Source organism: Pseudophryne corroboree, unplaced genomic scaffold (genome assembly GCF_028390025.1).
Source record: "Pseudophryne corroboree isolate aPseCor3 unplaced genomic scaffold, aPseCor3.hap2 scaffold_1414, whole genome shotgun sequence".
Taxonomy (NCBI): Eukaryota; Metazoa; Chordata; class Amphibia; order Anura; family Myobatrachidae; genus Pseudophryne; species Pseudophryne corroboree.
The window spans coordinates 13264-85352 of record NW_026968040.1 but is presented as its reverse complement, the minus strand read 5'-3'; the positions used below and the strand labels follow the sequence as shown (position 1 = coordinate 85352).

General features: G+C 50.8%; 1 protein-coding gene across 1 annotated transcript; it reads left to right on the top strand.

The window, feature by feature from the left end:
* The first annotated feature begins 18476 nt into the window (after positions 1 to 18476).
* TAFAZZIN (tafazzin, phospholipid-lysophospholipid transacylase) lies at positions 18477 to 69532 on the top strand. The gene is made up of 10 exons (XM_063951143.1): positions 18477 to 18606; positions 29176 to 29304; positions 29506 to 29551; positions 29674 to 29759; positions 50732 to 50812; positions 54057 to 54098; positions 54177 to 54239; positions 57821 to 57873; positions 68356 to 68433; positions 68952 to 69532. The coding sequence occupies exons 1-10, from the start codon at positions 18498 to 18500 to the stop codon at positions 69051 to 69053; spliced, it is 789 nt and encodes a 262-aa protein (XP_063807213.1). The 5' UTR covers positions 18477 to 18497; the 3' UTR covers positions 69054 to 69532.
* The last annotated feature ends 2557 nt before the right edge of the window (positions 69533 to 72089 follow it).

Here is a 72089-nt window from a genome sequence, read left to right as displayed (position 1 = left end):
CTCGCACCGCTCGAGGAGTGATGAATTATAGATACATTTCCGCACTCGCCAATTTGTTAGATAATATCACTGAAATGTATGATGACACGTTTAGATACGCTGGAAGAGAACTTCAAGCTTACAAAACAGAACTAGTTCAGCATAGGATGGTTCTTAATTATCTTACAGCAGTAACAGGCGGATATTGTGTTACATTGGCAACACAGTACGGCATAAAGTGTTGCACGTATATCACAAATAGCACCGAGGATCCGGTAGAGGTCATAGACCAAAAGATGGACGATATTCTCCAATTGAAGTGGGAATTTCGTCGAAAACACAATCTCACCCTTGCTGCTGTAGGTAATGAGCTGACTGGTTGGGTGTCATGGTTGAACCCGCGAAATTGGTTCTCCGGTTTAGGAGACTGGGCTCAAGGAGTCATAATGGATGTTGGAAAGTTTCTACTATGTATCTTGGGTGTCGTTATATCGATTGGATTGATATTTAGATGCGGGCAGGCTTTAATGAGGTGCAAACAAAGTACAAAAGTGATGAGCTTGAGGAGTGAGGAAACCGTAATTAACCTGGATTTGATTTATGACCCAATGATAGAAACCAGAATGTGATGAAAATGCGATTATACGGTCCGTTTCTTTCACCTGTTTTTCTGCTTTTCTCCAAGATACAAAGACCCCCTTGGACGAGGAAGTTGACGAGACGCTATACAGACAACAGACAAGCACCAAAGATGAAGTTTTGACAACCTATGATATGGACACTTGATGAACTTTGCCATGGATCCCCAGTTTCCCTAGTATTTTTAAACTCACGCTAGCCCAACATTTTTTGTAAATCTGATGGCACTGACAAAGCTATTTGCTCATGCCCAAGGAGCAATACAGCGCAAAGAAGACGACTCTCAACAGATACCGAACAAAACTTCAACAACAGATGTACATTTCCCTGACATAGAATATCATTGCATTTTTCATAAGTGTTCTTTATCTTCATCTCTACAACCCTCAGGTAATGACACACATAGTCTATAGGGAATACAGGCACAGATATCAGCAACCACATACCTCCCCCATTCATGTATCATCAACTAAAATGTGCATCCCCATTTTGTTACAACCACAGCCGAAATGAGCTCGGTAGAGTTTGACAGCCCATCCACAGACCCTTGGTACGGGATAAGAAGGAATTCAAATGTATACTTCGCAATACCTCGAAGCTTGATTTACCACACGTACGGCACGATGATACATGACCCTCCAAACATGGACTCATACACACATGCTTCTGCTTTCTCACTAGGTCATACCCTCTTCACACCTACTCCTCTCTCCTCCCCTACCCAACCATGGAAATCAATTAACCCCTGACTTATATTTTTCTCCTTTTGAAATGTTTTGAAGGTGGCAGTTATTATTGACTGCCAAAGGGTGGACTGTCAAAGTCAGAAAAATATCCCCATACACACTGCCATATTTGCACCGCACACTGGTCCGCGCTGCGCATGCGTACGCTCTCCCGTGAAGGCGCATACCCGCAATAGCGTGCACCCGCGGGCGCACGGTATGCGTATTTACGGTAGAGTTTATGTAGTCGTAGCGTGCGACTCATTCGTTACATATTTTCACAATTAATGTAGTTTGTAGATCATGGTCCCTTTGATAGATTCTGAAAGTTTGGTTAATATAGAATGTCCCTGAGCTGAGGAATCCCTCTTTGTATCGTAGGAAGGGTCTAACAGGAGTCATGCAGTAGTGTTTGGTACCCATCGGAAGAGTATTTAAATAGCAATATTCCGGTGTTGGTTTGGAGCGTATTAATCGCTCGTGCGAATAGTTATGGACATAGGAAGTTTATGTCCATTTCTATTATTTACTCATACTCAGGTATGCGGCGGGAAACCTAGTTCCCCACCCACCTGAGCTGTTTGAAATCGTCACAGCCCACCTGTATGAATCAACCTATGACCTTTTGTTATGATGCAGGGCCGAATTCCGACGTCCAATGGACAATGGGATTGTAGGGACTGTGAGATTGCATTGTGTGTGGGGCATAAATAGGCAGGCCGACCATATCCAAGCTCTCTCTCTCATCAACGGTTGTCTTGCTGACAATCGGGAGCTGGATATCGAGGCGCATGCGATCATACCCTTTGTGCGTAAGTTTCTCTCCGTAATCATTGTCTTACTGTGAGCCAATTTCTCTCATCTCTCTCCATTTCTCTCTCTCTATTCTCTTTTCTCTCATATCTCCCCTAGACTAGTATTGTATTGTATTAGATAGTATTGTATTTTGGTTAGGAAGTCTCTGTTATATTGTAGTGTATCATTTGTACTGTTATTCTCTTTTACAAGTATATTAGATATAATACAGTTGATAGGCTTTGGACCCTAAACCAGTATCTGTGTATTTTCTATAGTTTTAAGTGTTCACTTGAGCGTCGGTGACGCTCAAGCAGCTTTGTAGTTAGTTAGGTTACACAAGGTTGCACATACACCCTGTATTCACATTAAGGTATTCTGTGTATTTCATTGATAAAAGGTTTAGACATAAAGGTATAGCGTTGTGAGCGTCTGCGCCGCTGGTGATCTCCTCGTGGTCTCGAGCGTACGCTACGCCATAGCGAATCAGTACTCTAGACATAACCAATAACGTGCTGTCCTGTGATCACTGGGCCGTGAGCGAACGTGGCGCTTGAGCGTCTCGCCTACGGCTGAGCGATCGTTACGCAACTAGTGTACCCTTACGGTACTTCCTAAGTAAACAGCGTACAGTGTTCTTAGACTTCATTAAGGGTTATTTATACGACAAAGGAATATAGTAATTGTCAAGACAGACTGGGGAATATGACATAACGTACACAGAAGGTGATAGGGTAACAAAATACACACAAAGTGAACAGAGAAGCCCAGAGGCTAAGGAACTGGGTATCTCCCTTGTATTAGAACTGCTCAGATGGGAAAAGCAAGATGTTGTGTTTTAATACGTAGAGAACCCGAAATGCTGTTGCTAAGGGCAACAGCAAAACCCTAAAGGGTTACCAACGGGTGTGGCAGTTAACTCCTTGGTCAGAGATGGAATGATAGACACAAGGAGAGTCTCCACAATCCTAATTCTCACTTGCAGTGCACAGGTTCAGCTTACTGCCACTAAACTGACCCCTGACACCTAGCACAGTGAGACAGGATTAGACAGGCAAGTCTTAGAATACAGCCGCAAACTTGCTAAGTTCACAGAGTAGTAACAGAACCCCAGCAAGCTAAACGACTGACTCCAGTCTTACTGCTAGGTCTGGATTGGCAGAGTGTAATACCAAATCCCCAGGCCTATTTGCAGTAAGCAACAAACAAATACAAAGCTACACAGTACTGGCTAACTTTCAGAAACTGACTAACCAACAAAGATTCAGCAGCATCTGCTTACCCTGAGAAGAGGCCTTATAAAGCATGTGCTGTCCACGCCCCACTCAGACCTCACAGACTGTGAGCACAAAAACCAGCACCGGATCCCCTGCCATGCACAGAGCCTATAACCACTGCACAGCAAAAGACCCGAACCGGAGTATCAGCTGCGCTCAGGTCACTCCGCTAGCACTTGTCTCCCGGTTGCCATGACGACGTGGCAGCACAGGGCAGGAGACCCTAACAGCCTGTTACTGTGAGGGGCGTCACATTGCAGTATCTGGGCTGTCTATTACTGTGAGGGGCGTCACATTGCATGATCTGTGCTGCCTGTTACTGTGAGGGGCGTCACATTGCATTATCTGGGCTGTCTATTACTGTGAGGGGCGTCACATTGCATTATCTGGGCTGTCTATTACTGTGAGGGGCGTCACATTGCATTATCTGGGCTGTCTATTACTGTGAGGGGCGTCACATTGCATTATCTGGGCTGTCTATTACTGTGAGGGGCGTCACATTGCATGATCTGTGCTGCCTGTTACTGTGAGGGGCGTCACATTGCATTATCTGGGCTGTCTATTACTGTGAGGGGCGTCACATTGCATTATCTGGGCTGTCTATTACTGTGAGGGGCGTCACATTGCATTATCTGGGCTGTTTATTGCTGTGAGGGGCGTCACATTGCATTACTGGGCTGTCTATTACTGTGAGGGGCGTCACATTGCATTATCTGGGCTGCCTATTACTGTGAGGGGCGTCACATTGCATTATCTGGGCTGTCTATGACTGTGATGGGCGTCACATTGCATTATCTGGGCTGCCTATTACTGTGAGGGGCGTCACATTGCATTATCTGGGCTGTCTATTACTGTGAGGGGCGTCACATTGCATTATCTGGGCTGTCTATTACTGGGCTGTCTATTACTGTGAGGGGCGTCACATTGCATTATCTGGGCTGCCTATTACTGTGAGGGGCGTCACATTGCATTATCTGGGCTGTCTATTACTGTGAGGGGCGTCACATTGCATTATCTGGGCTGTCTATTACTGTGAGGGGCGTCACATTGCATTATCTGGGCTGCCTATTACTGTGAGGGGCGTCACATTGCATTATCTGGGCTGTTTATTACTGTGAGGGGCGTCACATTGCATTATCTGGGCTGTCTGTTACTGAGAGGGGCGTCACATTGCATTATCTGGGCTGTCTATTACTGTGAGGGGCGTCACATTGCATTATCTGGGCTGTCTATTACTGTGAGGGGCGTCACATTGCATTATCTGGGCTGTCTATTACTGTGAGGGGCGTCACATTGCATTATCTGGGCTGTCTATTACTGTGAGGGGCGTCACATTGCATTATCTAGGCTGTCTATTACTGGGCTGTCTATTACTGTGAGGGGCGTCACATTGCATTATCTGGGCTGTCTATTACTGGGCTGTCTATTACTGTGAGGGGCGTCACATTGCATTATCTGGGCTGTCTATTACTGTGAGGGGCGTCACATTGCATTATCTGGGCTGTCTATTACTGTGAGGGGCGTCACATTGCATTATCTGGGCTGTCTATTACTGTGAGGGGCGTCACATTGCATTATCTGGGCTTTCTGTTACTGTGAGGGGCGTCACATTGCATTATCTGGGCTGTCTATTACTGTGAGGGGCGTCACATTGCATTATCTGGGCTGTCTATTACTGTGAGGGGCGTCACATTGCATTATCTGGGCTGCCTGTTACTGTGAGGGGCGTCACATTGCATTATCTGGGCTGTCTATTACTGTGAGGGGCGTCACATTGCATTATCTGGGCTGTCTGTTACTGTGAGGGGCGTCACATTGCAATGTAATCAGGAGGCTGCGGCTCCTGTGCTGGTTACACGCAGATCCCCTCAGTATTCTCTACAGGAAGGGCTGTGTGCTAAATGTTCTATCCCCCCTCACCAGCCCACTCCGCCAGACCCTGTCCAGAAACCACCTTGGATGTCTTCCTTCTCACAGGTTATGACTCCACTAGTGGACTGCATGTCAGCCCCCACTCTGCCTCATACAGTGGGGTTTCCACAGCAGTTGTAGCCGGCCTCCACTATGTATCCTCCTAGATGGATGTTTTTTCCCACTTAGTTCATAATCTTGCTCAGACATCTGCCGCCTTTCAGCAAATGTGAGCGGGTGACATCCCGGTAGCAGCTAGAGCGCATAGGCGGCCTGTGCTGTCCTCTGTCTACGCAGCTGTCTGATTATGACGCATCATCTGAGGAAGCAGAGAATGCAAATACCTTAGTCCCCGAATCTCCCTTGGGTGAGGAGGAATGACATTCTACTGTAGAAATTCCTGCCCTGGTGCGGGCAGTTAAATCCATTCTTGACATAAAGGATGAGGAACCGGCCCCTAAGCCTAAGGCTCCATTTTTTAAAACGCTAAAAGGTGGTTAAGGCTGAATTCCCTCAGTTGGATCAGCTTACCGACCTCATGCGTGAAGCAAGGCTTACTCCTGGCAGACGGTTCCACCTCCCAAAAAGACTTGCAGCCTTTTACCCTACTCCCAACTGCAGAGTGTCCTAAGTGGGAGGTTCCTCCTACGGTGGATTCTCATGTAGCATGCCTGGTCAGGATTTCTACATTACCTATACCAACAGCTTCTTCTCTCCAGGACACCATGGATAGAAAACTTGAAAATTGTCTGAAGTCCGTCTATTCGCATGCAGGCGACATTACACAGCCAGCTCTGGCCTTGGCCTGGGTAGCTAAGGCTATTGAAGGCTGGGCTGATGTACTTGAGGACAGCCTTCTCAGACGCTACTGGGGAATAGCTGGCCCACATCTCTCATATCCTATAAGCAGTCTCTTATCTGGGTGAAGCAGCTTTGGATACTGGAGTCCTTACTTCTAAAGCGTCTGCGACTTCTGTGGTCGCCTGCAGAATCCTATGGCTAAGAACCTGGAAAGCAGACAATGATTCCAAGAAGGCGCTCAAATCTCCGCCATTTACTGGAGAAATACTGTTTGGCGCCGAGTTGGACAAGATTGTGGCTACTGTTGCAGCGTCTAAATCTGCTTTTATATCGTCGGCAACTACTCCAAAGTCTAGACCGTCCTCTTCGGTCCTTTCGCCCCCAGGGTAAGGCTAAAGACCGGTCCTTTCCCAGACAGTCTGGCTCACACAAGACCGCCAAAGCCTGCGCTAAACTAGCATGGGCTGCCAGACGCCCAGCTACAAAGTCTGATGACAAACCCTCCACTGATCGGACAGGCCTCCTCTTCAGTTTGCAGAGTCCTGGCGTCAGACCACCTCAGATACCTTTGTTCTCTCACGGGTATGCTTTCACCTTTCTGAGATGGCCTCCCCAGCAGTTCTTTTGTACAGGTCCTCCAACAGACCCAATCAAGTCTCTAGCTCTCCAGAAAGCCATTCAATCTCTGCTTACTTCAGGGGTTATAATACCAGTCCCTCCTGTACATCGGTGGAAGGGGTTTTTACTCCCACCCTCTTACTGGTTCAGAAGCAAATGGTTCCCCTTGGCCTATTCTCAACCTTAAATCACCGAACATGTATCCAAGTTCTGTATGGAAACTCTCCGCTCCATTGTTCTAGCATTGAAACCTGGAGACTTTATGGAATCTCTGGATATTCAGGATGCCAATCTGCATGTACCTATTACTCCCAAACATCAGCAATTCCTCAGATTTGTGGTCCTTCAATGACATTATCAATTTCAGGCTCTGCCCTTCGGGCTTTCTATAGCCCCTCGGATCTTTACCAGAATCATGGCTGTTATGGCGGCACAGCTCAGGCTCCAGGGGGTCAGAATCTTTCCATACCTGGACAACCTTCTGTTGTTGGTGCAATAAAATGAATGAATTACAGCGCTAATACAACTGATGCTAAAGATATAAGAATTTATTCCTTAAAACAGACTGACATGTCAAATGTAAATAAAATTAATAAAAATGCTCTTAGACCAATTCATGGACATATAATAGGCTCCTCAGCAATAACCTTATTAAGGCAAGGGTCCATATGATAATGATTGGACATAAGGTCTAATTTTCACCAAGACCAGTGTAATTAATTACCCATCAGGTGTTCCAATGCATGGATCCGGATCCGGGTCTTTATCTGTGGAATGGATTCTGGTTCACAGTCCGTTTTAATTGACACCTTAATGTCCAGCACGCTGTGTTCCGTTTGTAGATGAATCCTGGGAAATTTTCCTTACTTAGACCAAGTTGGATTCGGGATCCTGGTTCACATATAGCATATAGATGGGAGGTCCTGGGTTGAGAACCTAACGGAGCTGTCTTGAATAACGTCCAATGGTCAGGAGCAGTGTTTTCTTACGCGTTTCGCCGCTCCAGGCAGCTTTCTCAAAGGGCCTTTGAGAAAGCTGCCTGGAGCGGCGAAACGCGTAAGGAAACACTGCTCCTGACCATTGGACGTTATTCAAGACAGCTCCGTTAGGTTCTCAACCCAGGACCTCCCATCTATATGCTATATGTGAACCAGGATCCCGAATCCAACTTGGTCTAAGTAAGGAAAATTTCCCAGGATTCATCTACAAACGGAACACAGCGTGCTGGACATTAAGGTGTCAATTAAAACGGACTGTGAACCAGAATCCATTCCACAGATAAAGACCCGGATCCGGATCCATGCATTGGAACACCTGATGGGTAATTAATTACACTGGTCTTGGTGAAAATTAGACCTTGTGTCCAATCATTATCATATGGACCCTTGCCTTAATAAGGTTATTGCTGAGGAGCCTATTATATGTCCATGAATTGGTCTAAGAGCATTTTTAATAATTTTATTTACATTTGACATGTCAGTCTGTTTTAAGGAATACATTCTTATATCTTTAGCATCAGTTGTATTAGCGCTGTAATTCATTCATTTTTTTGTACCCTTTGTTCAGGAGATTGACTATCTCCATTTACAGCGGCTAGGAAAAACCACTCATTTTGGCGCCTGTCCATTATATACTTGTTATATAAGTTGTTGGTGCAATCCCTGAACGTACTCCTGCTCCATCTTCAGCTGACCATTGCCTTCCTACAGGAACACAACTGGCTCATCCACTGGAAGAAGTCCTCCCTGTCTCTTTCACAAAGGATGTTGTATCAAAGAGCACTCCTGGATTCTCAGGTGCAGAGGATCTTCCTACCAGCAGACAAAATTCAAGCACTGCACACGCATGCGTGTGCGCAAGTTACTTCACAGTTGGCGAGTGTCCATCCACTCTGCAATTCAGTTCTTGGGACCCATGGTCTCCACCTTCGACATGGCGGAATACAGCCAGCTCCACTCCAGGCCTCTTCAACACCTGATCCTCTCTTGTTGTAACGGGCACCATCATCTGATCCGGTCCCAGACAATCATCCTCTCTCTGGAAGTTTGGCTCTCCCTCTTATGGTGGCTACAGATGGCCTAATTGGACAGGGGTCACCCCTTCTGGATCTCAGATTGGTGCTTCTCACTACGGATTCAAGCCTCCGCGGGTGGGGTGCAGTGACCGGTCAACATTCCTTTCAGGGCCGTTGGACTGCCAACGAAAGTCGCCTGCCCATCAACGTCCTGGAGTTTGGCGGACTTCCTTAGCCATCAAGATGTCCATGCCAGAGAGCGGGCTCTACACCCAGAAGTCTTCCAACTCCTGGCAGACAATTGGGGCCTACTGGACGTTGGCCTCATGGTCACGTCACAACCACAATGTTCCCATGTACGGGTCCAGGACCAAGGACCTCGTGGATGCTCTGGCGGTGAGGTGGTTCAATCTGGCATGCCTCTGACCCTTCAGTCTCCCTCCTTTCAAGGGTTCTTCACAAGTTCAAGCAGGAAGAAGGCACCGTGGTTTTGGTAACTACACCCTGGTCTAGGCGCCATTGGTTCGCCGACCTCTAGAGTCTCTCCGTAGAGACTTCCTTTCCACTCTCCCTTTGGCCAGATGTGCTATCTCAGGGCCCCTGTGAACACCTGGACCTTGCTCGCATGTCTTTGACGACATGACTCTTGAGTCATCCCTTCTAAGATCCAAGGGTTTCTCCTGCTCTGTGATTCAAACAATGCTCAAGGCACGTAAGCCTGCCATAGCCCGCTATTACAGAGTTTGGCACTCTTACTTCCAGTGGTGTTCTTCTAGACGTTATTACCCCATGGTTTTTAGAGTGTCCTGGGCCCGTGCCATTCTCCAGGCTGAGTTAGACCGAGGCCTCTGCCTGGCATCCCTTAAGGTGCATGTCTCTGCTCTGTCGGTTTGGTTCCCCTGCCTGATGTTCGAACTTCCTTCAGGGCTTCTTCTCATTCAACCTCCCTTTTTCCCTCCGGTGGCTCCTTGGGACTTGTTGTTGGTTCTCCAGGTTTTACAGGCGCCTCTGTTTGAGCCTCCGGACCTAGTAGACCATAAGTGACTTATAGCGAAAAATAAGAATTTACTCACCGGTAATTCTATTTCTCGTAGTCCGTAGTGGATGCTGGGAACTCCGAAAGGACCATGGGGAATAGCGGCTCCGCAGGAGTCTGGGCACAACTAAAAGAAAGCTTTTAGACTACCTGGTGTGCACTGGCTCCTCCCACTATGACCCTCCTCCATGCCTCAGTTAGGATACTGTGCCCGGAAGAGCTGACACAATAAGGAAGGATTTTGAATCCCGGGTAAGACTCATACCAGCCACACCAATCACACCGTATAACTCGTGATACCATATCCAGTTAACAGTATGAAATTTAACTGAGCCTCTCAACAGATGGCTCATAACAATAACCCTTTGTGAACAACAACTATGTACAAGTATTGCAGACAATCCGCACTTGGGACGGGCGCCCAGCATCCACTACGGACTACGAGAAATAGAATTACCGGTGAGTAAATTCTTATTTTCTCTGACGTCCTAGTGGATGCTGGGAACTCCGAAAGGACCATGGGGATTATACCAAAGCTCCCAAACGGGCGGGAGAGTGCGGATGACTCTGCAGCACCGAATGAGAGAACTCAAGGTCCTCCTCAGCCAGGGTATCAAATTTGTAGAATTTTGCAAACGTGTTTGCTCCTGACCAAGTAGCAGCTCGGCAAAGTTGTAAAGCCGAGACCCCTCGGGCAGCCGCCCAAAATGAGCCCACCTTCCTTGTAGAATGGGCTTTTACTGATTTAGGATGCGGCAGTCCAGCCGCAGAATGCGCCAGCTGAATTGTGCTACAAATCCAGCGAGCAATAGTCTGCTTAGAAGCAGGAGCACCCAGTTTGTTGGGTGCATACAGGATAAATAGCGAGTCAGTTTTCCTGACTCCAGCCGTCCTGGAAACATAAATTTTCAAGGCCCTGAATCCTCCAAGTCGCTAGTAGCCGCAGGCACTACAATAGGTTGGTTCAAGTGAAAAGCAGATACCACCTTAGGGAGAAACTGGGGACGAGTCCTCAATTCTGCCCTATCCATATGGAAAATCAGATAAGGACTTTTAAACGACAAAGCCGCCAATTCTGATACACGCCTGGCCGAAGCCAAGGCCAATAACATGACCACTTTCCTCGTGAGATATTTTAGATCCACGGTCTTTAGTGGCTCAAACCAATGTGATTTTAGGAAATTCAACACCACGTTGAGATCCCAGGGTGCCACTGGAGGCACAAAGGGGGGCTGAATATGCAGCACTCCTTTTACAAATGTCTGAACTTCAGGTAGTGAAGCTAGTTCTTTTTGGAAGAAAATCGACAGAGCCGATATCTGTACCTTAATGGAGCCTAATTTTAGGCCCATAGTCACTCCTGCCTGTAGGAAGTGCAGAAATCGACCCAGCTGAAATTCCTCTGTTGGGGCCTTATTGGCCTCACACCAAGCAACATATTTCCGCCATATGCGGTGATAATGTTTTACCGTTACATCTCTCCTGGCTTTAATCAGCGTAGGAATGACATCCTCCGGAATGCCCTTTTCCTTTAGGATCCGGCGTTCAACCGCCATGCCGTCAAACGCAGCCGCGGTAAGTCTTGGAACAGACAGGGCCCCTGCTGCAACAGGTCCTGTCTGAGCGGCAGAGGCCATGGGTCCTCTGAGATCATCTCTTGAAGTTCCGGGTACCAAGCTCTTCTTGGCAAATCCGGAACCACGAGTATTGTCCTTACTCCTCGTTTTCTTATTATTCTCAGTACCTTTGGTATGAGAGGCAGAGGAGGGAACACATAAACTGACTGGTACACCCACGGTGTCACTAGAGCGTCCACCGCTATCGCCTGAGGGTCCCTTGACCTGGCGCAATATCTCCAGTTTTTTGTTTAGGCGGGACGCCATCATGTCCACCTGTGGCCGTTCCCAACGATTTACAATCAGTGTGAAGACTTCTGGATGAAGTCCCCACTCTCCCGGGTGGAGGTCGTGCCTGCTGAGGAAGTCTGCTTCCCAGTTGTCCACTCCCGGAATGAACACTGCTGACAGTGCTAGCACGTGATTTTCCACCCATCGGAGAATCCTTGTGGCTTCTGCCATTGCCGTCCTGCTTCTTGTGCCGCCCTGTCGGTTTACATGGGCGACCGCCGTGATGTTGTCTGACTGGATCAGTACCGGCTGGTGTAGAAGCAGGGGTTTTGTCTGACTTAGGGCATTGTAAATGGCCCTTAGTTCTAGAATATTTATGTGCAAGGAAGTCTCCTGACTCGACCATAGTCCTTGGAAGTTTCTTCCCTGTGTGACTGCCCCCCAGCCTTGAAGGCTGGCATCCGTGGTCACCAGGACCCAGTCCTGTATGCCGAATCTGCGGCCCTCTAGGAGATGAGCACTCTGCAGCCACCATAGCAGAGACACCCTGGTTCTTGGAGACAGGGTTATTAGCCGATGCATCTGAAGATGCGATCCGGACCATTGGTCCAACAGGTCCCACTGAAAGATTCTGGCATGGAACCTGCCGAAAGGAATTGCTTCGTAAGAAGCCACCATCTTTCCCAGGACTCGTGTGCAGTGATGCACCGACACCTGTTTTGGTTTCAGGAGGTCTCTGACTAGAGATGACAGCTCCTGGGCTTTCTCCTCCGGGAAAACACTTTTTTCTGGACTGTGTCCAAAATCATTCCCAGGAACAGTAGACGTGTCGTCGGAACCAGCTGTGACTTTGGAATATTCATAATCCAACCGTGCTGGTGTAGCACCTCCTGAGATAGTGCTACTCCTACCAACAACTGCTCCCTGGATCTCGCCTTTATTAGGAGATCGTCCAAGTACGGGATAATTAAAACTCCCTTTTTTCGAAGGAGTATCATCATTTCCGCCATTACCTTGGTAAACACCCTCGGTGCCGTGGACAGTCCAAACGGCAGCGTCTGGAATTGGTAATGGCAATTTTGTACCGCAAATCTGAGGTACTCCTGGTGAGGATGATAAATGGGGACATGCAGGTAAGCATCCTTGATGTCCAGGGATACCATGTAATCCCCCTCGTCCAGGCTTGCAATAACCGCCCTGAGCGATTCCATCTTGAACTTGAACTTTTTTATGTATGTTTTCAAGGATTTCAAATTTAAAATGGGTCTCACCGAACCGTCCGGTTTCGGTACCACAAACAGTGTGGAATAGTAACCCCGTCCTTGTTGAAGTAGGGGCACCTTGACTATCACCTGCTGGGAATACAGCTTGTGAATTGCCTCTAGCACAGCCTCCCTGCCTGAGGCAGTCGTTGGCAAGGCAGATTTGAGGAAACGGCGGGGGGGGACGCCTCGAATTCCAGTTTGTACCCCTGAGATACTACTTGCAAGATCCAGGGATCCACCTGTGAGCGAGCCCACTGATCGCTGAAATTTTTGAGGCAGCCCCCCCACCGTACCTGGCTCCGCCTGTGGAGCCCCACCGTCATGCGGCGGACTTGGAAGAAGCGGGGGAGGACTTTTGCTCCTGGGAACCTGCTGTTTGTTGCAGCCTTTTTCCCCTACCTCTGCCTCTGGACAGAAAGGACCCGCCTTTTCCTCGCCTGTTTCTCTGGGTCCGAAAGGACTGTACTTGATAAAACGGCGCTTTTTTAGGCTGTGAGGGAACCTGGGGTAAAAATGCTGATTTCCCAGCTGTCGCTGTGGAAACTAGGTCTGAGAGACCATCCCCGAATAACTCCTCACCCTTATAAGGCAAAACTTCCATGTGCCTTTTGGAATCTGCATCCCCTGTCCACTGCCGAGTCCATAAGCCTCTCCTAGCAGAAATGGACAATGCACTTATTTTAGATGCCAGCCGGCAGATCTTCCTCTGTGCATCTCTCATGTATAAGACAGAGTCTTTTATATGCTCTATGGTTAGGAGAATAGTGTCCCTGTCTAGGGTGTCAATATTTTCTGACAGGGAATCTGACCACGTAGCTGCAGCACTGCACATCCATGCTGACGCAATAGCTGGTCTAAGTATAATGCCTGAGTGTGTATATACAGACTTCAGGTTCGCCTTCTGCTTTCTATCCGCAGGCTCCTTTAGGGCGGCCGTATCCGGAGACGGAAGTGCCACCTTTTTAGACAAACGTGTGAGCGCTTTATCCACCCTAGGAGGTGTTTCCCAACGTGCCCTATCCTCTGGCGGGAAAGGGAACGCCATTAGCAATTTTTTAGGGATTACCAAATGTGGCCGGATAGACTAGCCAGCCACACGTGTAATGGCGTCTGCAGCACTGAAGGGGTTAACCCTCGTGCCCGGCGCCATGTTGCGGACAATAGGCGCTTGGCGTCCCTGTTAAATGTACTTACGGCGCTGGGCACGGACTGTTTAAAAGTTTGTTTAATGATGTGTTTTAACATGTCATATGTAGTGCTCTGTGCACCATTGCAGGAATGCATGTTTAACTGTATCTATTTTATATTCAAGACAGGCTCTGTGTATATTTAAAGGGAAACACGTGTTTAAATGAAATGTATTTAAAGGAAAAATGCAGTTACTATAGTTGTCTGAATAAGCATCTCTTATCCTCTGGAAATAGGAAGTGGCATGCTAATGGCCCTGTCCTAGCAGCGAGGTGTGAAGGACAATACCTTTTGATGTGTACGTTCCTTAGAGAGAGATGCTAATCACTGGGTCTATGGGCTTGGAATCTGTTTCATGTAGGTGATTTAATGGATATACGATCCCTGAATGGCAGATACAGGAAGGAAGACTGTTTGTTTGTATTGTAGCCATTCCTGTTGTAATTTCAAACACTGGGTTTGCCTGGAGATGTGAATGACCAGAAACATCTGTATTTTGAAGCTATGTGATAAATTTATCAATAGTGAATGTTAATCTGATACCAAACGTTGTCTGGGTGACAGGAAGGAGGATATTGTTTTATTGCACTTATATCCTTGTAAAATGTAATTTATTGGTATTTTGTAAAATAACCTGATTGGTTGGAGAAGACAGGGAGGGCTTACCCCCCTGTGGTACTGTGTGGAAAACTGACATAAAAAGGAGACCTGCGTGCCTCCAGAGTTGTGTATTATTCCATCTTATTCTGCTGAAAACATCTGATTGTATGCTGTTACCCCTAGCAATAGGGAAGAGCCTTTTTAAAGGTTATTGAGCAATAAACATCTTTGCCTCAAGAAGACTGCTTCATCTTGTGACCAACAGGGTTAGGCCAAACCTAGCCCCGTTCTCCGGCTGTCCAGGGAAGCACCTAGCGTCTCCAAGCTCCGCCTTCCGCCAGCTACCGGTAGAGGCCTAGCAAGTGGCTAGTGGGGATTCGTCAGCACCACACAGCTGTGGTAAGGCAGTGCGTCGGCACATACAGAGCAGAACCGTGGTCCCAAATGCCACGGCAGGTTAGGAGTTTGGTGGTGGCAGCGAGAACCCGCCCACAGCGCAGTGGGTGGAGTCAGTAACAGGCGGTTACTGACGGTAAGCGGGAATCCCCTATGTGGTCAGGCCTCGTGCAGCTTGACCTTCCATTCTGTGCGCAGCCAACAGGACGCGAAAGCGGCGAGTGCTTTCGTACGGTACCGTCCTGTCACACCAATCTTTTATCGGGGAAAGCCCACGCTTCTTCACACACTTCATTTAATTCTTCAGATGGGGGAAAAACTACGGGTAGTTTTTTCTCCCCAAACATAATACCCTTTTTAGTGGTACCTGGGTTTATATCCGAAATGTGTAATACCTCCTTCATTGCCTCAATCATGCAGCGAATGGCCCTAGTGGACATTAGATTTGACTCATCGTCGTCGACACTGGTATCAGTATCCGTGTCGACATCTGCGTTTGCCATCTGAGGTAGCGGGCGTTTTAGAGCCCCTGATGGCCTTTGAGACACCTGGGCAGGCACGAGCTGAGAAGCCGGCTGTCCCGCATTGGGCATGTCGTCAAATTTTTTGTGTAAGGAGTCGACACTTGCACATAATTCCTTCCATAAAACCATCCACTCAGGTGTCTGCCCCGCAGGGGGTGACATCACTTCTATGGGCATCTGCTCCGCCTCCACATAATTTTCCTCATCAAACATGTCGACACAGCCGTACCGACACACCGCACACACACTGGGAATGCTCTAATAGAGGACAGGACCCCACAGAATCCCTTTGGGGAGACAGAGAGAGAGTATGCCAGCACACACCAGAGCGCTATATAATGCAGGGACTAACTGAATTATGTCCCCTATAGCTGCTATAATATTTACTGCGCCTAAATTTAGTGCCCCCCCCTCTCTTTTTTACCCTTTTCTGTAGTGTAGACTGCAGGGGAGAGCCAGGGAGCTTCCTTCCAGCGGAACTGTGAGGGAGAAATGGCGCCAGTGTGCTGAGAGAGATAGCTCCGCCCCTTTTTCGCGGACTTTTCTCCTGCTTTTTTAAGGATTCTGGCAGGGGTAATTATCACATATATAGCCTCTGGGGCTACATATTGTGGTTATTTTGCCAGCCAAGGTGTTTTTATTACTGCTCAGGGCGCCCCCCCCCCAGCGCCCTGCACCCATCAGTGACCGGAGTGTGAGGTGTGTATGAGGAGCAATGGCGCACAGCTGCAGTGCTGTGCGCTACCTTGGTGAAGACCGAAGTCTTCTGCCGCCGATTTTCCGGAACACTTCTTGCTTCTGGCTCTGTAAGGGGGACGGCGGCGCGGCTCCGGGAACGAACACCAAGGTCGAGTCCTGCGGTCGATCCCTCTGGAGCTAATGGTGTCCAGTAGCCTAAGAAGCCCAAACTACCACCTGTTAGGTAGGTTCGCTTCTTCTCCCCTTAGTCCCTCGCTGCAGTGAGTCTGTTGCCAGCAGATCTCACTGTAAAATAAAAAACCTAAATATACTTTCTTTCTAGGAGCTCAGGAGAGCCCCTAGTGTGCATCCAGCTCAGCCGGGCACAAGAATCTAACTGAGGTCTGGCGGAGGGTCATAGTGGGAGGAGCCAGTGCACACCAGTAGTCTAAAGCTTTCTTTAGTTGTGCCCAGTCTCCTGCGGAGCCGCTATTCCCCATGGTCCTTACGGAGTTCCCAGCATCCACTAGGACGTCAGAGAAATGCTTTTTCTCCTTACTATTGCCTCTGCTCGCGGAGTTTCTGACTTGGTGGGCACTCTCCTGTCGCTCCCCCTTTTTCATTTTTCACCCGGACAGGGGTGAACTTGAGCTGGCTTCCTTCCCATGGTGGTGTCCCGTTCCATCTTAATGAGGAGATTGTGGTTCCAGCTCTCCAATCCTAAATCCTCTCTGCCCAGGAGCGTCCCCCTTCTTAAGGAAAACTGCTTTGGGACATTCCCAATGTCTTCCCCATGGAGACTATGGACCCTAAAGAAGAAGAAAATAGGAGTTATGGTAGACTTAACCTTGTTATGTCTTTTTCTTTGAGGTCCGTAGAAGGGATGCAGTCAGTTTACCTCCAATCAAAATCCCGACACCAATTGACCGATGGTCAAAATCCCGACAAGGTCAAAATCCCAACATGGACAAAATACCGACATTTAAAATACCGACAAGGTCAAAATACCGACATGTAAAATGCCGACAGGTCAAAATACCGACATGAGTTTTTCATGATTTTTTTCATTGAAACCGATTTGTTCATACTTTACCATCCCAGTGGACCTGCCCGAAGCATGCGAGGGGACGCGGTACACTTTATATGGTGTCCATCTTGACTTATGTCGACATACACACACAAAAAACCCAAAAACCGCATGTCGGTATTTTGACCTGTCGGCATTTTACATGTCAGTATTTTGACCTTGTCGGTATTTTAAATGTCAGTATTTTGTCCATGTCGGGATTTTGACCTTGTCGGGATTTTGACCATCGGTCAATTGGTGTCGGGATTTTGAACGTCGGCATTTTGATTGGAGGTATTTCATACCGATCCCCCGTAGAATCCACAGGGCGCCCTCCATGAGGCACCTAGCTTCTGTGGGTTTTCTTTCTCTTGGTCACTAGTTCCCTTCTCTGAGTGTTTCTTGTGTGTACCATTCTTCCTTCTCCTCTATCCTGCTCCTGCCTTGGGCTTGTTCACAAAACTGGCTAGCCATTGGCTGGGGGCGGGGTATAGGGGAGGAGGCATTCTGGGACTTCAAAGCTTTAACTGTTTGTTGCCCAGTCCTCTCCAACCACGCCAGGCTGGAGACCGTTCTCGAGATGCTGGTGTCGGCATTTCGAATAGTGTCGGGATTCTGGCATCTGTATTCTGACCGTATCCCCTTATAGCATCATCACATATTGCAGTTAGGCAGATCAGAACGACAGCATGCTCCTGGATTTGGCCACTGAACGCGCAGTTTATCATATCATGTGTACAGCCATGTTGTTCCGTCAGCCACGATCCAGAGTCATCTAGTGCGTAGCCATCATCAGAGTGCGGCACTGCCCTAGTTACAGCCCTCACCTGAGAGCCGCAGAGTTTCCGGTGCAGGAGGTCAGCTCCCCACAATGAGTCCATGTGGTATGCAGTGAACCAGGGAGAAGGGCACTTTCTTACCCTTACTTTGCTGATTGGTGAGACCTGGCCATTGGTTACCACGCTGTCATGTGACACATCAGGATCAATGCATGACCCACGCAGCCCTAGACACACCCTATTATACATGTGCATATGAAGCGCTGGCGTTATCCTGTCAGTCTCATCAGCTCATGATAATCACTATGTCTTATCCTTTATATTTGTATTCTAGGTAAACGCTGCCCTATGGTTGGAAGATGCCCCTCATGGTAAACTGGCCGTTCCCTACCAAGTCTTACCTATGCAGACATGTTATCAGTACTGTGGTGACTGGCCTCGTTGGTACTTACAGCTGGGTGTGGACCAGTAAGTATTTATGTGATTACAGCCGGGGTGCAGAAGCAATGGGATGTCTCTTATGGGACGTATGGCTCTGTTACACTGGGATGTCTCTTATGGGACGTATGGCTCCGTTACACTGGGATGTCTCTTATGGGACGTATGGCTCTGTTACACTGGGATGTCTCTTATGGGACGTATGGCTCTGTTACACTGGGATGTCTCTTATGGGACGTATGGCTCTGTTTCACTGGGATGTCTCTTATGGGACGTATGGCTCTGTTACACTGGGATGTCTCTTATGGGACGTATGGCTCCGTTACAATGGGATGTCTCTTATGGGACGTATGGCTCTGTTACACTGGGATGTCTCTTATGGGACGTATGGCTCCATTACACTGGGATGTCTCTTATGGGACGTATGGCTCTGTTACACTGGGATGTCTCTTATGGGACGTATGGCTCTGTTACACTGGGATGTCTCTTATGGGACGTATGTCTCCGTTACACTAGTCTGACAGTAATGCACGGTACGGCCCAGGGCAGACTTGTGTGGAAGTTGTCCGTACTTTGTCCTGTGTTACCTGCACGGATCTGAGCAGCCGCCCCGCCCCTGTCCGTACGCTCTCCTGTGTTACCTGCACGGATCTGAGCAGCCGCCCCGCCCCTGTCCGTACGTTCTCCTGTGTTACCTGCACGGATCTGAGCAGCCGCCCCGCCCCTGTCCGTACGTTCTCCTGTGTTACCTGCACGGATCTGAGCAGCCGCACTGCCCCCGTCCGTACGTTCTCCTGTGTTACCTGCACGGATCTGAGCAGCCGCCCCGCCCCTGTCCGTACGTTCTCCTGTGTTACCTGCACGGATCTGAGCAGCCGCCCCGCCCCTGTCCGTACGTTCTCCTGTGTTACCTGCACGGATCTGAGCAGCCGCACTGCCCCCGTCCGTACGTTCTCCTGTGTTACCTGCACGGATCTGAGCAGCCGCCCCGCCCCCGTCCGTACGTTCTCCTGTGTTACCTGCACGGATCTGAGCAGCCGCATCGCCCCCATCCGTAGTTTGTCCTGTGTTACCTGTACGGATCTGAGCAGCCGCCCCGCCCCCGTCCGTAGTTTGTCCTGTGTTACCTGCACGGATCTGAGCAGCCGCCCCGCCCCTGTCCGTACGTTCTCCTGTGTTACCTGCACGGATCTGAGCAGCCGCACCGCCCTTGTCCGTACGCTCTCCTGTGTTACCTGCACGGATCTGAGCAGCCGCCCCGCCCCTGTCCATACGTTCTCCTGTGTTACCTGCACGGATCTGAGCAGCCGCCCCGCCCCCGTCCGTAGTTTGTCCTGTGTTACCTGTATGGATCTGAGCAGCCGCCCCGCCCCTGTCCGTACGTTCTCCTGTGTTACCTGCACGGATCTGAGCAGCCGCCCCGCCCCTGTCCGTACGTTCTCCTGTGTTACCTGCACGGATCTGAGCAGCCGCACCGCCCCCGTCCGTCCGTTCTCCTGTGTTACCTGCATGGATCTGAGCAGCCGCACCGCCCCCGTCCGTACGTTCTCCTGTGTTACCTGCACGGATCTGAGCAGCCGCACCGCCCCTGTCCGTACGTTCTCCTGTGTTACCTGCACGGATCTGAGCAGCCGCACTGCCCCCGTCCGTACGTTCTCCTGTGTTACCTGCACGGATCTGAGCAGCCGCACTGCCCCCGTCCGTAGTTTGTCCTGTGTTACCTGCACGGATCTGAGCAGCCGCCCCGCCCCTGTCTGTAGTTTGTCCTGTGTTACCTGCACGGATCTGAGCAGCCGCCCCGCCCCTGTCCGTACGTTCTCCTGTGTTACCTGCACGGATCTGAGCAGCCGCACCGCCCCCGTCCGTAGTTTGTCCTGTGTTACCTGTACGGATCTGAGCAGCCGCCCCGCCCCCCGTCCGTAGTTTGTCCTGTGTTACCTGCACGGATCTGAGCAGCCGTCCCGCCCCCGTCCGTAGTTTGTCCTGTGTTACCTGCACGGATCTGAGCAGCCGCCCCGCCCCTGTCCGTACGCTCTCCTGTGTTAACTGCACGGATCTGAGCAGCCGCCCCGCCCCTGTCCGTACGCTCTCCTGTGTTACCTGCACGGATCTGAGCAGCCGCCCCGCCCCCGTCCGTAGTTTGTCCTGTGTTACCTGTATGGATCTGAGCAGTCGCACCGCCCCTGTCCGTACGTTCTCCTGTGTTACCTGCACGGATCTGAGCAGCCGCCCCGCCCCTGTCCGTACGTTCTCCTGTGTTACCTGCACGGATCTGAGCAGCCGCCCCGCCCCTGTCCGTACGCTCTCCTGTGTTACCTGCACGGATCTGAGCAGCCGCCCCGCGCCTGTCCGTACGCTCTCCTGTGTTACCTGCACGGATCTGAGCAGCCGCCCCGCCCCTGTCCGTACGTTCTCCTGTGTTACCTGCACGGATCTGAGCAGCCGCCCCGCTCCCGTCCGTCCGTTCTCCTGTGTTACCTGCACGGATCTGAGCAGCCGCCCCGCCCCTGTCCGTACGTTCTCCTGTGTTACCTGCACGGATCTGAGCAGCCGCCCCGCCCCCGTCCGTAGTTTGTCCTGTGTTACCTGTACGGATCTGAGCAGCCGCCCCGCCCCCGTCCGTAGTTTGTCCTGTGTTACCTGCACGGATCTGAGCAGCCGCCCCGCCCCCGTCCGTAGTTTGTCCTGTGTTACCTGCACGGATCTGAGCAGCCGCCCCGCCCCCGTCCGTAGTTTGTCCTGTGTTACCTGCACGGATCTGAGCAGCCGCCCCGCCCCCATCCGTAGTTTGTCCTGTGTTACCTGCACGGATCTGAGCAGCCGCCCCGCTCCTGTCCATACGTTCTCCTGTGTTACCTGCACGGATCTGAGCAGCCGCCCCGCTCCTGTCCGTACGTTCTCCTGTGTTACCTGCACGGATCTGAGCAGCCGCACCGCCCCCGTCCGTAGTTTGTCCTGTGTTACCTGCACGGATCTGAGCAGCCGCCCCGCTCCTGTCCGTACGTTCTCCTGTGTTACCTGCACGGATCTGAGCAGCCGCCCCGCCCCTGTCCGTACGTTCTCCTGTGTTACCTGCACGGATCTGAGCAGCCGCACTGCCCCCGTCCGTACGTTCTCCTGTGTTACCTGCACGGATCTGAGCAGCCGCCCCGCTCCTGTCCGTACGTTCTCCTGTGTTACCTGCACGGATCTGAGCAGCCGCCCCGCTCCTGTCCGTACGTTCTCCTGTGTTACCTGCACGGATCTGAGCAGCCGCACCGCCCCCGTCCGTACGTTCTCCTGTGTTACCTGCACGGATCTGAGCAGCCGCACTGCCCCCGTCCGTACGTTCTCCTGTGTTACCTGCACGGATCTGAGCAGCCGCACCGCCCCTGTCCGTACGTTCTCCTGTGTTACCTGCACGGATCTGAGCAGCCGCACTGCCCCCGTCCATACGTTCTCCTGTGTTACCTGCACGGATCTGAGCAGCCGCCCCGCCCCTGTCCGTACGTTCTCCTGTGTTACCTGCACGGATCTGAGCAGCCGCACCGCCCCCGTCCGTCCGTTCTCCTGTGTTACCTGCATGGATCTGAGCAGCCGCACCGCCCCCGTCCGTACGTTCTCCTGTGTTACCTGCACGGATCTGAGCAGCCGCACCGCCCCTGTCCGTACGTTCTCCTGTGTTACCTGCACGGATCTGAGCAGCCGCACTGCCCCCGTCCGTACGTTCTCCTGTGTTACCTGCACGGATCTGAGCAGCCGCCCCGCCCCTGTCTGTAGTTTGTCCTGTGTTACCTGCACGGATCTGAGCAGCCGCCCCGCCCCTGTCTGTAGTTTGTCCTGTGTTACCTGCACGGATCTGAGCAGCCGCCCCGCCCCTGTCCGTACGTTCTCCTGTGTTACCTGCACGGATCTGAGCAGCCGCACCGCCCCCGTCCGTAGTTTGTCCTGTGTTACCTGTACGGATCTGAGCAGCCGCCCCGCCCCCCGTCCGTAGTTTGTCCTGTGTTACCTGCACGGATCTGAGCAGCCGTCCCGCCCCCGTCCGTAGTTTGTCCTGTGTTACCTGCACGGATCTGAGCAGCCGCCCCGCCCCTGTCCGTACGCTCTCCTGTGTTAACTGCACGGATCTGAGCAGCCGCCCCGCCCCTGTCCGTACGCTCTCCTGTGTTACCTGCACGGATCTGAGCAGCCGCCCCGCCCCCGTCCGTAGTTTGTCCTGTGTTACCTGTATGGATCTGAGCAGTCGCACCGCCCCTGTCCGTCCGTTCTCCTGTGTTACCTGCACGGATCTGAGCAGCCGCCCCGCCCCTGTCCGTACGTTCTCCTGTGTTACCTGCACGGATCTGAGCAGCCGCCCCGCCCCTGTCCGTACGCTCTCCTGTGTTACCTGCACGGATCTGAGCAGCCGCCCCGCGCCTGTCCGTACGCTCTCCTGTGTTACCTGCACGGATCTGAGCAGCCGCCCCGCCCCTGTCCGTACGTTCTCCTGTGTTACCTGCACGGATCTGAGCAGCCGCCCCGCTCCCGTCCGTCCGTTCTCCTGTGTTACCTGCACGGATCTGAGCAGCCGCCCCGCCCCTGTCCGTACGTTCTCCTGTGTTACCTGCACGGATCTGAGCAGCCGCCCCGCCCCCGTCCGTAGTTTGTCCTGTGTTACCTGTACGGATCTGAGCAGCCGCCCCGCCCCCGTCCGTAGTTTGTCCTGTGTTACCTGCACGGATCTGAGCAGCCGCCCCGCCCCCGTCCGTAGTTTGTCCTGTGTTACCTGCACGGATCTGAGCAGCCGCCCCGCCCCCGTCCGTAGTTTGTCCTGTGTTACCTGCACGGATCTGAGCAGCCGCCCCGCCCCCATCCGTAGTTTGTCCTGTGTTACCTGCACGGATCTGAGCAGCCGCCCCGCTCCTGTCCATACGTTCTCCTGTGTTACCTGCACGGATCTGAGCAGCCGCCCCGCCCCTGTCCGTACGTTCTCCTGTGTTACCTGCACGGATCTGAGCAGCCGCACTGCCCCCGTCCGTACGTTCTCCTGTGTTACCTGCACGGATCTGAGCAGCCGCCCCGCTCCTGTCCGTACGTTCTCCTGTGTTACCTGCACGGATCTGAGCAGCCGCCCCGCTCCTGTCCGTACGTTCTCCTGTGTTACCTGCACGGATCTGAGCAGCCGCACCGCCCCCGTCCGTACGTTCTCCTGTGTTACCTGCACGGATCTGAGCAGCCGCACCGCCCCTGTCCGTACGTTCTCCTGTGTTACCTGCACGGATCTGAGCAGCCGCACTGCCCCCGTCCATACGTTCTCCTGTGTTACCTGCATGGATCTGAGCAGCCGCCCCGCCCCCGTCCGTACGTTCTCCTATGTTACCTGCACGGATCTGAGCAGCCGCCCCGCTCCTGTCCGTACGTTCTCCTGTCTTACCTGCACGGATCTGAGCAGCCGCACTGCCCCCTTCCGTACGTTCTCCTGTGTTACCTGCACGGATCTGAGCAGCCGCCCCGCCCCTGTCCGTACGTTCTCCTGTGTTACCTGCACGGATCTGAGCAGCCGCCCTGCCCCCGGCCGTACGTTCTCCTGTGTTACCTGCACGGATCTGAGCAGCCACACCGCCCCCGTCCGTACGTTCTCCTGTGTTACCTGCACGGATCTGAGCAGCCGCCCCGCTCCTGTCCGTACGTTCTCCTGTGTTACCTGCACGGATCTGAGCAGCCGCCCCGCTCCTGTCCGTACGTTCTCCTGTGTTACCTGCACGGATCTGAGCAGCCGCACCGCTCCTGTCCGTACGTTCTCCTGTGTTACCTGCACGGATCTGAGCAGCCGCCCCGCTCCTGTCCGTACGTTCTCCTGTGTTACCTGCACGGATCTGAGCAGCCGCCCCGCTTCTGTCCGTACGTTCTCCTGTGTTACCTGCACGGATCTGAGCAGCCGCCCCGCTCCTGTCCGTACGTTCTCCTGTGTTACCTGCACGGATCTGAGCAGCCGCCCCGCCCCCGTCCGTACGTTCTCCTGTGTTACCTGCACGGATCTGAGCAGCCGCACTGCCCCCGTCCGTACGTTCTCCTGTGTCACCTGCACGGATCTGAGCAACCGCCCCGCCCCCGTCCGTCCGTTCTCCTGTGTTACCTGCACGGATCTGAGCAGCCGCCCCGCCCCTGTCCGTACGCTCTCCTGTGTTAACTGCACGGATCTGAGCAGCCGCCCCGCCCCTGTCCGTACGCTCTCCTGTGTTACCTGCACGGATCTGAGCAGCCGCCCCGCCCCCGTCCGTAGTTTGTCCTGTGTTACCTGTATGGATCTGAGCAGTCGCACCGCCCCTGTCCGTACGTTCTCCTGTGTTACCTGCACGGATCTGAGCAGCCGCCCCGCCCCTGTCCGTACGTTCTCCTGTGTTACCTGCACGGATCTGAGCAGCCGCCCCGCCCCTGTCCGTACGCTCTCCTGTGTTACCTGCACGGATCTGAGCAGCCGCCCCGCGCCTGTCCGTACGCTCTCCTGTGTTACCTGCACGGATCTGAGCAGCCGCCCCGCCCCTGTCCGTACGTTCTCCTGTGTTACCTGCACGGATCTGAGCAGCCGCCCCGCTCCCGTCCGTCCGTTCTCCTGTGTTACCTGCACGGATCTGAGCAGCCGCCCCGCCCCTGTCCGTACGTTCTCCTGTGTTACCTGCACGGATCTGAGCAGCCGCCCCGCCCCCGTCCGTAGTTTGTCCTGTGTTACCTGTACGGATCTGAGCAGCCGCCCCGCCCCCGTCCGTAGTTTGTCCTGTGTTACCTGCACGGATCTGAGCAGCCGCCCCGCCCCCGTCCGTAGTTTGTCCTGTGTTACCTGCACGGATCTGAGCAGCCGCCCCGCCCCCGTCCGTAGTTTGTCCTGTGTTACCTGCACGGATCTGAGCAGCCGCCCCGCCCCCATCCGTAGTTTGTCCTGTGTTACCTGCACGGATCTGAGCAGCCGCCCCGCTCCTGTCCATACGTTCTCCTGTGTTACCTGCACGGATCTGAGCAGCCGCCCCGCTCCTGTCCGTACGTTCTCCTGTGTTACCTGCACGGATCTGAGCAGCCGCACCGCCCCCGTCCGTAGTTTGTCCTGTGTTACCTGCACGGATCTGAGCAGCCGCCCCGCTCCTGTCCGTACGTTCTCCTGTGTTACCTGCACGGATCTGAGCAGCCGCCCCGCCCCTGTCCGTACGTTCTCCTGTGTTACCTGCACGGATCTGAGCAGCCGCACTGCCCCCGTCCGTACGTTCTCCTGTGTTACCTGCACGGATCTGAGCAGCCGCCCCGCTCCTGTCCGTACGTTCTCCTGTGTTACCTGCACGGATCTGAGCAGCCGCCCCGCTCCTGTCCGTACGTTCTCCTGTGTTACCTGCACGGATCTGAGCAGCCGCACCGCCCCCGTCCGTACGTTCTCCTGTGTTACCTGCACGGATCTGAGCAGCCGCACTGCCCCCGTCCGTACGTTCTCCTGTGTTACCTGCACGGATCTGAGCAGCCGCACCGCCCCTGTCCGTACGTTCTCCTGTGTTACCTGCACGGATCTGAGCAGCCGCACTGCCCCCGTCCATACGTTCTCCTGTGTTACCTGCATGGATCTGAGCAGCCGCCCCGCCCCCGTCCGTACGTTCTCCTATGTTACCTGCACGGATCTGAGCAGCCGCCCCGCTCCTGTCCGTACGTTCTCCTGTGTTACCTGCACGGATCTGAGCAGCCGCACTGCCCCCGTCCGTACGTTCTCATGTGTTACCTGCACGGATCTGAGCAGCCGCACTGCCCCCATCCGTACGTTCTCCTGTGTTACCTGCACGGATCTGAGCAGCCGCCCCGCTCCTGTCCGTACGTTCTCCTGTCTTACCTGCACGGATCTGAGCAGCCGCACCGCCCCTGTCCGTACGTTCTCCTGTGTTACCTGCACGGATCTGAGCAGCCGCCCCGCCCCCGTCCGTAGTTTGTCCTGTGTTACCTGTATGGATCTGAGCAGCCACCCCGCTCCTATCCGTACGTTCTCCTGTGTTACCTGCACGGATCTGAGCAGCCGTACCGCCCCTGTCCGTACGTTCTCCTGTGTTACCTGCACGGATCTGAGCAGCCGCCCCGCCCCCGTCCGTAGTTTGTCCTGTGTTACCTGTATGGATCTGAGCAGTCGCACCGCCCCTGTCCGTACGTTCTCCTGTGTTACCTGTATGGATCTGAGCAGCCGCACTGCCCCCGTCCGTACGTTCTCCTGTGTTACCTGCACGGATCTGAGCAGCCGCCCCGCCCCTGTCCGTACGTTCTCATGTGTTACCTGCATGAATCTGAGCAGCCGCCCCGCCCCTGTCCGTACGCTCTCCTGTGTTACCTGCACGGATCTGAGCAGCCGCCCCGCCCCCGTCCGTACGCTCTCCTGTGTTACCTGCACGGATCTGAGCAGCCGCCCCGCCCCCGTCCGTAGTTTATCCTGTGTTACCTGTATGGATCTGAGCAGCCGCCCCGCCCCCGTCCGTAGTTTGTCCTGTGTTACCTGCACGGATCTGAGCAGCCGCCCCGCCCCCGTCCGTAGTTTGTCCTGTGTTACCTGCACGGATCTGAGCAGCCGCCCCGCCCCCGTCCGTAGTTTGTCCTGTGTTACCTGCACGGATCTGAGCAGCCGCCCCGCCCCCGTCCGTAGTTTGTCCTGTGTTACCTGTATGGATCTGAGCAGCCGCCCCGCCCCTGTCCGTACGCTCTCCTGTGTTACCTGCACGGATTTGAGCAGCCGCCCCGCCCCTGTCCGTACGCTCTCCTGTGTTACCTGTATGGATCTGAGCAGCCGCCCCGCTCCTGTCCGTACGTTCTCCTGTGTTACCTGCACGGATCTGAGCAGCCGCACCGCCCCCGTCCGTAGTTTGTCCTGTGTTACCTGCACAGGTCTGAGCAGCCGCCCCCGTCCGTACGTTCTCCTGTGTTACCTGCACGGATCTGAGCAGCCGCCCCGCTCCCGTCCGTACGTTCTCCTGTTTTACCTTCACGGATCTGAGCAGCCGCCCCGCTCCCGTCCGTACGTTCTCCTGTGTTACCTGCACGGATCTGAGCAGCCGCCCCGCTCCCGTCCGTACGTTCTCCTGTTTTACCTGCACGGATCTGAGCAGCCGCCCCGCTCCCGTCCGTACGTTCTCCTGTGTTACCTGCACGGATCTGAGCAGCCGCCCCGCTCCTGTCCGTACGTTCTCCTGTGTTACCTGCACGGATCTGAGCAGCCGCCCCGCCCCCGTCCGTACGTTCTCCTGTGTTACCTGCACGGATCTGAGCAGCCGCCCCGCTCCTGTCCATATGTTCTCCTGTGTTACCTGCACGGATCTGAGCAGCCGCCCCGCCCCCGTCCGTACGTTCTCCTGTGTTACCTGCACGGATCTGAGCAGCCGCACTGCCCCCGGCCGTACGTTCTCCTGTGTTACCTGCACGGATCTGAGCAGCCACACCGCCCCTGTCCGTACGTTCTCCTGTGTTACCGTCACGGATCTGAGCAGCCGCCCCGCCCCTGTCCGTACGTTCTCCTGTGTTACCTGCACGGATCTGAGCAGCCGCCCCGCTCCTGTCCGTACGTTCTCCTGTGTTACCGTCACGGATCTGAGCAGCCGCCCCGCTCCTGTCCGTACGTTCTCCTGTGTTACCGTCACGGATCTGAGCAGCCGCCCCGCTCCTGTCCGTACGTTCTCCTGTGTTACCTGCACGGATCTGAGCAGCCGCACCGCCCCTGTCCGTAGTCTAATAGCGGTCATCATTATTAGTGTACATTACATCAGCTATGTCACTGGTGCAACGGCGTAACTACTCGTATGCACAACTCTGTGTAGCCCCCTATGCGCTGATCTTACCCTACATGAGAACGCCCTGTTACCCGCTTCAGCCACAAGTGTGGGTGTGCCTACGCCTCAGTCTTGCCCGGAGTTGTGGAAACGAGTGTGTAGTACAGTGTGAAACGCGCCAGTATACGGCCATATAACCAGCGTGCGTTCAGCCCCTATACCGTCATGTACTGCAGCATAAAGTATTAATTGTTCCTCCAGAGGCAGCTCATAGTCTGATTCTCTGTCAGACCCAATCACACACCGATTGTAGCTCAAATGAATCAATACCGGCAATAGGAAATGTGTCACCTAACAAGCGTCAGATTTGTGGCTCTTCTGTCCTGCTCTCCATCTATTTCCATATGATCCCCAACCCCACGTGCCCCCAACAGGTCATGTTTTCAGGATTTTTGCCTGTGGCAGCAGGTGGCATAATTACTGACCCAGCAACATAGATTATCTCACCTGTGCATGATCAAGGACATCTGCAAAACATGGCCTGTTGGGGGTGCTTGGGACTGGAGATAAGAACCCCTGGGCTTAGGACACTTGTAGTGACAATTCTGTGTACGCTACTAATGGGAAACTACAGACGGTCAGAGATGGGGCTACGTCCTATTTATCATCCCCCCCCACCACCTCCCAGTGCAGAGAAAATAAGAAATGCTCCATTTTAAACTCATTTTCATTTTTTCATTTCACTTTTTTTCTTCTGTTGTTTGAATGTTTTTTATTGAACGTGGCTCTGTATTCCCGTGTGTGTGACCGGCCGGCGGCACCAGGACACGCAGGATCTATAGAATAATGATCTGTATTGCAGAATACATGAACAGTCTGCACGTGCACAACAAAGAGACTTTATATGAGCTGATCGAGACCCGCCAGCCGGAGACTCCTCTGATCACCATCTCCAACCACCAGTCCTGTATGGATGACCCTCACCTGTGGGGTAAGTAGCCCTTGTCTCCTATAAGGCAGCACAAGCCTGGAATACATGATGCCCCGGCTGGAGCAGCAATCACTAGATGGGGGCATTATATGAGGACGCAGTGACGCCATACACGCTGTAATAATGGAACCTACAGTGTATCTATATATACACAGTCACCTGTGTGGGTGTACCGCGTCTCTCACCTTTCCTGTCTTTCAGGGATCCTGAGACTCCGGCACTTGTGGAATTTACGCAGAATGAGGTGGTGAGTACTCAGTAACAGGTGATGAAAGGGTTACCTACTACTACTGTGGGGTGACTGCCAGTAGGGGGAGCTACTGATCCCTAATAGTCTCTCCCTGATCCATGTCTGTGTTTCTCTCTTAGGACCCCCACAGCCGCTGACATCTGTTTTACAAAAGAGTATTACTCCTGGTTCTTCAGTTTGGGGAAGTGTGTGCCTGTGTGTCGTGGTGAGTACTAGCTGCCGACTCATCCTACGGGGAGGGGTGCTCAGTAATATGTGCCTGTGTGTCGTGGTGAGTACTAGCCGCCGACTCATCCTATGGGGAGGGGGGCTCAGTAATATATGCCTGTGTGTCGTGGTGAGTACTAGCTGCCGACTCATCCTATGGGGAGGGGCGCTCAGTAATATGTGCCTGTGTGTCGTGGTGAGTACTAGCTGCCGACTCATCCTATGGGGAGGGGCGCTCAGTAATATATGCCTGTGTGTTGTGGTGAGTACTAGCTGCCGACTCATCCTATGAGGAGGGGGGCTCAGTAATATATGCCTGTGTGTCATGGTGAGTACTAGCTGCCGACTCATCCTACGGGGAGGGGTGCTCAGTAATATATGCCTGTGTGTCGTGGTAAGTACTAGCTGCCGACTCATCCTATGGGGAGGGGCGCTCAGTAATATATGCCTGTGTGTCGTGGTGAGTACTAGCTGCCGACTCATCCTACGGGGAGGGGTGCTCAGTAATATATGCCTGTGTGTCGTGGTGAGTACTAGCTGCCGACTCATCCTACGGGGAGGGGTGCTCAGTAATATGTGCCTGTGTGTCGTGGTGAGTACTAGCCGCCGACTCATCCTATGGGGAGGGGGGCTCAGTAATATATGCCTGTGTGTCGTGGTGAGTACTAGCTGCCGACTCATCCTATGGGGAGGGGCGCTCAGTAATATGTGCCTGTGTGTCGTGGTGAGTACTAGCTGCCGACTCATCCTATGGGGAGGGGCGCTCAGTAATATATGCCTGTGTGTTGTGGTGAGTACTAGCTGCCGACTCATCCTATGGGGAGGGGGGCTCAGTAATATATGCCTGTGTGTCATGGTGAGTACTAGCTGCCGACTCATCCTACGGGGAGGGGTGCTCAGTAATATATGCCTGTGTGTCGTGGTAAGTACTAGCTGCCGACTCATCCTATGGGGAGGGGCGCTCAGTAATATATGCCTGTGTGTCGTGGTGAGTACTAGCTGCCGACTCATCCTACGGGGAGGGGTGCTCAGTAATATATGCCTGTGTGTCGTGGTGAGTACTAGCTGCCGACTCATCCTACGGGGAGGGGTGCTCAGTAATATGTGCCTGTGTGTCGTGGTGAGTACTAGCTGCCGACTCATCCTACGGGGAGGGGTGCTCAGTAATATGTGCCTGTGTGTCGTGGTGAGTACTAGCTGCCGACTCATCCTATGGGGAGGGGGGCTCAGTAATATATGCCTGTGTGTCGTGGTGAGTACTAGCTGCCGACTCATCCTACGGGGAGGGGTGCTCAGTAATATATGCCTGTGTGTCGTGGTGAGTACTAGCTGCCGACTCATCCTACGGGGAGGGGTGCTCAGTAATATATGCCTGTGTGTCGTGGTGAGTACTAGCTGCCGACTCATCCTATGGGGAGGGGGGCTCAGTAATATATGCCTGTGTGTCGTGGTGAGTACTAGCTGCCGACTCATCCTATGGGGAGGGGGGCTCAGTAATATATGCCTGTGTGTCATTATGAGTACTAGCTGCCGACTCATCCTACGGGGAGGGGTGCTCAGTAATATATGCCTGTGTGTCGTGGTGAGTACTAGCTGCCAACTCATCCTATGGGGAGGGGCGCTCAGTAATATATGCCTGTGTGTCGTGGTGAGTACTAGCTGCCGACTCATCCTACGGGGAGGGGTGCTCAGTAATATATGCCTGTGTGTCGTGGTGAGTACTAGCTGCCGACTCATCCTACGGGGAGGGGTGCTCAGTAATATATGCCTGTGTGTCGTGGTGAGTACTAGCTGCCGACTCATCCTACGGGGAGGGGTGCTCAGTAATATATGCCTGTGTGTCGTGGTGAGTACTAGCTGCCGACTCATCCTACGGGGAGGGGTGCTCAGTAATATATGCCTGTGTGTCGTGCTGAGTACTAGCTGCCGACTCATCCTACGGGAAGGGGTGCTCAGTAATATATGCCTGTGTGTCGTGGTGAGTACTAGCTGCCGACTCATCCTACGGGGAGGGGTGCTCAGTAATATATGCCTGTGTGTCGTGGTGAGTACTAGCTGCCGACTCATCCTACGGGGAGGGGCGCTCAGTAATATATGCCTGGGTGTCGTGGTGAGTACTAGCTGCCGACTCATCCTATGGGGAGGGGGGCTCAGTAATATATGCCTGTGTGTCGTGGTGAGTACTAGCTGCCGACTCATCCTACGGGGAGGGGTGCTCAGTAATATATGCCTGTGTGTCGTGGTGAGTACTAGCTGCCGACTCATCCTACGGGGAGGAGCGCTCAGTAATATATGCCTGTGTGTCGTGGTGAGTACTAGCTGCCGACTCATCCTACGGGGAGGGGTGCTCAGTAATATATGCCTGTGTGTCGTGGTGAGTACTAGCTGCCGACTCATCCTACGGGGAGGGGTGCTCAGTAATATACGCCTGTGTGTCGTGGTGAGTACTAGCTGCCGACTCATCCTACGGGGAGGGGCGCTCAGTAATATATGCCTGTGTGTCGTGGTGAGTACTAGCTGCCGACTCATCCTATGGGGAGGGGTGCTCAGTAATATATGCCTGTGTGTCGTGGTGAGTACTAGCTGCCGACTCATCCTACGGGGAGGGGGGCTCAGTAATATATGCCTGTGTGTCGTGGTGAGTACCAGCCGCCGACTCATCCTAAGGGGAGGGGTGCTCAATAATATATGCCTGTGTATCATTGTGAGTACCAGCTGCTGACTCATCCTACGGGGAGGGGGGCTCAGTAATATATGCCTGTGTGTCGTGGTGAGTACTAGCTGCCAACTCATCCTAAGGGGAGGGGTGCTCAGTAATATATGCCTGTGTGTCGTGGTGAGTACTAGCCGCCGACTCATCCTACGGGGAGGGGCGCTCAGTAATATGTGGCTGTGTGTCGTGGTGAGTACTAGCCGCCGACTCATCCTACGGGGTGGGGCGCTCAGTAATATTTGCCTGTGTGTCGTGGTGAGTACTAGCCGCCGACTCAATCTACGGGGAGGGACGCTCAGTAATATATGCCTGTGTATCGTGGTGAGTACCAGCCGCCGACTCATCCTACGGGGAGGGGCGCTCAGTAATATATGCCTGTGTGTCGTGGTGAGTACAGCCGCCGACTCATCCTACTGGGAGGGGCGCTCAGTAATATGTGCCTGTGTGTCGTGGTGAGTACAGCCACCGACTCATCCTACGGGGAGGGGCGCTCAGTAATATGTGCCTGTGTGTCGTGGTGAGTACAGCCGCTGACTCATCCTACGGGGAGGGGCGCTCAGTAATATATGCCTGTGTATCATTGTGAGTACCAGCCGCCGACTCATCCTAAGGGGAGGGGCGCTCAGTAATATATGCCTGTGTGTCGTGGTGAGTACCAGCCGCCGACTCATCCTAAGGGGAGGGGTGCTCAGTAATATATGCCTGTGTGTCGTGGTGAGTACTAGCTGCCGACTCATCCTACGGGGAGGGGCGCTCAGTAATATATGCCTGTGTGTCGTGGTGAGTACTAGCTGCCGACTCATCCTATGGGGAGGGGTGCTCAGTAATATATGCCTGTGTGTCGTGGTGAGTACTAGCTGCCGACTAATCCTACGGGGAGGGGGGCTCAGTAATATATGCCTGTGTGTCGTGGTGAGTACCAGCCGCCGACTCATCCTAAGGGGAGGGGTGCTCAGTAATATATGCCTGTGTATCATTGTGAGTACCAGCTGCTGACTCATCCTACGGGGAGGGGGGCTCAGTAATATATGCCTGTGTGTCGTGGTGAGTACTAGCTGCCGACTCATCCTACGGGGAGGGGTGCTCAGTAATATATGCCTGTGTGTCGTGGTGAGTACTAGCTGCCGACTCATCCTACGGGGAGGGGCGCTCAGTAATATATGCCTGTGTGTCGTGGTGAGTACTAGCTGCCGACTCATCCTACGGGGAGGGGTGCTCAGTAATATATGCCTGTGTGTCGTGGTGAGTACTAGCTGCCGACTCATCCTACGGGGAGGGGGGCTCAGTAATATATGCCTGTGTGTCGTGGTGAGTACCAGCCGCCGACTCATCCTAAGGGGAGGGGTGCTCAATAATATATGCCTGTGTATCATTGTGAGTACCAGCTGCTGACTCATCCTACGGGGAGGGGGGCTCAGTAATATATGCCTGTGTGTCGTGGTGAGTACTAGCTGCCAACTCATCCTAAGGGGAGGGGTGCTCAGTAATATATGCCTGTGTGTCGTGGTGAGTACTAGCCGCCGACTCATCCTACGGGGAGGGGCGCTCAGTAATATGTGGCTGTGTGTCGTGGTGAGTACTAGCCGCCGACTCATCCTACGGGGTGGGGCGCTCAGTAATATTTGCCTGTGTGTCGTGGTGAGTACTAGCCGCCGACTCAATCTACGGGGAGGGACGCTCAGTAATATATGCCTGTGTATCGTGGTGAGTACCAGCCGCCGACTCATCCTACGGGGAGGGGCGCTCAGTAATATATGCCTGTGTGTCGTGGTGAGTACAGCCGCCGACTCATCCTACTGGGAGGGGCGCTCAGTAATATGTGCCTGTGTGTCGTGGTGAGTACAGCCACCGACTCATCCTACGGGGAGGGGCGCTCAGTAATATGTGCCTGTGTGTCGTGGTGAGTACAGCCGCTGACTCATCCTACGGGGAGGGGCGCTCAGTAATATATGCCTGTGTATCATTGTGAGTACCAGCCGCCGACTCATCCTAAGGGGAGGGGCGCTCAGTAATATATGCCTGTGTGTCGTGGTGAGTACCAGCCGCCGACTCATCCTAAGGGGAGGGGTGCTCAGTAATATATGCCTGTGTGTCGTGGTGAGTACTAGCTGCCGACTCATCCTACGGGGAGGGGCGCTCAGTAATATATGCCTGTGTGTCGTGGTGAGTACTAGCTGCCGACTCATCCTATGGGGAGGGGTGCTCAGTAATATATGCCTGTGTGTCGTGGTGAGTACTAGCTGCCGACTCATCCTACGGGGAGGGGCGCTCAGTAATATATGCCTGTGTGTCGTGGTGAGTACTAGCTGCCGACTCATCCTACGGGGAGGGGGGCTCATTCTCCCCACATTCTCACACCCACCCACACTGCTCTCATGAGACCAGGACATTTATCTTTTTCACAAAATAATGTTAGTACAGCTTTTTTTTTTTTTTTTTTTTTTCCAGCAAATGTGTCTTTCTCTTCTCTTTCTTCTTACACGGTACTTCCACCCCACTGTGTGCTATTCCCGTAATGTGTACCTCCATTGGTTGCACACCCTGCCAGCAGTAACCTATGCAGTGCGCCCCACATGGCTGCCTCGGTGGTTCCCCTGTGGGCGGGGTGTGCTTCATTTGGATCTTTCCATGCAGGGTATAGCATACGCCTACACAGGTGTCAGTTCTCCCATACATGCATTTGGCCCCTGTATGGCTCATCTCCCTCTGTGTAACCTTGTAGTGCGCCCAACATGGCTGCCTTATCTGGTGCGCTTGTGGATGGGATGAAAAATGTGTGGACCTGATGTTTCTATTGGAACCCTACTCTGAACTTAAGGACTCTGCAATCTCCCCATTTTGTGTTCTCTTCTAGGGGTGGACTATTCCACCGTGGGTAATCCTACGCAGTGCGCCTAAGATGGCTGCCGCACCTGGTGCCTTGTGATGGTGGAATACACAACCCCTGGAGGTTATTACTCAAAATGCTTACACCAATCCTGCATTATTCTTTCTGTGTCTTTGTCTGTGTGGTTTATCTTTTGATGTAATGCTTAAATCTTCTGTATTATGTGCATTGTGTGAGTTCTAGTTGGCGCCGCGGATGGCTGCCTCGGTGCTGCTCTGCCAAGCAGCCTTAGTTTTTAGTCTTAAATGTATAATATGTCTACTGTACAGTTGCATATGTGCAGTATGAACTCATATGTGTAATGTTTGTAATGTATGCTACTTTTTTTTTTTTTTTGTCCTCCATGTTGCTGCTTGGCGATGCATTGTACCACAAAGAATTCCTAGTGTACGTGAGTACACCTGGCCAATAAAGCTGATTCTTATCTTATCTTCTTCTTAATATATGCCTGTGTGTCGTGGTGAGTACCAGCCGCCGACTCATCCTAAGGGGAGGGGTGCTCAGTAATATATGCCTGTGTATCATTGTGAGTACCAGCTGCTGACTCATCCTACGGGGAGGGGGGCTCAGTAATATATGCCTGTGTGTCGTGGTGAGTACTAGCTGCCAACTCATCCTAAGGGGAGGGGTGCTCAGTAATATATGCCTGTGTGTCGTGGTGAGTACTAGCTGCCAACTCATCCTAAGGGGAGGGGTGCTCAGTAATATATGCCTGTGTGTCGTGGTGAGTACTAGCCGCCGACTCATCCTACGGGGAGGGGTGCTCAGTAATATATGCCTGTGTATCATTGTGAGTACCAGCTGCTGACTCATCCTACGGGGAGGGGGGCTCAGTAATATATGCCTGTGTGTCGTGGTGAGTACTAGCTGCCAACTCATCCTAAGGGGAGGGGTGCTCAGTAATATATGCCTGTGTGTCGTGGTGAGTACTAGCTGCCAACTCATCCTAAGGGGAGGGGTGCTCAGTAATATATGCCTGTGTGTCGTGGTGAGTACTAGCCGCCGACTCATCCTACGGGGAGGGGCGCTCAGTAATATTTGCCTGTGTGTCGTGGTGAGTACCAGCCGCCACAATAGAAAAGAAGCTGGTGATGAACAATGTGCGGCTAAAGCTGCCCTTGTCCCCAAGGTAAAAAAGTGTCACCCACACTTTGCACATACAAGACAGATAAAGGTTACCAAGGGTATCTGGGGCGCTAGATTCACTGGTCGTGCTTAGCTGGAATATGAACTGAACATGCGACTCTTAGAGAGAAACAAAAATATTCACATAGCGTAATACTGTAACACTAATTTTTAGTGATGTTAACACGATAAAGTTGGACTCGTACCCAAGAATGGATAAAAGATGCTTTAATGTGAAATCAATCACTGTGTTACATCTGATCCCTCGTTTGCTGCTCACACTTCACCCGAATGGTCCAGACCCTCCCAGATACAGTCAAAGTGGATGTATGTATGGGAAGAAAAAGCTCCAAATAGTGTAATGACGTAAATTAATATGTCGATTATAATGGATATTTCAAAGACTCTCACCATCCGGTAGAAGTTTTAAGGCACAGAATGGGTCTCTTGAATATAAAACAATGGTCACTGTCAATGGCTTTGATTCCTCATCATCCTGAAAGTTAGGGTTCTCCCCGATATACTCCCAGAAGATATGTAAGGAAAAGAGGGCTCCAAATAGTGTAACACCATTTATTTAAAACACAATTTAAAAAAACATGAACATGGGCAGGTAATGGACTCTCACCATACAAAAGATGTTTCAAAGGCAAGTGAACAGAAGATGGCCAGGCGTCCCCAGAAATCGTGCGTCAAACAAGCAGGTAAGTCGTTCCAGTCACCGCCCAGTACCTCCACCAACGCGTTTCGATAACTAGCTGTTATCTTTCTCAAGGTGTAAGAGGTAACTGCAAAGTGAGTGGTATTTATACCAAACAGTCCTAGTAAAAATGTATAACCTAATGCCAGACATGGATCTACTACTTCTCTAAGAACCCTATTCCTAACAATGGAAAAGTACTAAACATCCATTCCCCCATGTCCATTATTGGTTTTCCGTGTAATCCACAATTCTCCAACAGGTGTTAAGAAATATGCACTCAATCACTATTTGTTTCCGGCGGATATGAGTCATAAAAACGGCCCGCTTTCCTCTGTATATTTGTTGATGCGGCCGTACATACATGCTCCACTTCCGGCGGGAGATACGTCACATCCGGTGGAAGAAGGTCATCCACGTCTATGTCCCAGACGTGATGCACACCTAGCGGTCCTCATCCGACTTCCGGCGGGAGGGAACTGTCCATGTGTATTGTGCTGCCGGATTACTTCACCCCCCGGACATTTCTGTCACTTTGCGTTCCACCTCATGCGTGTCACCGCAAAACACGGAAGTTGTTGTCGGCTCAATCAATATCTCGTATATTTGGAGGCAATGTGATTAATCCATATGTGAAATAAATAAAAACATCGTAAGATTAACAAATGAAGCTAAAACTATATATTATTAAAAATAACTTTACAGGAACCACTTAGTTTCAAAGTCTTTATTCAAACCAAAGGGCTCTAAAGTTTTAAAGTTGAAAATATATTGCATTTCATTCATTGCTAATTTCTTCTGAATATCGCCTCCCCTTTTATCAGGGTGGATTTTTTTCAGTGCCATAAAATTTTTAATATGATTTACATTGCAATCGTGTACTTTCTTAAAATGGGACGATAATGCATGGGTATCGAGCCCCTTCTTGACATTACGAAGGTGCTCTCCCATTCTCACTTTCAGAGCCCTACTAGTGCGACCAATATAAAATTTGCTGCAGATGCATTCAATGCAATAAATAACATTCGTGGTGTGGCATGTTAAGAAATCAGTAATAGACCCTTTTTTATCATTAATTACCACGTCTATTATTTTATTGCCGATAATATTGGCAATTTCTCTATCGTCCTAAGTGGATGCTGGGGTTCCTGAAAGGACCATGGGGAATAGCGGCTCCGCAGGAGACAGGGCACAAAAAAGTAAAGCTTTTACCAGATCAGGTGGTGTGCACTGGCTCCTCCCCCCATGACCCTCCTCCAGACTCCAGTTAGATTTTGTGCCCGAACGAGAAGGGTGCAATCTAGGTGGCTCTCCTAAAGAGCTGCTTAGAGAAAGTTTAGCTTAGGTTTTTTACTTTACAGTGAGTCCTGCTGGCAACAGGATCACTGCAACGAGGGACTTAGGGGAGAAGTAGTGAACTCACCTGCGTGCAGAGTGGATTTGCTGCTTGGCTACTGGACACTAGCTCCAGAGGGACGATCACAGGTACAGCCTGGATGGTCACCGGAGCCGCGCCGCCGGCCCCCTTGCAGACGCTGAAGAGAGAAGAGGTCCAAAATCGGCGGCTGAAGACTCCTGAGTCTTCATAAAGGTAGCGCACAGCACTGCAGCTGTGCGCCATTTTCCTCTCAGCACACTTCACACAACAGTCACTGAGGGTGCAGAGCGCTGGGGGGGGCGCTCTGAGAGGCAAATAAAAACCTTATTAGAGGCAAAAAATACCTCACATATAGCCCACAGAGGCTATATGGAGATATTTAACCCCTGCCTAACTTCAAAAATAGCGGGAGACGAGCCCGCCGAAAAAGGGGCGGGGCCTATCTCCTCAGCACACAGCGCCATTTTCTCTCACAGAAAAGCTGGAGAGAAGGCTCCCAGGCTCTCCCCTGCACTGCACTACAGAAACAGGGTTAAAACAGAGAGGGGGGGCACTGATTTTGGCGATATTGTATATATATAAAAGATGCTATAAGGGAGAAACACTTATATAAGGTTGTCCCTATAAAATTATAGCGTTTTTGGTGTGTGCTGGCAGACTCTCCCTCTGTCTCCCCAAAGGGCTAGTGGGTCCTGTCCTCTGTCAGAGCATTCCCGGTGTGTGTGCTGTGTGTCGGTACGTGTGTGTCGACATGTATGAGGACGATGTTGGTGAGGAGGCGGAGAAATTGCCTGTAATGGTGATGTCACTCTCTAGGGAGTCGACACCGGAATGGATGGCTTATTTAGAGAATTACGTGAGAATGTCAACACGCTGCAAGGTCGGTTGACGACATGAGACGGCCGACAATCTATTAGGACCGGTCCAGGCGTCTCAGAAACACCGTCAGGGGTTTTAAAAACGCCCATTTACCTCAGTCGGTCGACACAGACACAGACACGGACACTGAATACAGTGTCGACGGTGAATAAACAAACGTATTTCTCATTAGGGCCACACGTTAAGGGCAATGAAGGAGGTGTTACGTGTTTCTGATACTACAAGTACCACAAGAAAGGGTATTATGTGGGAGTGAAAAAACTACCTGTAGTTTTTCCTGAATCAGATAAAATAAAATGAAGTGTGTGATGATGCGTAGGGTTACCCCGATAGCAAATATTGGCGTTATACCCTTTCCCGCCAGAAATTAGGGTACGTTGGGAAACACCCCTTAGGGTGATAAGGCGCTCACACGCTTATCAAGTGGCGTTACCGTCTCCAGATACGGCCGCCCTCAAGGAGCCAGCTGATAGGAAGCTGGAAAAATATCCTAAAAAGTATATACACACATACGGTGGTTATACTGCGACCAGCGATCGCCATCAGCCTGGAGATGCAGTGCTGGGTTGGCTTGGTCGGATTCCCTGACTGAAAATATTTTATTCATGTAGAGCATTTAATAGGATGCATTCTATATATATGTATGTGAGATGCACAGAGGGATATTTGCTCTCTGGCATCAAGATAAGTGCGTTGTCCATATCTCCCAGAAGATGTCAGGGACACGACAGTGGTCAGGTGATACAGATCCCATACGGCAGATGGAAGTATTGCTGTATAAAGGGAAGGAGTTATTTGGGGGTCGGTCCATCGGACCTGGGGACCACAGCAACAGCTGGGAAATCCAACCTTTTTTACCCCAAGTTACATCTCAGCTAAAAAAGACACCGTCTTTTCAGCCTCAATCTTTCCTTTCCCATGAGGGCATGCAGGCAAAAGGCCAGTCATATCTGCCCAGACATAGAGGTAAGGGAAGTAGACTGCAGCAGGCAGCCCTTTCCCAGGAAAAGAAGCCCTCCACCGCGTCTGCCAAGTCCTCAGCATGACGCTGGGGCCGTGCAAGCGGACTCAAGGTGGGGGGGTAGTCTCAAGAGTCTCAGGGCGCAGTGGGATCACTCGCAAGTTGACCCCTAGATCGTACGAGTATTATCCCAGGGGTAAAGATTGGAGAGTCGAGACATCTTCTCCTCGCAGGTTCCTGAAGTCTGCTTTACCAACGGCTCCCTCCGACAGGGAGGCAGCATTGGAAACAATTCACAAGCTGTATATCCAGCAGGTGATAATCAAAGTACCCCTCCTACGACAAGGAAAAGGGTATTATTTTTCCACACTATATTGTGGTACTGAAGCCAGACGGCTTGGTGACACATAGTCTAAATCTAAAATGTTTTGAACACTTACATAAAAGGTTCAAATCGAGATAAAGTCACTCAGAGCAGTGATAGCGAACCGGAAAAAAGGGGACTATATGGTGTCCCTGGACATCAAGGATTACCTCCATGTCAAAATTTTGTCCTTCTCATCAAGGGTACCTCTGGTTCGTGGTACAGAACTGTCAATATCAGTTTCAGACGATGCCGTTTGAATTATCCACGGCACCCCGGGCCTTTTTACCAAGGTAATGGCCGAAAAGATGTTTCTTCAAAGAAAAAAGGCATCTAAATTATCCCTTACTTGCACGACCTAAAAAGGGCAAGTTCCAGAGAACAGTTGGAGGTCGGAAGAGCACTATCTAAAGTAGTTCTTCGACGGCACGACTGGATTCTAAATATTCCAAGAATCGCAGCTGTTTTCCGACGATACGTCTGCTGTTCCTAGGGATGATTCTGGACACGGTTCAGAAAAAGGTTTTTCTTCCCGAGGAAAAAGCCAAGGAGTTATCCGACCTGTCAGGAACCTCCTAAAACCAGGAAAGGTGTCTGTACATCAATGCACAAGAGTCCTGGGAAAAATGGTGGCTTTTTACGAAGCAATTCCATTCGGCAGATTCCATGCAAGAATTTTCCAAAGGGATCTGTTGGACAAATGGTCAGGGTCGCATCCTCAGATGCACCTGCGAATAACCCTGTCGCCAAGGACAAGGGTATATCTTCTGTGGTGGTTGCAAAAGGCTCATCTATTGGAGGGCCGCAGATTCGGCATACAGGATTTGATCCTGGTGACCACGGACGCCAGCCTGAGAGGTTGGGGAGCAGTCACACAAGGAAGAAACTTCCAGGGGGTATGGACGAACCTGGAAAAGTCTCTTCACATAAACATTCTGGTACTAAGAGCAATCTAAAATGCTCTAAGCCAGGCGGAACCACTCCTGCAAGGAAAACCGGTGTTGATTCAGTCGGACAACATCACGGCGGTCGCCCATGTAAACAGACAGGGCGGCACAAGAAGCAGGAGTGCAATGGCAGAAGCTGCCAAGATTCTTCGCTGGGCGGAGAATCACGTAATAGCACTGTCAGCAGTGTTCTTCCCGGGCGTGGACAACTGGGAAGCAGACTTCCTCAGCAGACACGATATTCACCCGGGAGAGGGGGGTCTTCATCCAGAAGTCTTCCACATGCTAATAAACTGTTGGGAAAGACCAATGGTAGACATGATGGCGTCTCGCCTCAACAAGAAACTGGACAAGTATTGCGCCAGGTCAAGAGATCCACAGGCAATAGCTGTGGACGCACTGGTAACACCTTGGGTGTACAAATCAGTATATGTGTTTCCTCCTCTGCCTCTCATACCAAAGGTATTGAAGATTATACGGTGAGGAGGAGTAAGAACAATACTAGTGGCTCCGGATTGGCCAAGAAGGACTTGGTACCCGGAACTTCAAGAGTTGGTCACGGACGACCCGTGCCCTCTACTTCTGAGAAGGGACCTGCTACAACAGGGTCCCTGTCTCTTTCAAGACTTACCGCGGCTGCGTTTGACGGCATGGCGGTTGAACGCCAGATCCTAAAAGGGAAAGGCATTCCAGAAGAAGTCATTCCTACCTTGATTAAGGCAAGGAAGGAAGTCACCGCGAAACATTATCACCGCATTTGGCGAAAATATGTCGCGTGGTGCGAGGATCGGAGTGTTCCGACGGAGGAATTTCAACTGGGTCGTTTCCTACATTTCCTACAATCAGGATTGTCTATGGGTCTCAAATTGAGATCTATTAAGGTTCAAATTTCGGCCCTGTCAATATTCTTCCAAAAAGAATTGGCCTCAGTTCCTGAGGTACAGACTTTTGTTAAAGGAGTACTGCATATACAGCCTCCTGTGGTGCCTCCGGTGGCACCGTGGGATCTAAATGTAGTTTTAGATTTCCTCAAATCCCATTGGTTTGAACCATTGAAAAAGGTGGATTTTAAATATCTCACATGGAAAGTGACTATGTTACTGGCCCTGGCTTCCGCCAGGAGAGTATCTGAATTGGCGGCTTTATCTTATAAAAGCCCTTATCTAATCTTCCATTCGGATAGGGCAGAACTGAGGACTCGTCCGCATTTTCTCCCTAAGGTGGTATCAGCGTTTCACCTGAACCAACCTATTGTGGTGCCTGCGGCCACTGGCGACTTGGAGGACTCCAAGTTGTTGGACGTTGTCAGAGCCTTAAAAATATACATTTCAAGGACGGCTGAAGTCAGAAAATCTGACTCGCTGTTGATACTATATGCACCCAACAAGTTGGGTGCCCCTGCTTCTAAGCAGACGATTGCTCGTTGGATTTGTAACACAATTCAACTTGCTCATTCTGTGGCAGGCCTGCCACAGCCTAAATCTGTTAAGGCCCATTCCACAAGGAAGGTGGGCTCATCTTGGGCGGCTGCCCGAGGGGTCTCGGCATTACAATTCTGCCGAGCAGCTACGTGGTCGGGGGAAAACTCGTTTGTAAAATTCTACAAATTTGATACCCTGGCAAAAGAGGACTTGGAATTCTCTCATTCGGTGCTGCAGAGTCATCCGCACTCTCCCGCCCGTTTGGGAGCTTTGGTATAATCCCCATGGTCCTTTCAGGAACCCCAGCATCCACTTAGGACGATAGAGAAAATAAGAATTTACTTACCGATAATTCTATTTCTCGGAGTCCGTAGTGGATGCTGGGCGCCCATCCCAAGTGCGGATTATCTGCAATACTGTACATAGTTATTGTTAACAAATTCGGGTTATATTGTTAAGGAGCCATCTTTAAGAGGCTCTTTCTGTTATCATACTGTTAACTGGGTTTAGATCACAAGTTGTACGGTGTGATTGGTGTGGCTGGTATGAGTCTTACCCGGGATTCAAATTGCCTCCCTTATTGTGTACGCTCGTCCGGGCACAGTACCTAACTGGAGTCTGGAGGAGGGTCATGGGGGGAGGAGCCAGTGCACACCACCTGATCTGGTAAAAGCTTTACTTTTTTGTGCCCTGTCTCCTGCGGAGCCGCTATTCCCCATGGTCCTTTCAGGAACCCCAGCATCCACTACGGACTCCGAGAAATAGAATTATCGGTAAGTAAATTCTTATTATTTCTACAGGCCAGACATTGTCCACACCTATAGAACCCCTGGGATGTAATTCTTGGACCATTAGGTGGATTCTCATGGAAACTTCGGACCAGTTTGGACTGAAGATTACGGGCCCTCCTATAGATACACACAGGATTATCTGGTAGTTCAGCTCCTATCACTGGATCCCTTTTTAGTATGGGCCAGTGTTTTTTTAATATACCCCTTACTTTATTGTGTTGAGAGGAGTAGTCAGTTGTAAATGCCCATTTAAATCGATCGTTGTCTTCAACCCTCTTATTTTCTCTATTACCTATCAAATCCGATCTTACTAAACTGGTAACTTTTTCTAGTGATTCTCTTACTTCACCTTTATTATAACCACATTTAACAAAACATTCCTCCATCTCTATAGCTTGCGAGATATAGACATCTTGATCGGTGCAATTTCTTTTCATCCTTTTAAATTGGCTGGCAGGAATTGTACTAAGCCAATTGTCATGATGGCAACTAGACTTATCAATATAAGCTCTAGAGTCCGTGGGTTTGACATATGTTTTTGTCTTCAAACCCATATCTTCCACATAAATGGATAGATCGAGGAAGTGTACTTCCTTGTCACTAATGTCGAACGTTAATTTAATGTTCAACTCATTGGTATTAAGGTACGTACAAAACAATTCCAATGCCTCCAATTCTCCTCTCCAAATAAACAGGACGTCATCTATATATCTGTGCCAGGACACCAGGTTCGCCCCAAAAGGGCAGTTCTGCCATATGAACTCTTCCTCCCACACGCCCATGAAAATGTTTGCATAGCTAGGGGCGAACCTGGTGCCCATGGCCGTCCCACATCTTTGGAGGTAGAATTCGTCCTTAAACATGAAATAATTATTCTGTAGAATAAAATTAATTCCCTCCAATATGAACTCCTGGAGATTAGCAGATAATTCTGATTTCATTAATATTTGTTTCACTGCTTTAAGGCCTTGTTGATGATTAATTATTGTGTATAGTGAGTTAACATCTGCAGTCACCAAAAAGTAGCTGCTCTCCCATTTGAGTTGATTCAGTATCTTTAAAATATCACCAGTGTCCCTTAAATGTGAGCATTACACATCACCAGGGGTTGGAGATGATGATCAATCGTACAGGAAAGATTTGCTGTCAGAGAATCCACCCCCCGGAGACAATAGGTCTCCCTGGGGGGTTCTCACTGCTTTTATGCATTTTAGGCAATATATATAGTGTCGGTATGACTGGATGTTCCATGAATAGAAATTTATTCTCAGCATCCGTTAATACTCCTTTCTTATTGTACTTTTCTATTAACTCCTTTAGAAGCAGCTGCATTTTTTAGTAGGGTCACCTCGCATCTTTTTATATGTAACATTATCATCAAGTTGACGATGAATCTCTGCCTCATAATCCTTCCTATTTAAAAGTACAATCCCCCCCCCCCCCCTTATCGGCAGGTTTGATGATCAAATCCCTATTAGCAGTGAGGGTCTTAATGGCTTTCCTTTCCTTCGCTGTAAGGTTGTAATTCATTTTTTTGGAATCTGTCAACATCCTCCTTTACTAAATGTGCAAAGGATTCTAAAAAAACACCCTTTCAGATGTGCAGGATAAAACGTGGATCGAGGTTTAAATAAGGATTTTTCATGGTTGGCCTGTACTGCTGATTCACCTTCTTTTAGTTTGAAAAATTTCTTTAAAGTTAATTTTCTAGTAAACTTTTCAATGTCTATAAAGACCTTAAAAGGGTCTATTTTGGTAGAAGGAGCGTATTTAAGTCCCTTCTCCAAAAGAGACCTTTCTTCAGCAAGAAGTACATGGGAACTTAAATTGAAAATTTTTACTTTTCCTTTTGAATCTACTTCTTGAGTTACACCTCCCTGGTTTTCTGATACAATAGTACTGGTCTGATTCTTTTTGGTTCCTCTATTACGTTTGTGACCTTTGGTGCGCTCACGCCTCTTTTTTAGACCACCCCTTTTTCCACGGTGGTTTACCTTGAGTCTATCTGCCTTCTCCCTCTCTCTAAAAAAAGGGGTTTGATGTTCAATTTCCCTCAATGGTGCAAATCTGTTGCGGGTGACAAAAGGACTTAGCCAATTTGTCTGCTCCCTATTCCTCCAGTGATCTCTATGTTGTACGTAATTCCTTGTTGGTGTTCTCCAATGGGAATTACTATCCTTTCGATAATAGCGATTGGATTGGCCTTCTACCTCATTAGAGGATTTAAAATAGGGCCGCTTGTTCTCATAGTTTGCTGAATGAAATCTAGTGTCATAGCCTCTATGTTCACTCCTGTCATTATTATTCCCTTTGAAAAATGTTTTATTTTATTTACTGGTTTAACATATTGTTGGATGGGAGATTTATCCCTCAATCGTGTCTTATTCCCCATTTGGCATTCATTAGTATCCCTACGGAATTTGTTGGTTTTCCTTGAGATCAATAGTCTCTCAGACTTATCGATCCTCTCTTCTATGATCTTTTCTTTCTCCTTAAAATCGGGTAAATTAGTAAATGGAATAGTTAGTTCTTTAAGCCCTCTAATCTCCACATCTAAGGTTGTAAGATCTTTTCTCCTTTCACTGATGATCAATTCCATTAGTTTAAATGAACAGTCGGTTAGAATCAAATCCCACTCGTTCTTAAACTGTTCTGTGGCGGTGGTAAAACTGGATATTTTATCTATCCTCAAACCTTTTGGAATGATCTTAGAGGTCAGATACTTTTCTAGGTAACAACCTCCGACCATACCTTGTTTTCCTTCAAAAGCAAGGTTTCTGTTTTGTGTAAAATGTTATCTAGATCTTCATCTGCTATACTAACATCTACATCAGGAGAGGAGAAGGCAGCATCAAATTTGCGCATCCTATCCTCCCTAAAGTGAAACATATTGGCTGCACAGATCAACCACCCAGGTGAAAAATACCAATACAATAGAAAAGAAGCTGGTGATGAACAATGTGCGCCTAAAGCGTACATCTACCGTCAGGGCGGCACTCGCAGCCGTGCGGCGATGAGGGAGGTCACCAACATACTTCTCTGGGTGGAGGAGTTATTCATTCCAGGAGTGGAAAATTGGGAAGCCGATTACCTCAGCCGACAGGACATGCACCCGGGAGAGTGGACACTCCATCCCCAGGTGTTTTGTCAGCTTGTCCGCCGGTGGGGAAGACCACAGATCGACCTCATGGCGTCCCGCCTGAACCATCAGCTGCCTCTTTATTACTCTCGAACGAGAGACCCGGCGGCGGCAGGCGTGGATGCCCTCACAGCTCCTTGGATTTTCCGGTACGTTTATCTCTATCCTCCCTTCCCGCTGTTGTCTCGGGTTCTATACCGCATCAAGAGAGAAAACGCTCTGGTCCTCCTGGTGGCTCCATATTGGCCGACCAGAACTTGGTACTCCACCCTACGCCTGTTGTCAGTAGCCGAGCCTTGGCCCCTGCCACTACGAGACGATCTTCTGCAACAGGGTCCTTTTCTTTATCCAGACTTACGCAGGCTACGTTTGACGGCGTGGCTGTTGAGAAGGCCATCTTGAAAAGGAATGGGATTCCTCGTACGGTTATACCTACTATGATTCGGGCTAGAAAGTCAGTCACATCGTCTCACTACTACCGCATTTGGAAGGCTTATGTAGCCTGGTGTGAACGTCGACAGTTTTCTCCTTCAGTTTTTCGCTTATCCCGCCTTCTCAGTTTTTTGCAGGCGGGTTTTTCGTCAGGCTTAAGACTGGGTTCACTAAAGGTGCAGGTCTCGGCTCTTTCGTTTTTTTTCCAGAAAAAGTTGGCCTTGCTGCCAGAAGTTCAGACTTTCTTTCAGCGGGTTTTACGTATACAGCCTCCCTTTCGCCCCACAACAGCACCATGGGACATCACTCTGGTTCTCGCTTTTCTGCAATCCTCGTTGTTTGAGCCGCTGGAGTCAGTGGAGATGAAATATCTTACCTGGAAGGTGGTTCTTCTCCTGGCTCTCGCTTCGGCTAGACGGGTGTCGGAACTTGGGGCTCTTTCTTGTCGTCCTCCTTACCTGGTGTTTCATACTGATAGGGCCGAGCTCCGTACTCGCATGTCTTTTCTACCTAAGGTGGTGTCCGATTTTCACATCAATCAGCCACTTGTGGTTCCGGCTCTCTCGGTAGACTCTCCGGATTCAAGATCATTGGACGTAGTCAGAGCGCTCAAGATCTATGTGGATAGGACTAAGGCTATTCGGAAGTCCGATTCCTTATTTGTTTTATACGATGCTACCCGCCGTGGTTGGCCGGCTTCTAAGCAGACTTTGTCTCGATGGATTCGGCTGACCATCAGACAGGCTTATTTGGCAGCTTCTCGGGAACCTCCGGATTCAATTTCAGCGCACTCTACGCGTTCTGTGGGACCTTCGTGGGCGGCTGCCCGTGGGGTCTCCATGACTTCTTTATGTCGGGCGGCTACTTGGTCGGGCCGACATACGTTTGTCAAATTTTACAGGTTTGACACTTTTGCGGCCTCTGCGTCACAGTTTGGCCGAGCGGTTTTACAGGACTCTCAGCGCTCTCCCGCCCGTTTTGGGAGCTCTGGGACGTCCCCATTGTAACTGCGCTCCAGTGTCCCCTAGTGGATGAAGGAGAAATCTGGATTTTGGTACTTACCGATAAATCCCTTTCTCCGATTCCACAGGGGACACTGGACGCCAACCCAGCGCTGTCTCCTCCTTGTTCGCTTAACGGTTGCAGATCACTATGTGACTGCTTGTTTGTTTCAGGTTAACCTTTTGTTAGGTTCCAAGTTGGTTTTGTGTTATCCTGGTTTACATGGCAGCGTTAACCTCCTCTACTTTAACGTTAGTTTATTTCAGCTCTCCTCGGGCACAGTTTTACGTAGACTGGCTTGGAGGGGGGACATAGTAGGGGAGAAGCTAGCCACAGTGTTAGAGTTTTAAAGTGCCAGCTCCCAGTTACTGCCTACTATTTCCCCATTATAACTGCGCTCCAGTGTCCCCTGTGGAATCAGAGAAAGGGATTTATCGGTAAGTACCAAAATCCTGATTTCTGATATTAAATCATTTAAAAGTATATACCGTATACTAGCGCTTTTCATACCAGTTCTTTCCATATCTTACTCATGCTGTATCGGATCCTTGGACTGTAAACTCCGTTGGAACAGGGACTAATATGAATGACATACAGTCAGGTCCGTAAATATTGGGACATGGACACAATTCTCATATTTTAGGCTCTATACACCACCACAATGGATTTGAAATGAAACAAACAAGATGTGATTTATCTGCAGACTTTCCACTTTAATTTGAGGGTATTTACATCCAGATCAGGTGAACGGTGTAGGAATTACAGCCTGAAGTCTGGAACGCAACAACATCACCAGACGCTGGGTGTCATCCCTGGTGATGCTCTGCCAGGCCTCTACTGCAAATGTCTTCAGTTCCTGCTTGTTCTTGGGGCATTTTCCCTTCAGTTTTGTCTTCATCAAGTGAAATGCGTGCTCAGTCGGTTTCAGGTCATGTGATTGACTTGGCCATTGCATAACATTCCACTTATTTGCCTTAAAAAACTCTCTGGTTGCTTTCGCAGTCTGCTTCGGGTCATTGTCCATCTGCACTGTGAAGCGCCGTCCAATGAGTTCTGAAGCATTTGACTGAATAATATTGATCCTGAATTGATCCTGTTGCTTTTGTCAGCAGTCACATTATCAATAAATACAAGGGAACCAGTTCCATTGGCAGCCATACATGCCCACGCCATGACACTACCACCACCATGCTTCAATGATGAGGTGGTATGTTTTGGATCATGAGCAGTTCCTTTCCTTCTCCATACTCTTCTCTTCCCATCACTCAAGTAAAGTTGATCTTTGTCTCATCTGTCCATAGGATGTTGTTCCAGAACTGTAAAGGCTTTTTTAGATGTTGTTTGGCAAACTCTAATCTGGTCTTCCTGTTTTTGTCGCTCACCAATGGTTTACATATTTGTGGTGAACCCTCTATATTCACTCTTGTGAAGTCTTCTCTTGATTGTTGACTTTGACACATATACACCTACCTCCTGGAGGGTGTTCTTGATCTGGGCAACTGTTGTGAAGGGGTTTTTCTTCACCAGGGAAATAATTCTTCTGTCATCCACCACAGTTGTTTTCCGTGGTCTTCTGGGTCTTTTGGTGTTGCTAAGCTCTCCGGTGCGTTCTTTCTTTTTAAGAATGTTCCAAACAGTTGATTTGGCCACACCTAATGTTTTTTCTATCTCTCTGATGGGTTTGTTTTGATTTTTCAGCATAATGATGGCTTGCTTCACTGATAGTGGCAGCTCTTTGGATCTCATATTGAGAGTCAACAGCAACAGATTCCAAATGCAAATGTCACACCTGGAATCTACTCCAGACCTTTTACCTGCTTAATTGATGATGAAATAACGAGGGAATAGCCCACTCCTGTCCATGAAATAGCTTTTGAGTCGATTGTCCCATTACTTTTGGTCCCTTAAAAAGTGAGAGGCACATGTAGAAACCATTGTAATTCCTATACCGTTCACCTGATTTGGACGTAAATACCCTCAAATTAAAGCGGAAAGTCTGCAGTTAAAGCACATCTTGTTTGTTTCATTTCAAATCCATTGTGGTGGTGTATAGAGCCCAAAATATGAGAATTGTGTCCATGTCCCAATATTTATGGACCTGACTATATTCTGTGTAAAGAGCTGCATAAACTGGTGGCGCCATATAAATAATAATTACAGGAGGTAGGGTGGTTTTACGACAACATGAGAGGTGTGAGGTGCTGACATTGCTGAGGCTTTCTCTCTGCTAGGGGACGGGGTGTATCAGAAAGGCATGGACTTTGTCTTGGAGAAGCTGAACAATGGAGAATGGGTGCACGTGTTTCCTGAAGGTAATGACACTGATATATTGATACAGTATAAATTACTTTAGCATTTCCCGGGGTGTTCCCTATCATCATAGACAGGCACAGTGTTTCCAATCATCATAGACAGGCGCAGTGTTCCCCATCATCATAGACAGGCGCAGTGTTCCCCATCATAGACAGGCGCAGTGTTCCCCATCATCATAGACAGGCGCAGTGTTCCCCATCATCATAGACAGGCGCAGTGTTCCCCATCATCATAGACAGGCGCAGTGTTCCCCATCATAGACAGGCGCAGTGTTCCCCATCATCATAGACAGGCGCAGTGTTCCCCATCATCATAGACAGGCGCAGTGTTCCCCATCATAGACAGGCTCAGTGTTCCTCATCATCATAGACAGGCACAGTGTTCCCAATCATCATAGACAGGTGCAGTGTTCCCCATCATCATAGACAGGCGCAGTGTTCCCTATCATCATAGACAGGCGCAGTGTTCCCCATCATCATAGACAGGCGCAGTGTTCCCCATCATCATAGACAGGCGCAGTGTTCCCCAGCATCATAGACAGGCGCAGTGTTCCCCATCATCATAGACAGGCGCAGTGTTCCCCATCATCATAGACAGGCGCAGTGTTCCCCAGCATCATAGATAGGCGCAGTGTTCCCCGTTATCATAGACAGGCGCAGTGTTCCCCGTTATCATAGACAGGCGCAGTGTTCCCCATCATCATAGACAGGCGCAGTGTTCCCCGTCATCATAGACAGGCGCAGTGTTCCCCGTCATCATAGACAGGCGCAGTGTTCCCCGTCATCATAGACAGGCGCAGTGTTCCCCGTCATCATAGACAGGCGCAGTGTTCCCCGTCATCATAGACAGGCGCAGTGTTCCCCGTCTTCATAGACAGGCGCAGTGTTCCCCATCTTCATAGACAGGCGCAGTGTTCCCCATCTTCATAGACAAGCGCAGTGTTCCCCATCATCATAGACAGGCGCAGTGTTCCCCATCATCATAGACAGGCGCAGTTTTCCCCATCATAGACAGGCGCAGTGTTCCCCAGCATCATAGACAGGCGCAGTGTTCCCCGTCATTATAGACAGGCGCAGTGTTCCCCGTCATTATAGACAGGCGCAGTGTTCCCCGTCATCATAGACAGGCGCAGTATTCCCCATCATCATAGACAGGCGCAGTGTTCCCCATCATCATAGACAGGCGCAGTGTTCCCCATCATCATAGACAGGCGCAGTGTTCCCCATCATCATAGACAGACGCAGTGTTCCCCATCATCATAGACAGGCGCAGTGTTCCCCATCATCATAGACAGGTGCAGTGTTCCCCATCATCATAGACAGGTGCAGTGTTCCCCATCATCATAGACAGGTGCAGTGTTCCCCATCATCATAGACAGGTGCAGTGTTCCCCATCATCATAGACAGGTGCAGTGTTCCCCATCATCATAGACAGGCGCAGTGTTCCCCATCATCATAGACAGACGCAGTGTTCCCCATCATCATAGACAGGCGCAGTGTTCCCCATCATCATAGACAGGTGCAGTGTTCCCCATCATCATAGACAGGTGCAGTGTTCCCCATCATCATAGACAGGTGCAGTGTTCCCCATCATCATAGACAGGTGCAGTGTTCCCCATCATCATAGACAGGCGCAGTGTTCCCCATCATCATAGACAGGTGCAGTGTTCCCCATCATCATAGACAGGTGCAGTGTTCCCCATCATCATAGACGGGTGCAGTGTTCCCCATCATCATAGACGGGCGCAGTGTTCCCCATCATCATAGACGGGCGCAGTGTTCCCCATCATCATAGACAGGCGCAGTGTTCCCCATCATCATAGACAGGCGCAGTGTTCCCCATCATCATAGACAGACGCAGTGTTCCCCATCATCATAGACAGGCGCAGTGTTCCCCATCATCATAGACAGGCGCAGTGTTCCCCATCATTATAGACAGGCGCAGTGTTCCCCATCATCATAGACAGGCGCAGTGTTCCCCATCATCATAGACAGGCGCAGTGTTCCCCATCATCATAGACAGGCGCAGTGTTCCCCATCATCATAGACAGGCGCAGTGTTCCCCATCATCATAGACAGGCGCAGTGTTCCCCATCATCATAGACAGGCGCAGTGTTCCCCATCATAGACAGGCGCAGTGTTCCCCAGCATCATAGACAGGCGCAGTGTTCCCCGTCATTATAGACAGGCGCAGTGTTCCCCGTCATCATAGACAGGCGCAGTATTCCCCATCATCATAGACAGGCGCAGTGTTCCCCATCATCATAGACAGGCGCAGTATTCCCCATCATCATAGACAGGCGCAGTGTTCCCCATCATCATAGACAGGCGCAGTGTTCCCCATCATCATAGACAGGCGCAGTGTTCCCCATCATAGACAGGCGCAGTGTTCCCCATCATCATAGACAGGCGCAGTGTTCCCCATCATCATAGACAGGCGCAGTGTTCCCCATCATCATAGACAGGTGCAGTGTTCCCCATCATCATAGACAGGCGCAGTGTTCCCCATCATCATAGACAGGCGCAGTGTTCCCCATCATCATAGACAGGCGCAGTGTTCCCCATCATCATAGACAGACGCAGTGTTCCCCATCATCATAGACAGGCGCAGTGTTCCCCATCATCATAGACAGGCGCAGCAACTCTGTGTTCTGTATTAGGGCAACAAGTCATTTTCTGAGGGCAGTAAGTGGCTCATTTTACCTCTTCATGGGGCTAATTCAGACCTGATCGCTAGCAGGCAATTTTTGCAGCGCTGCGATCAGATAGTCGCCCCCCATAGGGGAGTGTATTTCCGCTGTGTAAGTGTGCGATCGCATGTGTAGCAGAGCTGTACAAACAGATCTTGTGCAGTCTCTGCGCAGCCCAGAACTTACTCAGCCGCTGCGATCACTTCAGACTGTCCGGGACCGGAATTGACGTCAGACACCCGCCCTGCAAACACTGGGACACACCTGCGTTTTTCCAGACACTCCCTGAAAATGGTCAGTTGCCTCCCACAAACGCCCTCTTCCTGTCAATCTCCTTGCGAACGCCCGTGCGAATGGATCCTTCGCACAAACCCATCGCTGAGCGTCGATCCGCTTTGTACCCGTGCAACGCGCAGTTTAGGCCTGATCTCTTGCTGTACGAATTCGCAGACTATCGATCAGGTCTGAATTAGCCCCCATGTCCGATCTCCAGTTGTGTGGGTGGACAGTGATACAAGTCGCAGGCTTCTTACACAGCTCTGCTCTCTTCCTAGGAAAAGTTAACATGACCCAAGACTTTGTGAGGCTGAAGTGGGGTGAGTGCTGGCAGTGTCCACTAAATGGGACTGTGTGATAAATGCTCAATCAACACTTGTACCCACATCTCTCTATAGGCATTGGACGCCTAATATCGGAGTGCACCCTGAATCCCATCATCCTTCCTCTCTGGCATGTGGGTGAGTACTCAGTCACACTTACCACTCATGATGTAATGTAGTAGCGTGCTTACTGGGGCTTCTGCAAAATGTCCACAAGATCCCCAGTGCAGCAGACAAGAGCTGTACAGTTGTGACTATTACTTTACTTCAGCCATGAGTAATATGGCCGCCTGTAAGCTATCCTCATTCTAATGGAGGAACGTTACCTCAGCCCTGAGTAATATTGCAACCTGTAGGCTATACTCATTCTAATGGAGGAACGTAAACTTAGCCCTGAGTAATATGGCCGCCTGTAGGCTATCCTCATTCTAATGGAGGAACGTTACCTCAGCCCCGAGTAATATGGCCGCCTGTAGGCCATCCTCATCCTCATGGAGGAACGTTACCTCAGCTCCGAGTAATATGGCCGCCTGTAGGCTATCCTCATCCTCGTGAAGGAATGTTACCTCAGCCCTAAGTAATATGGCCGCCTGTAGGCTACCCTCATCCTCATGAAGGAATGTTACCTCAGCCTTGAGTAATATGGCCGCCTGTAGGCTATCCTCCTCTTCACGGAGGAACGTTGCCTCAGCCCTGAGTAATATGGCCGCCTGTAGGCTATCCTCATCCTCATGGAGGAATGTTACATCAGCCCTGAGTAATATGGCAGCCTGTAGGCTATTCTCATCCTCATGGGGGAACGTTACCTCAGCCCTGAGTAATATGTCCGCCTGTAGACTATCCTCATCCTCATGGAGGAATGTTACCTCAGCCTTGAGTAATATGGAATGTTACCTCAGCCCGAGTAATATGGCCGCCTGTAGGCTATCCTCATCCTCATGGGGGAATGTTACCTCAGCCCTGAGTAATATGTCCGCCTGTAGGCTATCCTCATCCTCATGGGGGAATGTTACCTCAGCCCTGAGTAATATGTCCGCCTGTAGGCTATCCTCATCCTCATGGGGGAATGTTACCTCAGCCTTGAGTAATATGGAATGTTACCACAGCCCGAGTAATATGGCCGCCTGTAGGCTATCCTCATCCTCATGGGGGAATGTTACCTCAGCCCTGAGTAATATGTCCGCCTGTAGGCTATCCTCATCCTCATGGGGGAATGTTACCTCAGCCCTGAGTAATATGTCCGCCTGTAGGCTATCCTCATCCTCATGGGGGAATGTTACCTCATCCCTGAGTAATATGGCTGCCTGTAGGCTATCCTCATGGAGAAACGTTACCTTAGCCCCGAGTAATATGGCCACCTGTAGGCTATCCTCATCATCATGGAGGAATGTAACCTCAGCCCTGAGTAATATGTCCGCCTGTAGACTATCCTCATCCTCATGGAGGAATGTTACCTCAGCCTTGAGTAATATGGAATGTTACCTCATCCCGAGTAATATGGCCGCCTGTAGGCTATATGTAGCCCAGCCTCATGAAGGAACAGTACCTCAGCGGCCATATTACTCAGGGCTATCTGTAGCCTAATAGTGGAACGTTACGTAGATATTAAAAGGAGATTTCTGATTGTGAGATGACAGGACCGGCTGTTGCTACAGACCATTTGGCTACCATGAATTTCCATATTAAAATCTGGAAAGTTTTTATAGAGTATTTTGGAAACATTTAAATGGCACTACGAGAACAGCTGGGGACCAGCACTACTGATTGTGATCCCAATGTTAGACCCTGGCATGTGTGTGTATGAGCTGGAAGGAGGGGGCAGCACCAGGTAATCGGGGAAGTCACAGCTTGTGGATCCTGTGCAGAACTAATACTGCTCATTAGCTTATTGTGTGTTATGATGTTATTATCATCATTTATAAAGCATCTACGTGTTACACAGCACTGCGCATTGAAGGGATCATGATACAAACAAGCTATATACAGAAGGTGCCCCTATGAGCTTACAATCTGAGAGCGAACACAATATAATTTGAGTCACGGCACCCCTAGGCGAAAAGTTTCTTATTGAGAAATTTTTGGGGGAAAAAAATATTAAATGAAGTAAAATGTGCTGATGTGTCATCCTTAGGGTCAGTTATGTGGGGAGGGACAGGGTCTACTTCTGGTTGTCCTCATCATTTATGATTGGAAGACATCAGCACTGGTTTTGCCTATTATATTGACCATAAATATTTGAATTGGTTCTTGACCACCAATCCAAGGCACCCCAGCAAGTGTCCCGAGGCACCCCAGCAAGTGTCCCCAGTCACCCCAGCAAGTGTCCCGAGGCACCCCAGCAAGTGTCCCGAGGCACCCCAGGGTTCCTAGGGACACAGTGTGAGAACCACTGGACAAAAGGATCAGCATTCCCTCCAGCTGCTGATCTCGTACATACCTCACGGAACAGTGATACCCCTCCCTTACATGCACCTGTGATAGGCCAATATGTGGAAGGGGGGAACCCCTCCCTTACTTGCACCTGTGATGGGCCAATACGTGGGAGGGGGAACCCCTCCCTTACATGCACCAGTGATGGGCCAGTACGTGGGAGGGGACCCCTCCCTTACATGCATCAGTGATGGGCCAGAACGTGGGAGGGGAACCTTCCCTTACATGCACCAGTGATGGGCCAGAACGTGGGATGGGGAACCTTCCCTTACATGCACCAGTGATGGGTGGGCCAGAACGTGGGAGGGGAATCCTCCCTTACATGCACCAGTGATGGGCCAGTACATGGGAGGGGAACCTTCCCTTACATGCACCAGTGATGGGCCAGAACGTGGGAGGGGAACCTTCCCTTACATGCACCTGTGATGGGCCAGAACGTGGGAGGGGAACCTTCCTTTCATGCACCAGTGATGGGCCAGAACGTGGGAGGGGAACCCCTCCCTTACATGCACCAGTGATGGGCCAGAACGTGGGAGGGGAACCTTCCCTTACATGCACCTGTGATGGGCCAGAACGTGGGAGGGGAACCTTCCCTTACATGCACCAGAACGTGGGAGGGTAACCTTCCCTTACATGCACCAGTGATGGGCCAGAACGTGGGAGGGGGAACCCTCCCTTACATGCACCAGTGATGGGCCAGAACGTGGAAGGGGGAACCTTCCCTTACATGCACCTGTGATAGGCCAGTACGTGGGAGGGGACCCCTCCCTTACATGCACCAGTGATGGGCCAGTACGTGGGAGGGGGAACCTTCCCTTACATGCACCAGTGATAGGCCAGTACGTGGGAGGGGACCCCTCCCTTACATGCACCAGTGATGGGCCAGTACGTGGGAGGGGTAACCTTCCCTTACATGCACCAGTGATGGGCCAGTACGTGGGAGGGGGAACCTTCCCTTACATGCACCAGTGATGGGCCAGTACGTGGGAGGGGAACCTTCCCTTACATGCACCTGTGATGGGCCAGTACGTGGGAGGGGGAACCTTCCCTTACATGCACCAGTGATAGGCCAGTACGTGGGAGGGGGAACCTTCCCTTACATGCACCTGTGATAGGCCAGTACGTGGGAGGGGACCCCTCCCTTACATGCACCAGTGATGGGCCAGTACGTGGGAGGGGTAACCTTCCCTTACATGCACCAGTGATGGGCCAGTACGTGTGTATACTAAGTATAGGAACATGAGGGTGTGTGTAAAGAAATAGCCTAATTGTACGTCTTTGTAATGCAGGAATGAATGACGTGCTTCCAAACGACCCCCCCTATGTACCCCGCTGGGGACAGGTAAGTGTGCGTTTCTAAGGAATACAACGTCATCTGGTATGTGCATTATAGTATGATGTAATAAATACGTGTGTGAGTATATATATGTATTATAGTATAGTATAATGTAATAAATCCATGTGTGTATGTGTATTATAGTATGATGTAATAAATACGTGTGTATGTGTATTATAGTATAGTATAATGTAATAAATACATGTGTGAGTATATAGGTGTATTATAGTATAGTATAATGTAATAAATACATGTGTGTATGTGTATTATAGTATGATGTAATAAATACGTGTGTATGTGTATTATAGTATAGTATAATGTAATAAATACATGTGTGAGTATATATGTGTATTATAGTATAGTGTAGTATAATGTAATAAATACGTGTGTATGTGTATTATAGTATAGTGTAGTATAATGTAATAAATACGCGCGTGTGTGTGTGTATGTGTATTATAGTATGATGTATTAAATCAGGATTTTGGTACTTACCGATAAATCCCTTTCTCCGATTCCACAGGGGACACTGGGGAGCAGTCACAATGGGGATATAGTAGGCAGTAACTGGGAGCTGGCACTTTAAATTTATAACACTGTGGCTAGCTCCTCCCCTACTATGTCCCCCCTCCAAGCCAGTCTAGGTAAAACTGTGAGAGCTGGAAAAGACCAACATTAAAGTAGAGGAGGTTCGCTAAGCCATTGAAACCAGGAACAAACGCGCAGTCACACAGTGACATGCAAATAGAGAAGTGAAGCAGGAGGAACAGCGCTGGGTGGACGTCCAGTGTCCCCTGTGGAATCGGAGAAAGGGATTTATCGGTAAGCACCAAAATCCTGATTTCTCCTTCATCCACTAGGGGCCACTGGAGTGCAGATACAATGGGGACGTCCCAGAGCTCCCAAGACGGGCGGGAGAGCGCTGAGAGTCCTGTAAAACCGCTCGGCCAAACTGTGACACAGAGGCCGCAAAAGTGTCAAACCTGTAAAACGTGACAAACGTATGACGGCCCAACCAAGTGGCATCGCGACATAAAGTAGTCACATAAACCCCGCGGGTGGCCACCCACGAAGGTCCCACAGAGGGTGTAGAGTGCTTCGAAATGGAAGACGGAGGCTCTCGAGAAAACGCCAAATAAGCCTGTCTGATGGTCAGACGTATCCAACGGGCCAACGTCTGCTTTGAAACCGGCCATCCAGGACGGGAGCATCGTACAGAACAAATAAGAAATCAGACTGCCGAATAGCCGAAGTCCTCTGTACAAAGAGTCGGAGCGCCCTGACAACATCCAAAGATCTCTAATCCGGTGAAGCGCCGAGAGGGCCGAAACCACAAGTGGCTGATTTATGTGAAAAACGGACACCACCTTTGGAAGAAACGACATCTGTGCATGAAGCTCAGCCGTATCCTCATGGAATATCAGGTAAGGAGCCTGACAAGAGAGAGAAAGAGAGAGACCTAAGTTTCGACACCCATCTGGCCGAAGCCAGAGCCAGGAGAAGGACCACCTTCCAGGTGAGATATTTCATCTCCACCGACTCCAGAAATTCAAATAACGAAGACTGCAGAAAAGTGAGAGCCAGTTTGAGGTCCCCTGGTGCCGTTGGAGGGCGAAAGGGAGGCTGCATTCAGAGAACTTCCTGCAAGAAAGTCCGAACTTCCGGCAGCAAGGCTAATTTCCTTTGTAAGAAAACCGAAAGAGCAGAGACCTGAACCTCAGGTGAACCTAGTCGAAGCTCTGCCGAGAAAACCACCTGGAGAAAATGAAGAAGGCGGCTAAATGAAAAACCAAAGGGGAAACCTCTCGACGTTCACACCAGGCCACATAAAGTTTCCAAAGTGGTAATAGTAAGACGAGTTAACTGACTTCCGAGCTCGGAGCATAGTAGGTATAACTGAACGAGGGAACTACTTCCTCCATAGAAGGTCTTGTTAACAGCCACGCCGTCAAACGAAGCCTGCGTGAGGCTGAACAAAGAAAAAGACCCAGTTGTTGTAGATTGTCCCGGAGAGGCAGGAGCCAAAGCTCCTCTACTGACAACAGGTGTAGGGCGAAGTTCTAAGTCCTGCGCGGCCAATCTGTAGTCACTAGGAGAACTAGCGCGTATTCTCCCTTTATGCGTTGCAGAAACCGAGGTAGCAATAGGAAAGGAGGAAAGATAAACTAACCAGTAGTTCCAAGGAGCCGTGAGGGCATCCACGGCTACTGCCGCCAGGGCTCTCGTCCGAGAGTAGTTAAGAGGCAGTTGAAAAGTCAGTCGGAACGCCATGAGGTCGATCAGAGGTCTCCCCCATTGGCGGACCAGCTGACGAAACACCGGGGATTGAGTGTACACTCACCTGAGTGCCTGACCTGGCGGCTGAAATAACTGGATTCCCGCTTGTCCACCCCTGGAATGAAGATTGTTTTCCTCTGCCCAGAGGAGGACGTTGGTGACCTATCTCAGCACCGCACTTGTCTGAAGAGAGAGGAGCTTGTCCTGAGGAAGGAAAAATCCTCTGACGGACCGTGTTGAGAATCATGCCGAAGAATAGAAACTGTGCGAGGGGCATAAAGGAGACCCGTGCCGAATCAAAAGATCCTGGGTTATCCGGATATTCTGAAGCAACAGGTCTGCAGAGTGGGTCTCCAGCAGTAGATTGTCCAGCTAGGGGACAATCGTCACTCCCTGCCTTTGAAGTAGGGCCATCCCGACTGCCATGACCTTCGTGAATACTCTGGGAGCGGAAGAGAGACCGAACGGAAGGGTCTGAAAGTGGAAATGAGCGTCCTGTATCGCGAACCTGAGAAAAGTTTGATGAGGAAGCCAAATGGGAACATGTAAGCAGGCATCCTTGATGTCTAAGGACGCCTAAACTCCTTTTGCTCCAAACTGGCAATAACAGACTGAAGGGATTCCTCAAAAATGGAATGAGATTCTTTAAGTTAAGAATAGGCCTGGCCGAGCCGTTCGGCTTCGGTACGGGAAAAAGGCCTGAGAAATAGCCCCGTTTCCGATGATGTGAGGAAACAGGGATCAGCACCCTTGCAGATAGAAGCTTCTGGAACGCCGTTTGCAGGACGACCCTCTTGTCGTTGGAAACCGGCAAACCCGTGGTGAAGAAACACTGAGGCGGTGGGATTCTAAAATCGAGTATGTGACCGCAAGTGATGAGAAACCTAACCCAAGCATCTGGACATGATTGTACCCAGGCCTCCCTGAAAATCCACAGACAAGCGCCCACCCTGGAATCCCGAAGGCAGGAGGGAGGCCCGTCATGTGGTGGGTGTGGTGGAGGACCTAACATCAGACTGTGCCGATGTTGTTGAACCTCGGCCTCTTACTTCGAGAACCGTGGGTGACGGAGGCACCGCCCCTGGCATGGCCTCGAAACCTGGAAGGGGCGCGAAAAGACCGAAAGGAAGGGCCGGTATAGGTCCGTCGAGGAGCTGGAGCAGCAGTGGGAAGATAAGTGGACTTACCCCCAGTGGCCTGAGAAATCCAGGCAGTAATATCCTTCCCGACCAGGCCCGTAAAGGGGAACGCCTCTGCTGCCCTCTAGGATTCAGTATTCGCCTGCCACTGTCGCAGTCACAGAGCTCTTTGGGTCAAGATAGCCAAAGCGGAAATTCAGGCTCCGAGGATACAGACGTCCTTGGAGACCTCAAAAGGATATAAAGCAGATTCGTGACTCTGATCTGCCCAAGGTATCAGTTGATCCTGATGCAAATCGTCCTGTAACCCTGAGGATAACTGTTCCCCAACAACCTACCTGCGCCGGGCAAAGTAGAAACTCCGCTGCCGCATATTTCTCTCAGACGGCTCCTTCAGCAAGGTTGCTTCAGGAACCAGCAGCTTCTTGGACCGGCGAGACACCGAGAGGTATACATGTGGAGGGGTCACATATCGTTTCATGCTATCTGTGTGGAAAGGATAGGAAGACAATAATTGTTTGATACCTGAAATTGTGCATCTGCCGTCAGGAGCACATCCAGCTCATCCGAAACTGGAAAAGACGAACTGCTGCAATTAGCGCCTCGATACCCTGAGACACTGGTTCAGATTCCACAGAACACCGACGTCATCAGTATCTTGGACCTCTATCGCCTCCTCCAAGAGAGGCCTCTCATCAGCAGAGTCGTTAACATTGGTGGTCATTCCGAGTTCGCTCGTTGCCGTTTTTCGTTATGCTGCGATTTGTTGCTAAATGCGCATTCGCTTGGTACGCAGGGCGCATGCGCTAAGTTATTTTACACAAAACTTAGTAGTTTTGCTGGTGTTCGTGCGGCGCTTTTCAGTCGCTCTGCTGATCGGTGAATGATTGACAGGAAAGGGGCGTTTCTGGGTGGTAACTGAGCGTTTTCCGGGAGTGTGCAAAACAACGCAGGCGTGTAAGGGAAAAACGCGGGAGTGGCTGGAGAAACGGAGGAGTGGCTGGTCGAACGCAGGGCGTGTTTGTGACGTCAAACCAGGAACTAAATGGATTGAGGTGATCGCAGTCTAGGAGTAGGTCTGGAGCTACTCAGAAACTGCAAGGAATTATTTAGTAGCAATTCTGCTAATCTTTCGTTCGCTATTCTGCTAAGCTAAGATACACTCCCAGAGGGCGGCGGCCTAGCGTGTGCAATGCTGCTAAAAGCAGCTAGCGAGCGATCAACTCGGAATGAGGGCCATTGAGGTTAGCAACCTCCTTATAGAAACCTGAGGAGGAGAAATGACGGATGTGGTCCGTCATTTCCTGCGTAAGCTGAGCTGTCCAAACAGGAGCGTCCTGCAGCTGCGTTGAGAACTGAGCAGATGGCTACACCGCACAATCCTCACATAACAGGGAATTCTCTGACTGTCCTGAGTGAACCTCGCAGAACATTTCTGACATGTGAAAACCTTTTGTGCTGCCTTGGAACCTTTTACACACACACACACACACACACACACACACACACACACACACACACACACACACACTGCGCGTTAGTTAAACTAAAAGAAAAGGGGGTTAAAGAAGTGTAGCCCTATGTACTCCCTGCACTATAACCTGCAGTAACAGGCACTGTCTGATCCAACACACATTCCCCAAATTACAAACAGTATTAGTACCCTGTGTCATTGTTAATAGAGTCTGGTCGTAGCCCACTACAAGAAAAAAGTGTGAAACAAAGGAATAATAAAGGGAGGACAGTATCCGCCCTGTATGTAGTGTACTGCTAAATTAGTGAAATAGCTGCAATACATGTTTCAGCCTTGTCCATTTTCTTCCAGAAACAATTGGCTGCTCTCCCTGAGGTTCAGACCTTTTTTGAAGGGAGTTCTGCACATCCAACCTCCCTTTGTACCGCCTACGGCGCCCTGGGACCTTAACGTGGTGTTGCAGTTCCTCCAGTCGGATTGGTTTGAACCTCTACAGGAGGTTGAAGTCAAATTTCTTACGTGGAAGGCTGTCACGTTGTTGGCCTTAGCTTCTGCTAGACGCGTGTCCGAATTGGGGGCTTTATCCTGTAAAAGCGGGATCAGTACGTAATCCCGACGCCGGAATCCCGACAGGGGTGGCGAGCAGAATGCAGCCCCTTGCGGGCTCGCTTCGCTCGCCACGCTGCGGGTACGGTGCCTCGCTACGCTCGGCACACTACTATATTCTCCCACTATGGGTGTCGTGGACACCCACGGAGGGAGAATATGTTGGGATTGTGGCGGTCGGGATTCCGGCGTTGGTATTTCGACCGCCGGGAGCCCGTCCAGCGGGATGTTGACCGCATCCCGTAAAAGCCCTTACTTGATCTTCCACGAAGATAGAGCTGAGCTCAGGACACGTCAGCAGTTCCCTCCGTAGGTTGTGTCGGCATTTCATAACAACCAACCTATCGTGGTGCCAGTGGCTACTGACTCCTCAATTCAATCACAGTCCTTGGATGTTGTAAGGCAGAGGTTCTCAAACTCGGTCCTCGGGGGCCCACACAGTGCATGTTTTGCAGGTAACCCAGCAGGTGCACAGGTGTATTCATTACACACTGACACATTTTAAAAGGTCCACAGGTGGAGATAATTATTTCACTTACGATTCTGTGAGGAGACCTGCAAAACATGCACTGTGTGTGCCCCCGAGGACCGAGTTTGAGAACCTCTGTTGTAAGGGCTCTGAAGATCTATGTGAAGAGGACTGCTCGTCATAGAAAGTCGGACTGTCAGGAATCTGCATTCTCCATCGCATCACTACTGTGGAACTACAGGTTCCAGCAGTTCAGTTCTGTTCCAGTTTTCAGTCTACTGCAGCCTGGAGTACACAGTGCTTCAGCTAACTCACAGCTGATCTGAACACCCAATCCAGCAGGGTGTGTTCTCACAGAGCGCAACATCCAATCATCACAGACCAAGGGGTATAAACTCCAGTTCCTGGCTCAGTCTCATCGCCTTGGACAACACGTCACATTCTGTGAACAGGCGTCTCCTGTTTGCAGGCCTCTGTCTGCAGAGATACCCCTGTGTATTGGACCTGTGGAACTACAGGTCCCAGCAGTTCCAGGTTCCAGTCTTCAATCCTTTGTTTCCAGCAATCTCCTATTTCTGGCATTTCCAAGTTGTTTCCCTGCTCCAGTGTTCCTGTGGAACTACAAGTACCAGCATCCATTCCAGCTTTCCTACGAGTCACATTCGGTGTACAAGTTCTCCTGGTTCCTGTGTTCCTGTTTCCAGTGGTTTCCTTGTTGTCATTCTTCAGTCTTCAGTTTGCTATGAACTCCAGCCACAGTTTGCCACAACAACTTGCAGTAAGAGACTTTCTTCAGGTGTTCTTCCATTACTCAGCCTGTGCACCTGATTACCAGCATCTAGCATTGTGCATTGCGTTCAGCACTTAACAACTTGCTGTGTTAGAACTGTCTCCTGCTAGGGCCTTGCTTGGCTTAAAGACGTGTGCTTTTACAGAGACTGTGTGCTTTGATTGCTATTTGTTATATATCGGAGTTTCATTTGCTGCATCTGATTTCATTATTGCCTTATCATTTATATCAAGTTACAAGTTCATCTTCATTGCTCATTTGTTACCAGTGACTTTTGAAATATTCATTTATCGGATTAAGTTATTATTCATTGTTCCTGTCATCCGTTATCCCTGTGTGATAATAAATATCAAGCGCACATGCGCAGGACTTTCCTTCAGTTTCCCTGTTTCCTCTATCACTCCTACACTGACCCACTAGTGCCCCCTCCGGGGACAGACAAAGTTACAGAATCCTGACATGGACTCTCTGTTTGTCCTGTATGATCCCAAGAAACTTGGGTGTCCTGCGTCTAAGCAGACGATCTCTCGCTGGATCAGGTTCACTATCCAGCATGTGTATTGTACGGCAGGATTGCCGTGTCCTATGTCTGTTAAGGCCCACTCTACTCTTAAGGTGGGTTCTTCCTGGGCGGCTGCCCGGGGTGTCTCGGCTTTACAGCTTTGCCGAGCGGCTACTTGGTCTGGGTCGAACATGTTTGCAAAGTTCTACAAGTTCGATACTTTGACCTCTGAGGACCTAAAGTTTGGTCAATCAGTTTTGCAGGAGCCTCCGCGCTCTCCCTCCCGTTCTGGGAGCTTTGGTACATCCCTATGGTACTAATGTGGACCCCAGCATCCTCTAGGACGTATGAGAAAACAGGATTTTAATTACCTACCGGTAAATCCTTTTCTCGTAGTCCGTAGAGGATGCTGGGCGCCCGCCCAGTGCTTCGTATTCCTGCAGTTATTTGGTTCAGTACAACTTCGTTTTAGTTGAGTACTACATTGTTACTGGGTAAGTAATGTTTCAGCAGTTGCTGATGTTTCAAACTAGTTGTCTTGACGTGCATTGTTTGTGTGAGCTGGTATGAATCTCACCACTATCTGTGTATAATCCTTCTCTCGAAGTATGTTGTCTCCTCGGGCACAGTTTCTAGACTGAGTCTGGTAGGAGGGGCATAGAGGGAGGAGCCAGCCCATACTCTCAAACTCTTAGAATGCCCATGGCTCCTGGTGGATCTGTCTATACCCCATGGTACTAATGTGAACCCTACCTTCCTATACGAAGGCGGCAGGTGGCTACGACGGCACATGGCTCCTGTGTGTCTGGGCGGCAGGGGGCTATAGCAGCACATGGCTCCTGTGTCTCTGGGCGGCAGGTGGCTACGGCAGCACATGGCTCCTGTGTGTCTGGGCGGCAGGGGGCTATGGCAGCACATGGCTCCTGTGTCTCTGGGTGGCAGGTGGCTATGGCGGCACATGGCTCCTGTGTTTCTGGGCGGCAGGGGGCTATGGCGGCACATGGCTCCTGTGTCTCCGGGCGGCAGGTGGCTATGGCGGCACATGGCTCCTGTGTCTCCGGGCGGCAGGTGGCTATGGCGGCACATGGCTCCTGTGTCTCCGGGCGGCAGGTGGCTATGGCGGCACATGGCTCCTGTGTCTCTGGGTGGCAGGGGGCTACGGCGGCACATGGCTCCTGTGTCTCTGGGCGGCAGGGGGCTATGGCGGCACATGGCTCCTGTGTCTCCGGGCGGCAGGGGGCTATGGCGGCACATGGCTCCTGTGTCTCCGGGCGGCAGGTGGCTATGGCGGCACATGGCTCCTGTGTCTCTGGGTGGCAGGGGGCTACGGCGGCACATGGCTCCTGTGTCTCTGGGCGGCAGGGGGCTACGGCGGCACATGGCTCCTGTGTCTCCGGGCGGCAGGGGGCTACGGCGGCACATGGCTCCTGTGTCTCCGGGCGGCAGGGGGCTACGGTGGCACATGGCTCCTGTGTGTCCGGGCGGTAGGTGGCTATGGCGGCACATGGCTCCTGTGTCTCTGGGTGGCAGGTGGCTACGGTGGCATATGACTCCTGTGTGTCTGGGCGGCAGGTGGCTATGGCGGCACATGGCTGCTGTGTGTCTGGGCGGCAGGTGGCTATGGCGGCACATGGCTGCTGTGTGTCTGGGCGGCAGGGGGCTATGGCGGCACATGGCTCCTGTGTCTCCGGGCGGCAGGGGGCTACGGCGGCACATGGCTCCTGTGTCTCCGTGCGGCAGGTGGCTATGGCGGCACATGGCTGCTGTGTGTCTGGGCGGCAGGTGGCTATGGCGGCACATGGCTCCTGTGTCTCTGGGCGGCAGGTGGCTATGGCGGCACATGGCTCCTGTGTCTCCGGGCGGCAGGGGGCTATGGCGGCACATGGCTCCTGTGTGTCTGGGCGGCAGGGGGCTATGGCAGCACATGGCTCCTGTGTGTCTGGGCGGCAGGGGGCTATGGCAGCACATGGCTCCTGTGTGTCTGGGCGGCAGGGGGCTATGGCGGCACATGGCTCCTGTGTGTCTGGGCGGCAGGTGGCTATGGCGGCACATGGCTCCTGGGCGGCAGGTGGCTATGGCGGCACATGGCTCCTGTGTCTCCGGGAGGCAGGGGGCTATGGCGGCACATGGCTCCTGTGTCTCCGGGCGGCTGGTGGCTATGGCGGCACATGGCTCCTGTGTCTCCGGGCGGCAGGTGGATAAGTAACAGTGTAACGTGTATATAGTGTGGACACCACAATCCTAATACCATATACCATCTAGGAGCAGCCAGTACTCAGCGGGTAAGAGTCAGTTATTGGAGGGCAGTAACGGATTCCGATTTGGAAGCTGAGAACGTAGTTGTACTTTTAAGGAAGACAAAAGCCCTAGGACTGAAGTAGCGTCCCTCTTTATATAGTGTCCCATATACATATATATATATATATATATATATATATATATATACAGTATATACCCTACCTGACAACATCAGAGGGAACACACTGTGCACAGTGATGGGACATGGGACTATAGGCTGCTTATTACTCTACCATGCAATGTGTGATAAATGGTAATATATTCTTTCATGTTTTTCTTAATTGGTTCACAACCTCTATTAAAAAAAAAAAAAAGTATATGTATATATGTGTGTGTGTGTGTGTGTGTGTGTGTGTGTGTGTATATATATATATATATATATACACACACACCCCCCTTTTACTGTATACCTCATCTCCACGGAAAGCACGAGTGGCAGCTGCGTGTGTATTATATTATAGTGTGTGTGAATGATGATATAATGTGTGTGTGAATTATATTATAGTGTGAATGATATTATGTGTGTGTGAATTATATTATAGTGTGTGTGTGTGTGTGTGTGTGTGTGTGTGTGAATTATATTACAGTGTGTTAATGATATTATAATGTGTGTGAGTGATATTATAATGTGAGTGATATTGTGTGTGAATGATATTATTTGTGTGTGTGTGTGATATTATAATGTCTGTGTGAATGAGTGTGTGTGTGTGATATTATGTGTGTGTGTGTATTATATTATGTGTGTGTGAATGATATTATAATGTGTGTGTGTGTATTATATTATGTGTGTGTGAATGATATTATAATGTGTGTGTGAATGATATTTATGTGTGTGTATTATATTATAGTGTGTGATATTATAATGTGTGTATTATATTATAATGTGTGTGTGTGTGTGTGTGTGTGTACTCTGATGTAGTCTCCTCTCCTCTGCAGAAGGTCACTGTGCTGGTGGGGACGCCGTTCACTGTTGCCTCTGTGGTGGAGAAGCTGAGGGCGGAGGACAGGTCACCGGTAAGAGTACATTGTCCGTCACTGGCGTCTGTAAAGGTTTATTGTGTAACCACGTGGCTGGCGTGGTGGCATCAGACGTGACCAGTCAGAAAGCTCCTGTGCAGTAGCTGCTCACGGGGGACCCCCGGTCCCCCCCACCCCCGCCGTGCTGCCGATCACTGCTGATTTTATTTCCATATTCTTACCCTAATTCAATCATTAAAAAACAACAATTTCTGAGCGTTTTTTTGATAAATAATGAATCAGTTAAGCGGTTAATGCGCAGTCTGGCGGACCTCCATTGTATGTTACCACGCAGTCACCTATGTGTGGTCAGTGTCCTACACAATCACTGGCATGACGCAACGCGCGCAAACAAAACACTTGTCAGAACCGGCTTTGTGTAAAGTAACTTTTTGGATTATTAAATATTTCATCCATACGTCTATCCGCTGTGTGTGGGTCTGTGTCCTGAGTGGGGGTCAGGGTGCTGCGGCCGGTGGGCAGCCACTATGTCATCGTATGACTTGTCCCTGCAGGTGGAGATGAGGAAAGTAGTCACAGACTATGTCCAGGAGGAGTTCCACAAGCTGAAGTCTCAAGCGGAGAGTCTGCACCAGTCTTTCCGGGAGCTGAGGTGACGCAGGGAGGCGGTACCCGCAGCATAGACCCACTGATGCCAGCGTTCATCCACACACCAGATGCCTTCCATCCTGGCACAGGACGCCGGGTACATGGTGCTGGTGTTTGTGCCATAGTCTGCTGCTACGTGACGTGAAGGAACCAGCGGCGGCTCTCTCCGCTCACCAGACCTCTCTGTAACACCCGCTCCGCTGCCTCCTGATCATTCTAATCGGTTTTACTCTGGAGTTTCTTGTAATGATGATTGTGGTTATGCTGAGAAAAGTCTCCATTATCCAGCTCAGAGCTGGGCAGAGTTCTCCAAAGTGCACTGCTCATTCCACCCCGAGGGGGCTTTTATTTATTGTAATGAAATGGCTCAGACTTCTCCTTCTGGGTATTACTGGGTAGAACAATATTATTTTTATCCTAACACTGAATGTTTTATACTTCTGATATTCTGCAACTGTCTTTACAATAAAGATCGAAGTTATTTCCATTCCAGAGTTACAAGTTGTGATGTCATTACGTCAGGGTTACTGAGACGCCTGCACCTGGGGTGACGGATGGATACACAGAGAGAGTGCGGGTGACTGTGTGTTACACGCTGCAGATCAGCACACGCTGTAGTGTCATTACGTCAGGGTTACTGAGACGCCTGCACCTGGGGTGACGGATGGATACACAGAGAGTGTGCGGGTGACTGTGTGTTACACGATGCAGATCAGCACACGCTGTAGTGTCATTACGTCAGGGTTACTGAGACGCCTGCACCTGGGGTGACGGATGAATACACAGAGAGTGTGCGGGTGACTGTGTGTTACACGCTGCAGATCAGCACACGCTGTAGTGTCATTACGTCAGGGTTACTGAGACGCCTGCACCTGGGGTGACGGATGGATACAGAGAGTGTGCGGGTGACTGTGTGTTACACGATGCAGATCAGCACACGCTGTAGTGTCATTACGTCAGGGTTACTGAGACACCTGGGGTGACGGATGGATACACAGAGAGAGTGCGGGTGACTGTGTGTTACACGATGCAGATCAGCACACGCTGTAGTGTCATTACGTCAGGGTTACTGAGACGCCTGCACCTGGGGTGACGGATGGATACAGAGAGTGTGCGGGTGACTGTGTGTTACACGATGCAGATCAGCACACGCTGTAGTGTCATTACGTCAGGGTTACTGAGACGCCTGCACCTGGGGTGACGGATGGATACACAGAGAGTGTGTGGGTGACTGTGTGTTACACGCTGCAGATCAGCACACGCTGTAGTGTCATTACGTCAGGGTTACTGAGACGCCTGCACCTGGGGTGACGGATGGACACAGAGAGTGTGCGGGTGACTGTGTGTTACACGCTGCAGATCAGCACACGCTGTAGTGTCATTACGTCAGGGTTACTGAGACGCCTGCACCTGGGGTGACGGATGGATACAGAGAGTGTGCGGGTGACTGTGTGTTACACGCTGCAGATCAGCACACGCTGTAGTGTCATTACGTCAGGGTTACTGAGACGCCTGCACCTGGGGTGACGGATGGATACAGAGAGTGTGCGGGTGACTGTGTGTTACACGCTGCAGATCAGCACACGCTGTAGTGTCATTACGTCAGGGTTACTGAGACGCCTGCACCTGGGGTGACGGATGGATACACAGAGAGTGTGCGGGTGACTGTGTGTTACACGCTGCAGATCAGCACACGCTGTAGTGTCATTACGTCAGGGTTACTGAGACGCCTGCACCTGGGGTGACGGATGGATACAGAGAGTGTGCGGGTGACTGTGTGTTACACGATGCAGATCAGCACACGCTGTAGTGTCATTACGTCAGGGTTACTGAGACGCCTGCACCTGGGGTGACGGATGGATACACAGAGAGTGTGCGGGTGACTGTGTGTTACACGATGCAGATCAGCACACGCTGTAGTGTCATTACGTCAGGGTTACTGAGACGCCTGCACCTGGGGTGACGGATGGATACACAGAGAGTGTGCGGGTGACTGTGTGTTACACGATGCAGATCAGCACACGCTGTAGTGTCATTACGTCAGGGTTACTGAGACGCCTGCACCTGGGGTGACGGATGGATACAGAGAGTGTGCGGGTGACTGTGTGTTACACGCTGCAGATCAGCACACGCTGTAGTGTCATTACGTCAGGGTTACTGAGACGCCTGCACCTGGGGTGACGGATGGATACACAGAGAGTGTGCGGGTGACTGTGTGTTACACGCTGCAGATCAGCACACGCTGTAGTGTCATTACGTCAGGGTTACTGAGACGCCTGCACCTGGGGTGACGGATGGATACACAGAGAGTGTGCGGGTGACTGTGTGTTACACGCTGCAGATCAGCACAACGCTGTAGTGTCATTACGTCAGGGTTACTGAGACGCCTGCACCTGGGGTGACGGATGGATACACAGAGAGTGTGCGGTGACTGTGTGTTACACGCTGCAGATCAGCACACGCTGTAGTGTCATTACGTCAGGGTTACTGAGACGCCTGCACCTGGGGTGACGGATGGATACACAGAGAGTGTGCGGGTGACTGTGTGTTACACGCTGCAGATCAGCACACGCTGTAGTGTCATTACGTCAGGGTTACTGAGACGCCTGCACCTGGGGTGACGGATGGATACACAGAGAGTGTGCGGGTGACTGTGTGTTACACGCTGCAGATCAGCACACGCTGTAGTGTCATTACGTCAGGGTTACTGAGACGCCTGCACCTGGGGTGACGGATGGATACACAGAGAGTGTGCGGGTGACTGTGTGTTACACGCTGCAGATCAGCACACGCTGTAGTGTCATTACGTCAGGGTTACTGAGACGCCTGCACCTGGGGTGACGGATGGATACAGAGAGTGTGCGGTGACTGTGTGTTACACGCTGCAGATCAGCACACGCTGTAGTGTCATTACGTCAGGGTTACTGAGACGCCTGCACCTGGGGTGACGGATGGATACACAGAGAGTGTGCGGTGACTGTGTGTTACACGCTGCAGATCAGCACACGCTGTAGTGTCATTACGTCAGGGTTACTGAGACGCCT

Excerpts from the sequence above, each read along its gene's own strand:
- TAFAZZIN (XM_063951143.1), top strand. The coding sequence starts at position 18,498 with ATGCCCCTCATGGTAAACTGGCCGTTCCCTACCAAGTCTTACCTATGC. Across the intron at positions 57,874-68,355 it reads ATGTACCCCGCTGGGGACAG|AAGGTCACTGTGCTGGTGGG; the intron begins GTAAGTGTGCGT and ends TCTCCTCTGCAG. Across the intron at positions 68,434-68,951 it reads GGGCGGAGGACAGGTCACCG|GTGGAGATGAGGAAAGTAGT; the intron begins GTAAGAGTACAT and ends TTGTCCCTGCAG.